The sequence below is a fragment of the Arachis hypogaea genome, chromosome 14, assembly GCF_003086295.3.
Source record: "Arachis hypogaea cultivar Tifrunner chromosome 14, arahy.Tifrunner.gnm2.J5K5, whole genome shotgun sequence".
In the NCBI taxonomy this organism is placed as follows: Eukaryota; Viridiplantae; Streptophyta; class Magnoliopsida; order Fabales; family Fabaceae; genus Arachis; species Arachis hypogaea.
The window spans coordinates 109,073,927-109,146,015 of record NC_092049.1 but is presented as its reverse complement, the minus strand read 5'-3'; the positions used below and the strand labels follow the sequence as shown (position 1 = coordinate 109,146,015).

The window sequence follows — 72,089 nt, the reverse complement described above, 5'->3', positions numbered from 1 at the left end:
TATGAGTTTGTGTATTTTTCCGTGATTTCAGGTATTTTCTGGCTGAAATTGAGGGACCTGAGCAAAAATCTGATTCAGAGGCTGAAAAAGAACTGCAGATGCGGTTGGATTCTGACCTCCCTGCACTCGAAATGGATTTTATGGAGGTACAAAAACCCACTTGGCGCGCTCTCAATTGCTTCGGAAAGTAGACATCCAGGGCTTTCCATCAATATATAATAGTCCATACTTTGCCCGAGTTTTGACGACACAAACTGGCATTCAAACGCCAACTTCCTGCCCTATTCTGAAGTTAAACGCCAGAAACAGGTTACAAACCAGAGTTAAACGCCACAAATAGGCTGTAACCTGGCATTTAACTCCAAGAGAAGCCTCTACACGTGTAAAGCTCAATGCTCAGCCTAAGCACACACCAAGTGGGCCGCGGAAGTGGATTTCTGCACTATCTGCACTTAGCTACTAGTTTAGTATAAAAACAACTTTTAGAGACTTACTATGGACCTCATGATATTTTACACGTTTCATATTGTATCTTTGACGGCATGAGTCTCTAAACTCCATAGTTGGGGGTGAGGAGCTCTGCTGTGTCTCGATGGATTAATACAATTACTATTGTTTTTCACGCTTGTTTCTATTCTAAGATATTCACTCGCACTTCAACCTGATGAATGTGATGATCTGTGACACTCATCATCATTCTCACCTATGAACGCGTGCTTGACAACCACCTCCGTTCTATCTGCAATAGCTTGAGTGCATATCTCTTGGGTTTCTAATCTAAGATTAGAACCTTTGTGGTATAGGCTAGAATTATTGGCGGCCATTCTTGAGATCCGAAAAGTCTAAACCTTGTCTGTGGTATTCTGAGTAGAATCTGGGATGGGATGACTGTGACAAGCTTCAAACTCGCGAGTGCTGGGCGTAGTGACAGACGCAAAAGGATCAATGGATCCTATTCCAACATGAGTGAGAACCGACAGATGATTAGTCGTGCGGTGACAGCGCATTTGGACCATTTTCACTGAGAGGACAGATGGTAGCCATTGACAACGGTGATCCACCAACATACAGCTTGCCATGGAAGGAGCCTTGCGTGCGTGAAGAAGAAGACAGTAGGAAAGTAGAGATTCAGAAGACAAAGCATCTCCAAAACCTCAACCTGTTCTCCATTACTGCACAACAAGTATTATTTATTTTATGTTATTTACTCTTCATAAACCCAATCATTTTTATTACTAATTTTCTGACTAAGAGTTACAAAATAACCATAGCTTGCTTCAAGCCGACAATCTCTGTGGGATCGACCCTTACTCACGTAAGGTATTACTTGGACGACCCAGTGAACTTGCTGGTTAGTGGTACGAGTTGTGAAAAGTGTGATTTATAATTTCGTGCACGAGACAACTACAACAGAGGAGGCAGAGACAACAATAGAAATCAGAGGTGGAATAACAACAGTAGACAGCAGAATCAGAACTAGCCTTACAGAGCACCTCACCTTAGGCAATCCCAAGGACCCCAGCACAATCAACAACAAGCCCCTTAGATAACTTATCCTACTTCCTCATCAAATGACGAGATGCTTCATTCTCTTGCACAAGGATAACATGACATGCAGACTACATTGAATTCTACTCAAAATGGTCTGAATGCCACTTTACAAGCTCTCGTCTCCCGGATAGATTCATTACCTGCTTCCACCAACCAACCTTCAAGCTCTAGTGAAATTCCTTTTCAACCCCTACCTAACCCCAAGGGTGGCATCAATGCCATCACTTTGAGGTCCGGAACCACACTACAAGAGAGGAATCAGGAGGAGCCAAGCCCACAAGAACACGCCCAAGATGAAGACTTAGTTGAAGTGGAAGATGCTGAAGAGGAAGAGGAATTACAAGACAAGGATGAAGAAGAAGTAGCTCAGCAAGGGAATGGAGCGCCAAAGGACACAAAGGCTACAAGTGGCGCCATTCCTATCCCATTTCCACACCTTGCACAAAAGTCCAGGAAGCAGATGGAACTTGATCCCAAAATGGTAGAAATTTTCAAAAAGGTTGAGGTAACTGTTCTCCTTTTTTATGTTATTCAGCAGGTACCTAAATATGCAAAGTTTCTGAAAGATTTATGCATACATAAAGACAAAATTAATGAATTAGAAACTATTCCTTTAGGTAGTTCTATATCTGCTTTAATGAGAGGTATACCTGAAAAATGTAGTGATCTAGGTCCATGCATGGTTAACTGTACCATTGGAGGTGTAATATTTTCTGACTGCATGTGTGATTTAGGAGCATGTGTTAGTATAATGCCATTGTCTATATATGATGCTTTGAGGCTCCCTCCCTTAAAAAGGTCGGCAGCTCATTTTGTGTTAGCAGATAAAAGCATTATTACAGTAGTTGGTATTGCTGAAGATGTATTAGTGAGCATTAAAGGGCTCACATTTCCCATTGACTTCTATATCTTGGAAATGCCCCCTAATGACTCAGGAAGACCATCATCAATCCTGTTTGGAAGACCATTCCTGAAGACTTCGAAGTTCAAGCTGGATGCATTCTCAGGAACTTACTCCTTTGAGATAGATGGCAGAGCAGTGAGTTTCAGTTTAAATGAAGCTATGAAGCACCCTCCAAAAGATCATTCTATCTTCCAGTGCGACATCATTGATGAAACTGTAGCTGAGGTTCACCAAGAAAAAGTAGAAGAGAAGCACATGGAGCAAGGTCCAAGTGTGGGGACCCCCTCTGAACACAATGAGGACACTTTGCCATTATCATTAGCTCCAGATAATCCAGAGCCTAGCCATGAGCAGACATTGGAATTAAAGCCCCTTCTACCCCACCTCAAGTATGCTTACCTTGAGGATAATCAGAAGTTCCCAGTTATCATTGCAAGGGAACTCACTTCCCAACAGGAAGAACAACTGCTTAGTGTGCTGAGAAAACACAAGAGAGCAATTAGGTGGAGCTTGACGGATATAGTAGGCATCAGCCCTCAAGTTTGTGAGCACAGGATATTCTTAGAAGAAGGATCAAAGCCTATCTATCAACCCCAGAGAAGATTGAATCCCACCATCTTAGAAGTTGTCAAGAAAGAAGTGACCAGGCTACTTGAAGCAGATATTATCTACCCTATCTCAGATAGTGAATGGGTCAGTCCAGTACAAGTGGTGCCCAAGAAGTCTGGAGTCACAACAGTAAAGAATGAGCATGGAGAACTCCTGACAACTAGAGTGCAGAATTCATGGAGAGTTTGCATTGATTACATGCATCTCAACCAAGCTACTCGCAAGGATCACTACCCCTTGCCATTTATCGATCAGATGCTTGATCGCCTGTCAGGTAAATCCCATTACAGCTTTTTAGATGGTTATACAGGCTACTTTTAAATTCATATAGCTCTTGAAGATCAGGAAAAGACTACTTTTACATGTCCCTTTGGAACGTATGCATATAAGAGGATGCCTTTTGGCTTATGTAATGCACCGGCTACTTTTCAAAGATGCATGATGAGTATCTTTTCAGATCTTATTGAGAACTGTATGGAAGTTTTTATGGATGATTTCAGCGTATATGGTGATTCCTTTAGCCTTTGCTTGGATAGTTTAGCTAGAGTATTAGACAGGTGTGTTAGTTCAAACCTTGTATTGAATTTTGAAAAATGTCACTTTATGGTAAAACAAGGGATTGTTCTAGGACATGTCTCTAATACTGGTATTTCTGTAGATCCAGCAAAGGTAGATGTCATTTTTAGTTTACCTTACCCCTCCTCCGTGAGGGAAGTCCGTTCGTTCCTTGGCCATGCAGGTTTCAACAGGAGATTCATTAAGGACTTCAGTAAGGTAGCATTGCCTTTATCCATACTGCTGTAGAAAGATGTTGAGTTCGAGTTTAGTGAGGATTGCATGCACGCATTTGATAAGCTGAAGATCGCCATGACTCAAGCTCTAATTGTGAGAGGACCAGACTTGAGCCAGCCATTTGAGATTATGTGTGATACCTCCAACCATGCAGTGGGAGTGGCGCTGGCTCAGCGCGAAGGTAAAGATCCTTTCGTAATTGCCTATGTGTCTAAGACCTTAGACGCTGCTCAGTCTAATTACACTACTACTGAAAAAGAGCTTCTTGCTATTGTTTTTGCTCTGGATAAATTCTGAGCCTATTTACTTGGTACTAAGGTAGTAGTGTACTCAGACCATGCAGCTCTAAAATATTTATTAGCTAAAAAAGAGTCCAAACCAAGGCTAATACGTTGAAAACTGCTACTGCAAGAATTTGATTTAGAAATTAAGGATAGGAGTGGTAACCAGAATTTAGTGGCAGACCACTTGAGTCGCCTTGAGCACATTAAACCTGACTCCACTCCTATCAATGATGCTTTTCCATTTGATAGCTTACATGCAGTATCTGAAATAGTTCCTTAGTATGCACCTGTAGCTAATTATCTAGTCAGCCATACTTTCCCTCCTAATTTTACTAAGCATCAAAGGGACAAGCTGAAAAGCGAGTCTAAATATTATATATAGGATGACCCATACTTATGGAGGTGTGGTGCTGACTAGGTAATTAGGAGGTGTGTGCCTCAATCAGAATTCTAGTCCATTTTAGAGGCCTGCCACTCTTCTGAGAGTGGAGGACATTTTGGCCCTCAAAGAACAGCTAGAAAAATCCTAGACTGTGGGTTCTGGTGGCCTACTCTTTTTAAAGACGCTGCTATTTTTTGTAAATCTCGTTCGCCATGCCAAAAGTTTGGTAATATATCAAAGAGGGATGAGATGCCCCAACAGATTATGCTTTTCTGTGAAATTTTTGATGTTTGGGGTATTGACTTCATGGGTCCATTTCCAAACTCTAGTGGTTACCTTTATATACTGTTAGCTGTAGATTATATCTCTAAATGGGTGAAAGTAATTCCTACCCATACTGATGATACTAACACTGTTGTTTCCTTTGTTAGAAACCATATTATATGTCGCTTTGGATCACCACGAGCAATCGTGAGTGATCAAGGCACTCACTTTTGTAACAGAAGATTAACAAGATTACTGAAGAAGCATGGAATTGTTCACAAAGTAGCAACAGCTTATCATCCCCAGACCAATGGGCAAGCAGAAGTATCTAATAGAGAAATAAAGTGCATTCTGGAGAAGATAGTAAAGCCTCATAGGAAGGACTGGAGTGCCAGGCTACAAGATGCGCTCTGGGCATATCAAACAGCATACAAGACACCTATTGGGATGAGCCCTTTCCGCTTAGTGTACGGAAAGGCTTGCCACCTTCCAGTAGAGGTGGAACACAAGGCTTTCTGGGCTGTGAGGGAGTGCAACATGAATTTTGAGGAAGCTGGTGCTAAAAGGAAGCTGCAACTAGCAGAATTAGAGAACCTTCGCCTAGAAGCATATGACAACTCCAGGCGATACAAAGAGAAGATGAAGGTTGTCCATGACAAGCACATAAAAAGGAGAGAGTTCAGACTAGGAGAGTTAGTTCTTCTTTACAACTCCAGACTGAGACTTATGCCAGGCAAACTGAGATCCAGATGGGAAGGTCCCTACAAAGTAGAAAAGGCAGAGCCATACGGAGTTTTTCACCTGCGTCATCCTTCTAGCTCCAAATTCATCAAGGTCAATGAACATCGCCTAAAGCTTTATCATGGAGAGAAGATTAAGGATCACAAAGAGCTAGAGGTCTTCCTTTTGGAAGACCCACCAACAGAAGCAGAATGAGCTTGAAGAACGTCCAACTTAAAGACGTAAAAGAAAAGTGCTAGGTGGGAGACAACCCACCATGGTATGATCATTCCATTCCAGTCTTAGTTTTGTTTTATTTTATTCTACTTTATTTTTCTTAGTGACTCTTCTCATAATATCTGCATTTAGTCTACATTTGCATTTATATCCTGCATAAAAAAAACACGCGACGCGCGAGCGTCGCTGACACGTCCACGTCATATGTGCATTTGAAACAAGAAGAAAAGAAGTAGAGAGTCACGTGAGAGCATGGCTGGAGGCATGCCTTAGGCACAAACACGCCCACGCGAACGCGTCCCTGACGCGTCCGCGTCGCTTGCAAAATCAGCCATCCACGCGTGCGCGGCGTAACCCTGCAAAATCGACGTAAATGGGTGTATGGCAGAGAGTTATGATGGTGTGGGGCTGGAACTGTGCTGGAAGCACAAGCCCTATCACGCGTACGTGTCTCCCACGCGTCCGCGTCATTTTTTAAAATGAGGCCATTCACGCGCGCGCACACGTCACCCTAAATTTTGGCAATGTGCGTATGAAACAGAGAGTTGTGCATGCGTGATGCGCGGAAAACTTGTCTCATAACAAATTTCCTTCGGCAAGTGTACCGAATTTGTCGTTAAGTAAAAACTCACAATAGAGTGAGGTCGAATCCCACAGGGATTGATTGATCAAGCAACTTTAACTAGAGGAATGTTCTAGTTGAGCGAATCAGAATTTGAGTTGAGAATTGCAGAAAATTAAATGGCGGGAAAGTAAATAACAGAAAAGTAAATGCTGGAAATAAAGAGCTGAATGTAGATGACGGAAAGTAAATTGCAGAATCTTAAATGGGAATGGGGTAAGTGCTCATAAAAGTAAATGACAGAAATTAAAGAGAATGGATAAGATCATAAATGGGGAGTTCATTGGGCTCAGGAGATGTTGCATTCTCCGGATCAATTTCATTTTCATCTCTTCCTCAATCAATGCACTCATTGATCTCCTTGGCAATCTTGAGTGATCGAATTACAATTCCTTGTAATTAAATCTCTCAAATCTTGATCAATAGCCAATTCCTTGGTCAATTGCTCATGAGAAGAGATGAAGTATGGTCACTGATTATACCACATGCATTTTCCAAATCAAGTATTGAGAGGATTATAGTCACATATCCATCCAAATCCAATTTGGTCCAGCATGAGAAAGCATTTCTAGCATGATCTCTTCATTCCTCTTTCAAGGTTCAGAAGAGATCCAAGTTTGAATAGCTTCTTTTCCAAGATAACTACCCAATTGGATGAAGATCGAAAGCTTTCAAGTAAAATCAAGAGGAAAGATAGAAGAAGAATAATGAAAACTAGTATTGATCCATCAAATTACAACAGAGCTCCCTAACCCAATGAAAGGGGTTTAGTTGTTTATAGTTTTGGAAAATGAAAACAAAGATGGAGAATACATTATGAAACTAGAAGTGCAGAGAAAGTAAAATACAGAGAGTAGTTCTATGCCAAGAGGCTCCCTATAATTTCCAACTCCCTTTTCAATTCAAAGCTACTCCTATATATACTACTCTTCTGATCTTCTAGTTGGCTCTTCAAGTCTTGGGTATGGGCCTTTGGATCTTGAGTTTGAAGCAATTATCTTCTTCATTGGGCTTGGCTTTACTTGCAGAGAGAAAGTGTGAAGTTGGCAGAGACTTTAGCTCAGGACGTTAGTAGTGTTAACGTTTAAGTGGAAATGTGGGTTCGAGAATGTTAGTGACAATCACCTTTTTCACTAACGTTCCTCACCAAAGTAAGAGCCACGTTAACTCCAACGTTAGTGGCACAAACGTTGCTACTAACGTTGCCTCTTTGTCCTTCGCACACGTTATTGGGACTCACCTTTCCCAGTAATGTTGAGAAGTCTCCCCCTTCCTTACGTTAGAGTCCACGTTAACTTAGTTAACGTGGCTCTTTTAACGTAGGCTTGCCAACCTTCGAGAACGTTAGTGACACTTACCATTGTCACTAACGTTCCAATGTGCCCCTATTTCTCACGTTAGAGTTCACGTTAACGGGGCTTCTAACGTGGCCATGCTAGCCATCTCCAACGTTAGTGACAAAGTTGAGTGTCACTAACGTTGGCTCATCATTCCCTTATCCATGTTAGCTTCCACGTTAACTAAGTTAACGTGGGAGTTAACGTGGCTCATAGTGGCTTGTGTGGGCTCATTCCAACGTTAGTGACAATGTTGGGTGTCACTAACGTTGGCGATCACCTCCCTTCTTCACGTTAACTTCCACGTTAACTAAGTTAACGTGGGAGTTAACGTGGCTTATTGGGGCTTGTGTGGGTTCCTTCCAATGTTAGTGACAATGTTTGGTGTCACTAACGTTGTCGACCACCTTGTTTCTTCACGTTAGCTTCCACGTTAACTAGGTTAACGTGGGAGTTAACGTGGCTTATTGTGACTTGGCCAACGTTAGTGATAAAGTTGAATGTCACTAACGTTGGCTTCCCCTTTACTTCTTAACGTTAGAGGCCACGTTAACTAAGTTAACGTGGCAACTAACGTGGCCACTTATGAGCTTGGTCCAACGTTAGTGATAATGTTAAGTGTTACTAACGTTTGCTCTATTTCCTTTCTTCCACGTTAGAGTTCACGTTAACTTAGTTAACGTGACTCTTAACGTGGGCAATGATGGCTTCGAGAGCATTATTGGCAATTACTTTTCTCATTAACTTTGCAAGTTACTCCCATTCCACGTTAGTGTTAACGTTAGTGTAACTAACGTATCCACTAATGTGATTCTTCTTTGCTTCCTTTGTCCTGAAATCAAGCAATAAAGTGCATCAAAGTTCTAATCCAAGTCATGGAAAATGCAACATCCAATTTGTCATTAAATTCATGCAAAATCCTCATGAAATCATGTAAAGAGCACAATGTATGCTTGAATCAAGATGTAAGTGAATATCTACCCAAAACTAGCTTATTTCCTAAGGAAATGCATGAAACTACCCTAAAAACAGTAAAGAAAAAAGGTCAGTGAAACTGGCCAAAATGCCCTGGCATCACAACACCAAACTTAAAGCTTGCTTGTCCCTAAGCAAGTATTGGAACAAGAGAATGATGAATGGAATGCCAAGAGAAATGAGTCATTCTTGTGGAGGTCATGCCCCTGGTTTTATAGTGGTTTCATGCATAGCAACTTAGGTTCATTCCTGGCTTTCAGACCTTTATCATGTCCTAGAATACTCACTGTGATTGCATCCCATGAGACTTTTATTCATTGATCCTTTTATTGTTATTTCAGGGCTTATTTGTGTTCTTAGGCTAAGTGCTCTGTAAGGGGGCGACTCTTTAAGATAAGCTTTCAGCCAACACTCCCGAACCAGTTGGTTCAAGGTGCTAGGTGTTAAGACACCCCTAAGGACTTACTCCCTTAAGTCTCTTTCCCCCATACATACACACCACAGGCATATAGTTTATTTATTTTCTTTTCTTGAGACCTTGGTGTCCAGCACCTCTTTGGGTTACTAAATGCTCTGTAGTGAAGGTTACTCTTGATAGTGGACTTTCAGCTGATAATCCCGAGTTAGTTAACCCAAGTTACCAAGTGATAAGGCACCTCTAAGAGCTTATTCATCCAAGTAGATCCCTTACACAGGAGCACCACAGACACATGCCTCAAGATTAAAACCATTGGTGCCTAGCCTTATTGCTTACTCTTTTTCTTTTATTTTTCAACCTTTATTGTTCTTTCCCTTTTTCTTATTAGGCTCTTCTTATTAGCTAGTCTCATAGGGTGTGTCTCAAGCATAGTTTTCCTGACAGATAGTTGTCTTCCCACCTTATGGTTGAACCAACTTAGCTAACTTATGACTATACCATAAACTCATGAACTTACTCCATAGTATGAACTCCTCTCTGGTCTTTTGAAATACACATTTTCTTTTTCATTTGATTCTAAAGGACAAGCATACAAGTAAGCAAAGTAAGGATGCAGTGACATGAAGACTAGCAAACATAGACCTTTTCAACAAAAAACTTAAAAGACAGAATTTAAAAAGGTTCAAACTAACATTTAACTATTAATCAAGATTGCATTTGGACTTCCAGTTTTCAACATTCTAAGTACATGGAATTAAGTGACAATACAACCTTTAGGGGATGGTTTCTAGTTGCCCCCTTTTTGTCATCATCCTGGTATTTGTTACCTCACTTCCTTGGGTGAAGGTGCACTATTTCCTCATAAGATTCCTGCAAAGTTATTGGAAGTTGCTTGTTCCCAAAGCACTTGAGAAATAGTTAGCTTGCATGTATGCTTGTGACTTCTGAACTTAATTTGGTGTGTCAACACCAAACTTAGTTCCTTGCCCAGTATAGAACCTTGCATATATGCAGAGAACCTTGATATCTTGTTGTTTAACAAAACAATTACCAACTAAAATCTAACTAAATCTAAGTGGTTTCCATTGATTGATTGGAGCTAGCAATGTGCTTTGGGAATGGAGTGTGATTCCTTTGGTGGAACACCAAACTTAGAATCACACTTTCACTCTTGAATTGTTTTGGTGTGGAACACCAAACTTAGCTCCTCGCAATACAGGGGAAACAACTTGTGATCCTTATTGAAATAAAGATGAAAAGGAAACTACCTGAGATTGGGTTGCCTGTAAATCACGTTGCTTGTATGCAAAGTTTGTATTCGTAGGTTTTGATGAATGACAAACCAACAAACGACATGAAAGACAAACCAACAAACAACTTGAATGAACAAGCATGTTGAAAGATCAACCAACATTCAACGTTGAGGAATGAAGAGTTGAAAGCAACACAACAACAACAAGAAACTCAAGTCCACAACATTTGAAGACAAGTATAGTGTCTTAGAACTTAGGTAACTTCTTGTTAAGAACCAATTGCTAAATCTCTCAACACACACTCACAAAATGTTTTGATTATCATATCATATGCACATCTTGCAATTCGATGCTAGCCAAATGGTTTAAAACTTGTTTTCAAAGGTACAAAAGCATAGGAATTGACTCCAACAAGTTTGAGATCAATCCTAAGTATTTTGAAGTGATTTTAAGCCATTCTTTAAGGTTTGCATCGATGCACACTCATCTTGCATCGATGCAAAGCATGCGACGACTTGTTGCATCGATGCAAAGATGTTTGCATCGATGCAACCTAGCTAAAAATTCAAATTTCAGCTTCAAAGACACATTTGCATCGATGCAAAGTGTTATGCATCGATGCAAATGATTCAAAAAAATAAAAAACGGCTAGTTTTGACAAAAAGGCTCCATCCTATTAATTCCCCAACGTTTCTAAGGTTTGGGGAGTCTATAAATAGATGGATTGAAGCCTTATTTCATATACGTGAGCATTTGCAAACTATCTTGTTCATATTCTTTCATTCTACACATTTTTTAAGGTGTTATAATACACAATTTGAGAGAGCAATATCAATTGGTTCAATAGTGCTAAACTTGTAATCATACACTCTTCTAGAGAGTACTCATTTCATCTCAACAATTCTTTGAGAATTGTTTTCTTGTAACACTTTGTAAATTGGAGTGTGATCTCCAAGGTTGAGTCAAGAGTTATAAACACTATAGTCGGTGAGAATACCAAAGAGGTATACTAAGTACTCAAGGCAAATTTTAGAGAAGGTATCTCTAAGTGGAGTGGGTTAGTATACGAGTGGTGATCATATACCGTGAGGTGTTAGAAACTAAGGACTCGGATTGTAAAAGGTTTTGCGCGAGCGCCTTGAAGCTTGGCAATAGTGGAACTTCTCAATAGCGATTGAGAAAGAAAGTGGACGTAGGACAAGGATTGTGCCGAACCACTCTAAATAGCGTTTGCATCTCTCCAAACTCATCTCTTCAATATTATTGTCTTTTACCTTTGAGCAAATAAATTGTGATCGAAAAGTAGCTTCGTAAGTACTTAAGGAGTAGCTTAAGTCCGATTGGTGAAAAGCTTGATCAATTTATTTGAGTTGGTGTCTATTGGAAAGTAAAAGCTCCTTATAAATGCTTAGCAATTGAGTTAAGCTCTTGGAAAAATACTAGTACAATAACACTTTTGTATATTGTCTTTAACTTTCGCAAAAAGATTCATTGTTGTTGCAATACTCAATTCACCCCCCTCTTGAGTAATTGTGCATAGGTTCTACAAGTGGCATCAGAGCTTAACCCTTTGAAAGACTTAACCGTTTAAGGGAAAAGATCATGGCAAGCACAAGCTTTAACAACAACAACACTAGCGAAGGTAACTCAACCGCTAGACCTCCTCTTTTTAGCGGAACAAATTACTCTTATTGGAAAAATAAGATGAGAATTTGGATCCGTTCTCAAGATGTGAGAATTTGGAAAGTGATTGAGAATGGAAATCACATTCCAACAAAGACAACAAGCGCTAAAGAAGGAGAAGTCTCCGTCTCAAAGCAAGTACCGAAAGGAGAAGATGAATATAGTGACGATGATTGGAAGAAAGTGGCAATGAATGATAAAGCCATCAACTTCATTCATTGTGCACTTAACGAGCATGATTATATGAAGATCTCTACATGTGAAACCGCTAAAGAGATTTGGGATAAACTCCAAATCACTTACGAAGGAACCGACCACGTTAAAGAATCAAAGGTATTTATGTTGGTTCATGAATGGGAAAATTTTAAAATGAAAGATGAAGAGAGCATTGAAGAAGCTCTTGAAAGACTCTCCAAGATCTTCAACAATCTAAGCATGCTTGGCACAAAATACAATGATAAACAAATTGTGACCAAGGTGCTTACAAGCCTTACACCAAAATGGAACTCCAAAGTAAACGCCATTGTGGAAGGAAGGCTCTATGATCAACTTACATTCGATCAACTACGAGGTAATCTTCTCACCTATGAAATGACTATGCTAAATAGACAAAAAGGTGAAGAAAGCAAGAAGAAAATTCTCGCCCTTAAAACAACATCACTACAAGAAGAGAGTGATGATAATGAAGAAGAAGGAGATGAAGAATTTGCACTCTTATTGAAAAGATTCAATAAGTTTGCAATGAAGAAAAACTTCAAGAGCAAAACAAAGGTACCAAAATGCTATGAGTGTGGAGAAGTTGGACACATCAAACCCAATTGTCCAAAACTTCAAAAGGAGGACAAAAACAAGAAATTTAAGAAGAAGGAGAAAGCATACATATCATGGGAGAATGAGGATGAATCCGACTCCGATGACGACGAGGTTGCAAATCTTTGCTTAATGGCAAGCGAAGAAAAGGTACGTGTTGGAGCTAAGGATACAAATTGGTATGTTGATAGTGGATGCTCCAAACACATGACCGGCGATGAATCAAAGTTCACCGCAATAGAGCCTACAAACGGAGGAAACGTGATCTATGGAGACAACAACACCGGCAAAGTAATCGGCGTTGGAAAAGTTGGTAAAAATTCTTCTACCTCCATAGATAATGTTATACTTGTCAAAGGTCTCAAATATAATCTCATTAGTGTTAGCCAACTTTGTGACAAAGGAAACTTAGTCACCTTTGATTCAAAATGTTGTTTGATAAAAAGGCAAGACACTAATGAAATTGTGCTAATTGGGCACCGTGTTGACAATGTATACATGATTAATCTAAATGAAGTTTCCTCAAATGATGTGAAATGCCTTGTTAGTAAAAATGATGAAACTTGGTTATGGCATCGTAGAGTAGCTCATGCTAACATGGACCATCTTAGCAAGTTGGTCTCTAAAGAGTTAGTAATTGGCTTACCAAAGCTACGTTTTGAAAAAGACGTCCTTTGCGACGCATGTCAAAAGGGAAAACAAGTAAAGACCTCTTTTAAATCCAAAAACATTGTTTCAACAACAAGGCCATTACAACTTTTGCACATGGATTTATTTGGTCCTTCTAGGACTATGAGCTTTGGTGGCAATTACTATGCTTTAGTTATTGTTGATGATTACTCTCGATTTACATGGACCTTGTTCCTAGCAAACAAGAGTGATGCATTTCGAGCATTCAAAAGATTAGCCAAAGTTATTCAAAATGAAAAGAATTTGCATATATCATCTATTAGAAGTGATCATGGTGGAGAATTTGAAAACAATCTTTTTGAAACTTTTTGTGAAGAAAATGGCATTGAGCATAATTTTTCCTCTCCTAGAACACCACAACAAAATGGTGTGGTTGAAAGGAAAAATCGTCATTTAGAAGAAATGGCGAGAACTATGCTCAATGAGGCTAATATTCCTAAGTACTTTTGGGCGGATGCGGTTAGTACTGCGTGTTATGTTATGAATAGGATTATCATTCGACCTATTCTTAAGAAAACACCATACGAATTGTACAAAGGAAGAAAGCCAAATATTTCCCACCTTCACGTCTTTGGTTGTAAATGCTTTATTCTAAATAATGGAAAAGATAACTTAGGCAAATTTGATGCTAAGGCTGATGAAGGAATCTTCTTAGGCTACTCTTTAACTAGCAAAGCTTTTAGAGTATATAATAAACGCATCATGACTATGGAAGAAAGTATTCATGTCGCTTTTGATGAAACTAACCATTGTTGTGCTAGAAAAGATTTTGATGAAAATGTAGAAAACTTTGATTCACTAAATTTGAATGGTGAAGACAAAGAAAAAGATTTAAATGAAGCCTCTACAAGCTCAACAAAGGATAGTGTTCAAGTTGAAGAAATTGAACCATCACAAGCACAAATAAATGCACTTCCAAAGGATTGGCGTACTTCAAAGGATCATCCTCTAGACAACGTCATTGGTGATGTTTCGAAAGGGGTAACAACTCGATCCACTTTTAGAAATTTATTTACATATAGTGCTTTTGTTTCTCAAATTGAACCATCTACCATTGAGTCCGCAATTGATGATGAACATTGGGCTATGGCAATGCAAGAGGAGCTTAACCAATTCAAACGAAATGACGTTTGGGAATTGGTGCCTAAACCAAGTAATCAAACAATTGTAGGAACAAAATGGGTTTTTAGAAATAAACTCGATGAAAATGGTACAATTGTTAGAAACAAAGCTAGATTAGTAGCTAAAGGTTATAATCAAGAGGAAGGCATTGATTATGACGAAACTTATGCTCCCGTAGCTAGATTAGAAGCAATTAGGATGTTACTTGCTTTTGCATCCTCTTATAACTTCAAACTTTATCAAATGGATGTTAAGAGTGCCTTTCTTAATGGTTTCATTCAAGAAGAAGTATATGTTGAACAACCTCCCGGTTTTGAGGATTATGAAAATCCTAATCATGTTTTTAAACTCAAGAAAGCTCTTTATGGTCTTAAACAAGCTCCAAGAGCTTGGTATGAACGTTTGAGCAAGTTTTTAATAGAAAAGGGTTTTAGAAGAGGGAAGGTTGATACAACTTTATTTATCTTGATTGAAAAAAAAAATATCCTTTTGGTACAAGTTTACGTCGATGACATAATATTTGGTTCAACTAACGAATCACTTTGCAAGTTTTTCTCAAACCTCATGCAAAGTGAATTTGAAATGTCCATGATGGGCGAACTCAACTTCTTCCTTGGTCTTCAAATCAAACAAGGAAAAGAAGGAACTTTCGTTAGCCAAACCAAATATTGCAAGGAACTGCTCAAAAGATTTGGAATGGACAATGCTAAGGCAATGGACACACCAATGAGCACTACTTGCTACCTTGACAAAGATGAACAAGGTAAAAGCATAGATGTAAAGAAGTATAGAGGCATGATAGGATCATTACTTTATCTAACGGCAAGTAGGCCAGATATCATGTTTAGTGTATGCATGTGTGCGAGATACCAAGCTAATCCTAAGGAATCTCACTTAAGTGCGGTGAAAAGGATTATGAAGTATCTCATAGGAACATTAAATGTTGGACTGTGGTATCCGAAAGGATCCACTTGTGATTTGATTGGTTATTCCGATTCCGATTTTGCCGGTTGCAAATTGGATAGGAAAAGCACTAGCGGCACTTGTCACTTGCTAGGAAACTCTCTTGTTTCATGGCATAGTAAGAAACAAGTAAGTGTAGCCTTGTCTACCGCCGAAGCCGAGTATGTAGCCGCCGGTAGTTGTTGCGCCCAAATTTTATGGATGAAACAACAACTTGTGGACTATGGACTCATGCTTGATCACATTCCTATCAAATGTGATAATACTAGTGCAATAAATTTAACCAAGAATCCGGTTCAACATTCAAGAACCAAGCATATTGAGATTAGACATCACTTCATAAGAGACCATGTTGAAAAGGGTGATGTGGTTATTGAATTTGTCGAAACTAGTAAACAACTAGCGGACATCTTCACTAAACCTTTATGTAAAGAAAGTTTTTTTAACATCCGAAATGAACTTGGTATCTTGGATTCTAATCTAATATGATTTGTTTGAATTCATTGTATTTATATTGCTGTTTTTGTATCTCTTACTAACTTAAGCATTGGAGATATCCAATTAGCCATTGTTTTGTAGGTTTATGAGTTGATGAATGAGTGGTTAATCTTGAGGTAGATTGAAGAATTTGAAGATTATAAACAATGGAGGATCAACAAATTGAAGTTTATAATGGTTTAAGTGAGTATATACATGATGGAACTCAAAGGATTGAAGAAAGAACCACCAAAGGATGAAAATTTGGTGATTTTGGGCAAAATGATGCATGTTGCATCGATGCAACCAAGCTTTGCATCGATGCAAAGCACACAACGTGCTATGTGCATCGATGCAAAGCCTATTGCATCGATGCAAACACGACCAAATTGCACAAAAACACGTGAATTTGGCATTTTTGAGCAACAAAACCCCACTTTTTCATCATCTTCAACCTCACAACTCATATCCCCACATTCAAACCTCCATAACCTCCAAAACAAGCTCACATATAGCTTCATACAACTCACAAAACTTTGATACCCACTACAAACAAATTACATATTTGAAGTCCCCACATTCTCCTCTACAAAACCCATAAAACAAAATCATCCACAATGCCTAGAATCAAGAGAACCATCAAGAAGTCAAAAGGCTCTTCAAGTGTGGTTCCACCTCCAAATGATCATCCTTTGGCAAGGTACTTTGCCTCTAATGAAGATCTTCAATTCTATGAGGCAAGGCTCGCCGGAAGAAAGGAAATTCCTCCGAGGTATTTGGATCCGACCCTTCTTGTCATTCATAAGTTTGATACTCTTAAGGCTATTCTAGTTCATCAAGGCCTCATGGATTTTGTTCAAATTAAGAGTAAATATTATCCGGATTTAGTTGCCATAGCCTATAGTACACTCATGATTGAGATTGATGAGGAAGATGAATCAAATTTCACATTATTCTTCAAGATAGGAAGAAAGGATTATAGGCTAGATGGTGATGAGTTAGCCACCATTTGGGAGTTGCCAAATCAAGGTGACTTGTTTCAAGGTGGTAAAACCCCAATTGATGAATGGGGTTATTCAAAGGACAATGCCATGCATTTGTTCAACCTTGTACAAGGAGCTCACTCCAAAATTAGTTGCAATTCAATGAGTGCGGAACATAGAACTTTGTTATATCTAGTCACCTATATATTGCAACCTAGAATATCCGGGCATGCGAATGTAAATGATGAAGATTTGATTGTCATGTGGGCTATGATGAATGGGATTAAGATTAATTGGCCATACTTTATAGTACAACATATGATTAGGCTCAAGATGAAGGATAGGAATGGTGGATTAGGATTCCTTTGCCTATGGTCTAAAGTCTTTGATTATGTTGGTATTGATGTATCAAATGAGATTGCCAAGGAAGTACCACCTCAATCTTGTATCAACACTCATCTTCTCAACAAAATGGGAAGAAGAAATGTTGATGAACAAGGTCCTCAAGAGCAAGCTCCTCCACAAGCACCTCAAGAACCACCCTCTTTGGTTGATGTAATGAGAGAATTACAATCCATCAACCAAAACATCCAAAGGATTGAAGTAGAGCATGGTAGGCAACTTGAAGCACTTAATCGTCGTGTGTCTCGTGTAGATCATCGCACGGGTCGCTTGGATCGTCGTATTGATGACTTATATGAGCATTTCGGCATCCACCTACCGTATGAAGAGGATAATGATGATGATGAAGACCAAGATTGATTGTCTCCTCTTCATCAAGTCACTTTTTATTGCTTTATGTTTATTTGATTATATGAACTGTTAAACTAACTCCTAGTAAGCTAAGGATTTCTTTTATGGTTTAAATACTTTGATATTTCCTTCATAATTTTGTTTAAAGATTAATGCTTGTATGCTTATTTGGTGAATAACTCAAAATAGGCTTGGTACCCCTATTTTAAGTTAATGTGCATGCTTTAATATATTTCACTTCTTTAGGGGGAATTATGCATGCTTGTTATATATAAAAAGAGGAAATCAAATTCTTTTTGAAAGGGGGAATATCTCATCCTTGAAATTAATAGAGAAATTGAACTTAAAAAAAAAATTCATTGTTTTATGCATGCTTCTATGACACATTTCAAACTCCTTTCTTTTTGATAATGTCAAAAGGGGGAAGAGAAGTTTGAGGATATTTGAAATTTTGAACTTTTGAAAAAGAAGAAGTTTGAGGATTTGAAAAGAAGAAATAAGTTTGCGAAACAATGATTTCAAAAAGACTTCCGCTAAGCAAAAACTTTGATATCTAAATCGTTTTCTTTGATAAACGCCCTTTAAGGGAACAAATGCACATATCTAGGGGGAACTCCTGCAAATTTTTTTTTTTTTTTTGTGAAGTCTTCTCCAAAGCTTTCTATAAAACAAAGTGCATTATTGTTGCTTTCAAAATCATTTATAAATGCATATCCTCAAAATTGGTTTGTCATTATCAAAAAGGGGGAAATTGTAAATCACGTTGCTTGTATGCGAAGTTTGTATTCGTAGGTTTTGATGAATGACAAACCAACAAACGACATGAAAGACAAACCAACAAACAACTTGAATGAACAAGCATGTTGAAAGATCAACCAACATTCAACGTTGAGGAATGAAGAGTTGAAAGCAACACAACAACAACAAGAAACTCAAGTCCACAACATTTGAAGACAAGTATAGTGTCTTAGAACTTAGGTAACTTCTTGTTAAGAACCAATTGCTAAATCTCTCAACACACACTCACAAAATGTTTTGATTATCATATCATATGCACATCTTGCAATTCGATGCTAGCCAAATGGTTTAAAACTTGTTTTCAAAGGTACAAAAGCATAGGAATTGACTCCAACAAGTTTGAGATCAATCCTAAGTATTTTGAAGTGATTTTAAGCCATTCTTTAAGGTTTGCATCGATGCACACTCATTTTGCATTGATGCAAAGCATGCGACGACTTGTTGCATCGATGCAAAGATGTTTGCATCGATGCAACCTAGCTGAAAATTCAAATTTCAGCTTCAAAGACACATTTGCATCGATGCAAAGTGTTATGCATCGATGCAAATGATTCAAAAAAATAAAAAACGGCTAGTTTTGACAAAAAGGCTCCATCCCATTAATTCCCCAACGTTTCTAAGGTTTGGGGAGTCTATAAATAGATGGATTGAAGCCTTATTTCATATACGTGAGCATTTGCAAACTATCTTGTTCATATTCTTTCATTCTACACATTTTTTAAGGTGTTATAATACACAATTTGAGAGAGCAATATCAATTGGTTCAATAGTGCTAAACTTGTAATCATACACTCTTCTAGAGAGTACTCATTTCATCTCAACAATTCTTTGAGAATTGTTTTCTTGTAACACTTTGTAAATTGGAGTGTGATCTCCAAGGTTGAGTCAAGAGTTATAAACACTATAGTCGGTGAGAATACCAAAGAGGTATACTAAGTACTCAAGGCAAATTTTAGAGAAGGTATCTCTAAGTGGAGTGGGTTAGTATACGAGTGGTGATCATATACCGTGAGGTGTTAGAAACTAAGGACTCGGATTGTAAAAGGTTTTGCGCGAGCGCCTTGAAGCTTGGCAATAGTGGAACTTCTCAATAGCGATTGAGAAAGAAAGTGGACGTAGGACAAGGATTGTGCCGAACCACTCTAAATAGCGTTTGCATCTCTCCAAACTCATCTCTTCAATATTATTGTCTTTTACCTTTGAGCAAATAAATTGTGATCGAAAAGTAGCTTCATAAGTACTTAAGGAGTAGCTTAAGTCCGATTGGTGAAAAGCTTGATCAATTTATTTGAGTTGGTGTCTATTGGAAAGTAAAAGCTCCTTATAAATGCTTAGCAATTGAGTTAAGATCTTGGAAAAATACTAGTACAATAACACTTTTGTATATTGTCTTTAACTTTCGCAAAAAGATTCATTGTTGTTGCAATACTCAATTCACCCCCCCTTGAGTAATTGTGCATAGGTTCTACATTGCCTCCCAACAGAGTGCTCTTTTATCGTCGCTAGCTTGACGGTTCCTCCTTTACTTGAGATGGTAATTCACTCTGGGGTTTTCCCCCATGTTGCCCAAATAATGCTTGAGTCTTTGTCCGTTCACTGTGAAAGTCCTCTTTGAACCTTCATCCATGATTTCGATGTGTCCATATGGCAAAACTTTTGTGACAAGAAAAGGTCCGGACCACCTTGATTTGAGTTTTCCTGGGAATAGTCTCAATTTGGAATTGTAAAGGAGTACTCGCTGCCCCTTTTCGAAACTCCTGGGTGCAAGATGCAGGTCATGTCTTTTCTTTGCCTTCTCTTTATACATCTTGGTATTTTCATAGGCTTGTGACCTGAATTCCTTCATCTCTTGCAGCTGCAAGATCCTCTTTGCACCAGCAGTAATGCTGTCAAAATTTAGTATCTTGATAGCCCAGAGAGCTTTGTATTCTAGCTCCAGTGGTAAATGACAAGCTTTCCCATACACTAGTTGATATGGGGACATTCCAAGTGGTGTTTTGAATGCTGTTCTGTATGCCCAAAGAGCATCATCCAGCTTCTTCGACCAATCCTTTCTTGATGCACCCACAGTCTTTTCCAGGATCCTCTTTAGCTCTCTGTTGGATATCTCAGTTTGTCCACTTGTTTGGGGATGGTAGGGCGTGGCTACCTTGTGTTTTACCCCATATCGTAGGAGAAGAGCTTCTAGTGGTCTGTTACAAAAATGGCTCCCTCCATCACTGATGAGTGCTCGTAGGACTCCAAACCGGCTAAAGATATTCTTCCTGAGGAAGTTCATGACTACCCTGTTATCATTCGTTGGGGTTGCAATAGCTTCTACCCACTTGGAAACATAATCCACTGCTACCAAGATGTACTTGTTTGCATATGAGGTTGGGAATGGTCCCATGAAATCGATTTTCCACACATCAAACAATTCCAGTTCCAAGATGAAATTTTGTGGCATCTCATTTCTTTTAGGCAAGTTTCCAGATCTTTGGCATTCATTGCAGCTCTTTACTAGTTCATTGGCATCCTTGAAAAGAGTGGGCCAAAAGAATCTACTTTGTAACACCTTAGCTGCAGTTCTATCCCCTCCAAAGTGGCCTCCATAGCATGAGTCGTGGCAATTCCATAGGACCTCTCGTCCTTCTTCTTCCCAAACACATCTTCTAAGGATTCCATCTGAACACTTCTTGAATAGATATGGCTCATCCCAGACAAAGTACTTTGCATCATTCATGAGCTTCCTTTTTTTATGTTTATTGATCTTTGGAGGCAATGCCCTAGTTGCCTTGAAGTTGGCAATGTCTGCGAACCATGGTGCTTTATGAACTATCATCAACTGCTCATCAGGGAAGAACTCGTTCACACTTGTATCAGGTGTTCCACCTTTATCATGAGGAATCCTGGATAGGTGATCTGCTACCTTGTTCTCCACTCCTTTCTTGTCTCTAATTTCAATATTGAATTCCTGCAACAATAAGATCCATCTTATTAGTCTTGGCTTTTATTCTTGCTTGGCAAACAAATATTTAAGTGCTATGTGATCTGTAAAAACAATCACTTTAGCACCAATGAGGTACGATCTAAACTTGTCAAATGCAAAAACTATTGCCAGCAACTCCTTTTCAGTAGTGGTATAATTTCTTTGAGTATCATTAAGGACTTTGCTCGCATAGTATATCACATGGACTAAGTTATCTTTCCTCTGTCCCAACACTGTCCCAACTGCAAAATCAGATGCGTCACACATCAATTCAAATGGTAAATTCCAATCAAGTGGGGAAATGATAGCAGCAGAGGACAACCTCATTTTCAAATTTTCAAAGGCTAACATGCATGTTTCATCAAAGATAAATGGTGTATCAGCTACAAGGAGATTGCTTAAGGGCTTGGCTATCTTTGAAAAATCTTTAATAAACCTTCTGTAAAAACCAGCATGCCCTAAAAAGCTCCTAATTGCCCTGACATCACTGAGTGGAGGCAGTTTTTCAATAAGTTCTACTTTGGCTCTGTCAACCTCAATGCCTTGGTTAGAAACTTTGTGACCAAGGACTATTCCTCCTGTCACCATAAAGTGACATTTCTCCCAGTTCAAGACCAGATTGGTCTCTTGGCATCTTTTCAATACCAAGGCGAGGTGATGTAGGCAACTAGGAAAGGAATCTCTGAATACCGAGAAATCATCCATAAAAACTTCAATGAATTTTTCTATCATATCTGAAAAGATAGAAAGCATGCAGCGTTGGAAAGTCGCAGGTGCATTATATAGCCCAAATGGCATGCGCCTGTAGGCAAACACTCCATATGGGCAAGTGAATGAGGTTTTCTCTTGATCTCTGGGATCAACCACTATTTGGTTATATCCTGAATAACCGTCGAGAAAACAATAATAAGCGTGCCCTGCAAGTCTTTCCAACATCTAATCCATGAATGGAAGGGGGAAATGATCTTTTCGTGTAGCCTCATTGAGCTTCCTGTAGTCTATGTACATCCGCCATCCTGTGACTGTCCTTGTAGGAATTAGTTCGTTCTTCTCATTGGGAACCACGGTAATTCCTCCCTTTTTTGGGACAACATGCACGGGGCTAACCCAGGGGCTATCTGAGATTGGGTAAATTACCCCCTCCCTGCCATAACTTCATAACTTCTTTCTGTACCACTTCCTTCATGATTGGGTTCAACCTCCTTTGGGATTGAATAGATGGTTTGGCATCATCTTCCAGCAGTATCTTGTGCATACATATGGCCGAACTTATCCCTTTCAAGTCAGCAAGAGTCCAACCAATGGCATCTTTGTGGTTTCGCAGTACTTTGAGCAGTTCATCCTCTTGATCTTGGCTGAGGCATGAGCTTATGATTACTGGGTAATTTTCATCTTCTCCTAAGTATGCATATTTGAGAGAGGGTGGCAATGCTTTGAGTTCAATTTTGGGTGCTTCTGACTTTTCGTTCTCTTCCTTTGGTGCACCTTGTATTTGAATCTCTGTTGTTGCAACCTCTTCACTAAACGTAGACTCCTCCTCTATTAAACCTTCAGGTTCTTCTTCTTCAAAACTTTCATGTACTGCATCTTCAAGTGAGTCCAACCTCATACACTCTCCCAATTGCTCTGGTGGGTAACTCATGGCCTTGAACACATTGATCGTCATCTTTTCATTGTGTAATCTCAGGGTGAGATCTCCTTTTTGTACATCAATGACAGCTCCAGCAGTGGCCAAAAATGGCCTTCCCAGGATGATGGAAGCCTTGGCTTCCTCCTGCATGTCCAGCACTACAAAGTCTGCTGGAAGATAAAATCTCCCACTTTCACCAGCAAATCTTCTACGACGCCATGCAGGAACTTGAACGATCGGTCTGCCAATTGTAAGGCCATCTTTGTTGGTTTAGCTTCCTCAATCTTCATCTTTCTCATCATAGCTACCGACATCAAATTGATGCTAGCTCCTAAGTCACAAAGAGCCTTTTCCACTGTGATTTCCCCTATAATACAAGGGATCTGAAAACTCCCGGGATCCTTCAATTTCTGGGGTAGTTTGTGCTGAATGATAGCACTACATTCTTCGGTTAATATCACAGTCTCGTTGTTCTTCCAGCTTCTTTTCTTAGTCATTAGCTCCTTTAAAAACTTGGCGTAGAGTGGCATTTGTTCTATTGCTTCAGCAAAGGGTATGTTGATTTGTAGTTTCTTGAAGATCTCCAAAAATCTCGAAAACTGGTTGTCATCCCCCTTCTTCTTTAATTGCTGAGGATATGGGAATCTTGGTACGTCTGGCTTTAGTACTCCTTCCCCTTTTTGTGAACTCAGATTAGGAACTTGAGCTCCATCCTGCTCTTCTTCCTCTTTATCTGAGTCCTTTTCTTGTGGTTTCTGGGGGGTTTCCTTCAGTTCCTTCCCACTCCGAAGGGTGATAGCCTGACACTCCTCCCTTTGTGTTGAGCTAGTATTGCTGCGAAGGTTGTGGCTGGAAATTTTCTTGAATAAGTAGCCAATTTGTGTCTCAAGTTTCTTGATGGCAGCATCCTGATTTTGCATATTGGACATTACTTCTTCTCGGAACGCTTTACTATCTTGAATCTCTTTGCCTATGCCTTCAAGTAGATTCTCAATCCTTGAGAGTCTGTCATCAAATGATTGTAGATCGGGATTAGAGGTGGAAGGATGAGGTAAGTTATTTTGGTTTTGATTTGGATGTGGAGAGGTGTTGTTATGGGGGTGTTGATATGGTCTAGATGTGAAATGTTGGTGGCTTGCATTGTTGGGATTTGGGCGTCTTTGATCAAGGCTTTGGTCTTGTTGATTCCCCCACCCAAAGTTTGGGTGATTCCTCCATCCAGGGTTGTAGGTCTTGGAGTATGGATCATGGTTTTGCCTAGGTGAATTCCCAATGTAGTTGGCTTGCTCCTGACTACCCTCTGCTTCTTCATTCACTCCTTCTTGGGTTGTTGATGAAGTGGTGATTGCTGCTACTTGGTTCCTCTCCATCTTCTTGGTGAGGTCAGCCAGTTGCTGGGTAATGAGCTTGTTTTGGGCTAGCAGAGCATCTACATTGTTTAGTTCCATCACTCCTCTCGTGTTCCCTCTTTCGGAAGCATATAAGTAGTCATTCTCTGCTACAGTTTCAATGACATCTATGGCATCCTCAATGGTCTTCTTCTTGTTCAAAGATCCTCTGGATGAATGGTCTACGGCCTTCTTTGACTCATAAGAGAGCCCTTCATAGAAAATGTGCAGCTGCACCCATTCGTTGAACATGTCAGGTGGACACCTCCTTGTCAGGTCCTTAAACCTCTCCCATGCTTCATACAGAGTTTCACCATCTTGTTGCCTGAAAATATGGACCTCAGCTCTCAGCCTATTGATTCGTTGAGGGGGGTAAAATCTTGCTAAGAATTTATTCACCACATCTTCCCAAGTTGTCAAGCTCTCCTTTGGGAAAGACTCCAGCCACTTAGCTGCCTTATCCTTGAGTGAGAATGGAAATAAGAGCAGTCTATAGGCATCAGGATGAACACTGTTAGACTTCACTGTGTCGCAAATTCTCAGGAAGGTGGTTAGATGTTGATTGGGGTCCTCTTGGACACTCCCTCCGAACGAACAGTTGTTCTGAACAAGGGTGATGAGCTGTGGCTTCAGTTCAAAATTGTTGGCGTGGATGGTTGGTTTTTGAATGCTACTTCCACAGTTTCCTGGGTTTGGATTGATGTAAGAGCCTAAAACTCTTCTATCCTCCCCAGCATGATTTTCTCGACCTCCTCCGCCATGGTTGTGAGCCTCTTCTTCATGATGGTTCTCCATATTTTCATCCATGTTTGGTTCAAAGTACTTCTCCTCTTCCTCAGCACCAACTACTCTTTTTCCTCTTGCTTCCCTCCTTAATCTCAAGAAGGTCCTCTCAGGTTCAGAATCAAAGGAAGTTGAAGCCCCGCTTCTTCTCCCTGTCATACAACCAACAAGTACAAGCAAGGAAAATAGATGCAGAAAGTATTTCTGTCAGACTGACTGTTAGTGTGAGTGATGCAATATATCAAACAGTTAGTGGGTTAGTGAAATGAATGGTAAATAACTAAAAACGAAAAAGTAGGGGGAAGGGAAGAAATTAACTAAAACTGAAAGTAAATTACTCAAACAGAAAATTAAATCAAACAAAACAAAAATGCTCAATCTAGTTATCTTCCAATTTAATTATTGTTGATGCACAATCAATCCCCGACAACGGCGCCATAAACTTGATGCACGGAAAACTTGTCTCATAACAAATTTCCTTCGGCAAGTGTACCGAATATGTCGTCAAGTAAAAACTCACAATAGAGTGAGGTCGAATCCCACAGGGATTGATTGATCAAGCAACTTTAACTAGAGGAATGTTCTAGTTGAGCGAATCAGAATTTGAGTTGAGAATTGCAGAAAATTAAATGGCGGGAAAGTAAATAATAGAAAAGTAAATGCTAGAAATAAAGAGCTGAATGTAGATGACGGAAAGTAAATTGCAGAATCTTAAATGGGAATGGGGTAATTGCTCATAAAAGTAAATGACAGAAATTAAAGAGAATTGGTAAGATCATAAATGGGGAGTTCATTGGGCTCAGGAGATGTTGCATTCTCCGGATCAATTTCATTTTCATCTCTTCCTCAATCAATGCACTCATTGATCTCCTTGGCAATCTTGAGTGATCGAATTACAATTCCTTGTAATTAGATCTCTCAAATCTTGATCAATAGCCAATTCCTTGGTCAATTGCTCATGAGAAGAGATGAAGTATGGTCACTGATTATACCACATGCATTTCCCAAATCAAGTATTGAGAGGATTATAGTCACATATCCATCCAAACCCAATTTGGTCCAACATGAGAAAGCATTTCTAGCATGATCTCTTCATTCCTCTTTCAAGGTTCAAAAGAGATCCAAGTTTGAATAGCTTCTTTTCCAAGATAACTACCCAATTGGATGAAGATCGAAAGCTTTCAAGTAAAATCAAGAGGAAAGATAGAAGAAGAATAATGAAAACTAGTATTGATTGATGAGCGGATATTTTATACGCTTTTTGGGGTTAATTTCATATAGATTTTAGTATATTTTAGTTAGTTCTTAGTTTATTCTCATTAGTTTCTAGGCAAATTCATATTTCTGGACTTTACTATGAGTTTGTGTGTTTTTCTGTACTTTCAGGTATTTTCTGGCTGAAATTGAGGGAGCTGAGCAAAAATCTGATTCAGGCTGAAAAAGGACTGCTGATGCTGTTGGATTCTGACCTCTCTGCACTCAAAATGGAATTTCTGGAGCTACAAGAGTCCAAATGGCGCGCTTCTAATTGCGTTGGAAAGTAGACATCCAGGGCTTTCCAGAAATATATAATAGTCCATACTTTGCTCAAGGATAGACGACATAAACTGGCATTCAACGCCAGTTCCATGCTGCTGTCTGGCGTCCAGCGCCAGAAACAAGTTACAAAGTGAAGTTCAACGCCAGAAACAGGTTACAACCTGGCGTTGAACGCCCAAAACAGCCTAGGCACGTGAGAAGCTTTAGTCTCAGCCCCAGCACACACCAAGTGGGCCCCAGAAGTAGATTTCTGCACTATCTGTCATAGTCTACTCATTTTCTGTAAACCTAGGTTACCAGTTTAGTATTTAAACAACTTTTAGATATTTATTTTACATCTCATGACATTTTAGATCTAAACTTTGTACCTTTTGACGGCATGAGTCTCTAAACTCCATTGTTGGGGGTGAGGAGCTCTGCTATGCCTCAATGAATTAATGCAAGTATCTCTGTTTTCCATTCAAACATTCGTGTTCCTATCTAAGATATCCATTCGCGCCTAATTATGGAGAAGGTGATGACCCGTGACATTCATCACCTTCCTCAATCCATGAACGTGTGTCTGACAATCACCTCCGTTCTACATCAGATTAAATGAATATCTCTTAGATTCCTTAATCAGAATCTCCGTGGTATAAACTAGAATCCATTGGCAGCATCCTTGAGAATCCGGAAAGTCTAAACCTTGTCTGTGGTATTCCTAGTAGGATTCTGGGATTGGATGACTGTGACGAGCTTCGAACTTGTGAGTGCTGGGCATAGTGACAGACGCAAAAGGATAACGAATCCTATTCCGGTATGATCAAGAACCTACAGATGATTAGCCGTGCGGTGACAGCGCACCTGGACCATTTTCACTGAAAGGAAGGATGGTAGCCATTGACAACGGTGATCCTCCAACATACAGCTTGCCATAGGAGGGACGTGCATGCGTGAAGAAGAAGATAGGGAGAAAGCAGAGATTCAAAGAACGAAGCATCTCCAAAACTCCAACATATTCTCCATTACTGCACAACAAGTATTTAATTCGCACTCCTTTATTTTCTACAATTTGAACTGATAAACATAATTGACTTTCTGACTAAGATTTACAAGATAACCATAGATTGCTTCAAACCAACAATCTCCGTGGGATTCGACCCTTACTCACGTAAGGTATTACTTGGACGACCCAGTGCACTTGCTGGTCATGTGTGCGAAATTGTAAGAGAGTAACAATTTTGTGCACCAAGTTTTTAGCGCCGTTGCCGGGGATTGTTCGTGTTTGAACAATTGACGGTTTATTTTGTTGCTTAGATTAGGAAAATTTTTCTTTTTGGTTTAGAGTCTCTTATTATTGTTCTTGGTTAAAAATATCCTTCTTCAAAACAAGTGTTACATTTATTGCCCAATTGGCTAGAGTGTTGGTTTATGTTCTTGATGATTGGGCACCAGTTTCATTAAAAATCTTTTTCAAAAATAATTTTCCCTTGATTAAATCTTGTGCCAAACTTTAAGTTTGGTGTTTTCTTGTTGATTTTTTCTTTGGTTTTCTAAAAATTTTGAGTTTGGTGTTCCTTATTCATGTTCTTGTGTTCTTGTGAGTCTTCAAAGTGTTCTTGAGTTTTCCTTGTGTCTTGATCTTAAAATTTTTAAGTTTGGTGTTCCTTGGTGTTTTCCCTCCAAAATTTTCGAAAACTAGGAGCATTAGATCTAAAAATTTTAAATCTTGTGCTATTTTATTGTTTTTCTCTTTCCTCACTAAATTTAAAAATATCTTTTCTCTCTATTTCTAAAACAAATTTTCGAAATTTATTTCTAAAATTCAGATTTTTTTCAAAATTTAAAATCTTTTCCAAATCATATATTTTTCAAAACTTCCTGACCACTTTCTCTCCCCTCATTTTTTCGAAAATCTTCACCTATTTTTATTTATTTTATTTTAATTTATTTTATTTTCGAAATAATTAAATAAATAAATAAATAAATAAAAATAAATTTTTTTATTTTACATCATCTCCCTTTCTCCATCATGGATCTAAGTGGAAATGAATAGTCCAGGAGGACTCTGGGGTCATATGCTAACCCCTCTACTGCTTCACATGGGAGTAGTATCTGCATACCCTCCATTGGAGTCAGTAGCTTTGAGTTGAATCCTCACCTCATTATCATGGTGCAGCAAAGCTGCCAGTATTCCGGTCTTCCACAGGAAGAACCTACAGAGTTTCTGGCACAATTTTTACAAATTGCTGACACAGTACATGATAAGGAAATAGATCAGGACGTCTACAGACTATTACTGTTTCCGTTTGCTGTAAAAGATCAAGCTAAGAGGTGGTTAAATAACCAACCTAAGGCCAGCATAAGGACATGGAAACAGCTGACAGAAAAATTCCTGAATCAATACTTTCCCACCAAAACGGACGACACAGCTAAGGCTGGACATCCAAGGCTTCAAACAAGGAGATAATGAATCTCTTTATAATGCCTAGGAGAGATACAGAGAGATGCTACGAAAATATCCCTCTGAAATGTTTTCAGAGTGGGTTCAGTTAGACATCTTCTATTATGGGCTTGCAGAAGGAGCTCAGATGTCTCTGGATTACTCAGCTGGTGGATCTATCCACATGAGAAAGACAATTGAAGAAGCTCAAGAGCTCATTGATACAGTTGCCAGGAATCAGCATCTGTACCTAAGCAGTGACCCTTCCATGAAAGAAGAGGTTAAAACAGTGACTGCTGAACTCAGCCCTGTAAAACAAGCTGCTGAATTCAATCAGCAATTGGACTTTCTAACAAAGCAGTTAGCCGAATTCAAGGATAAACTACAAGAGACAAGGATGGCTAATATAAATATGGAAGAACAATTGAAGCAAACAAAGCAGCAGCTGTCAAGACAAATAACAGAAGAATGCCAAGCAGTTCAATTAAGAAGTGGGAAAATATTAAATACCCCACCTCAAGGCAGCAAAGAGCTAAGGAATGAGCAAACCACCCAAAATTCACCTGAGGACAGTAAGAGCCCAGGGAAAAGTAATTTTGGCATTAAAACGCCAGCAACCTAGTGGGAGGCTGGCGCTGAACGCCCAGACCATGCCCAAGACTGGCGTTCAACGCCAGTAACAAGCAAGGACTGGCGTTCAACGCCAGAAACAAGCAAGGATCTGGCGCTGAACACCCAAAATGGGCACAGTTCTAGCGTTTAGACGCCAGGAACAAACAAGGAGTTGACGTCTCACGTCACTCCAGCTTCTAACTCTGGCACTCAATTGCTAGTGAAGGATCAGACACACACAAGTGCTGATAACAACCCCTCTAAAAAGGCTTCTTCAACCCCTTCTGTAGGCAATAAACCTATAGCAACTAAGGTTGAGGAATATAAAGCCAAGATACCTTATCCTCAAAAACTCCGGAAAGAGGAGCAGGATAAACAATTTGCTCGCTTTGCTGATTATCTCAGGACTCTTGAAATAAAGATTTCATTTGCAGAGGCACTTGAGCAAATACCTTCTTATGCCAAGTTCATGAAAGAGATCTTGAGTCATAAAAAGGATTGGAGAGAAACAGAAAGAGTTCTCCTCACTGAAGAATGCAGTGCAGTCATTCTAAAAAGCTTTCCTGAAAAGCTTAAGGACCCTGGGAGTTTTCTGATACCATGCATATTAGAAGGTAATTGCACCAAGACAGCTTTGTGCGATCTTGGGGCAAGCATCAACCTAATACCTGCATCCACTATCAGAAAGCTTGGCTTAACTGAAGAAGTTAAACCAACCCGGATATGTCTCCAACTTGCTGATGGCTCCATTAAATACCCATCAGGCGTGATTGAAGACATGATTGTCAGAGTTGGGCCATTCGCCTTTCCCACTGACTTTGTAGTGCTGGAAATGGAGGAGCACAAGAGTGCTACTCTCATTCTAGAAAGACCCTTCCTAGCAACTGGACGAACCCTCATTGATGTTCAACAAGGGGAAATAACCCTGAGAGTCAATGATGATGAGTTTAAGTTGAATGCTGTCAAAGCCATGCAGCATCCAGACACATCAAAAGACTGCATGAAAGTTGATCTTATTGACTCTTTGGTAGAAGAGATCAACATGGCTGAGAGTCTCGAATCAGAGTTGGAAGACATCTTTAAAGATGTTCAGCCTGATTTGGAGGATTCAGAGGAGATTAAAGAGCCTCTGAAATTTCTTCTGGAAGAGGAAAAACCTCCTAAACCCGAGCTCAAACCATTACCACCATCCCTGAAATATGTATTTCTGGGAGAAGGTGACACTTTTCCAGTGATCATAAGCTCTGCTTTAAATCCACAGGAAGAGGAAGCACTTATTCAAGTGGTAAGGACACACAAGACAGCTCTTGGGTGGTCCATAGGTGACCTTAAGGGCATAAGCCCAGCTAGATGCATGCACAAAATCTTACTGGAGGATAATGCTAAACCAGTGGTTCAACCACAGAGGCGGCTAAATCCAGCCATAAAGGAAGTGGTGCAGAAAGAGGTCACCAAATTACTAGAGGCTGGGATTATTTATCCTATTTCTGATAGCCCCTGGGTGAGCCCTGTCCAAGTCGTCCCAAAAAAGGGAGGCATGACAGTTATTCATAATGAAAAAAATGAACTGGTTCCTACAAGAACAGTTACAGGGTGGCGCATGTGTATTGACTACAGAAGGCTCAATACAGCCACCAGAAAGGATCATTTTCCTTTACCATTCATAGACCAGATGCTAGAAAGACTAGCAGGTCATGATTATTACTGCTTTCTGGATGGCTACTCAGGCTATAACCAGATTGCAGTAGATCCCCAGGATCAAGAGAAAACAGCATTCACATGTCCATCTGGAGTGTTTGCTTATAGAAGGATGCCATTTGGGCTGTGTAATGCGCCTGCAACCTTCCAGAGATGCATGCTCTCTATTTTCTCTGACATGGTGGAAAAATTTCTGGAAGTCTTCATGGATGACTTCTCAGTATATGGAGACTCATTCAGCTCCTGTCTTGATCACCTGAAACTAGTTCTGAAAAGATGCCAAGAGACCAACCTGGTTTTAAACTAGGAAAAATGTCACTTTATGGTGACTGAAGTGATTGTCCTTGGGCATAAAATTTCAAACAAGGGAATAGAGGTGGATCAAGCAAAAATAGAGGTAATTGAAAAATTACCACCCCCTGCCAATGTTAAGGCAATTAGAAGCTTTATGGGGCATGCAGGATTCTATAGGAGGTTTATAAAGGATTTTTCAAAAATCGCAAAACCTCTAAGCAATCTGCTAGCTGCTGACACGCCATTTGTGTTTGACACAGAATGTCTGCAGGCGTTTGAAATGCTGAAAGCTAAGCTGGTCACAGCACTAGTTATTTCTGCACCAGACTGGACATTACCATTTGAGCTAATGTGTGATACCAGTGATCACGCCATTGGTGCAGTTTTGGGACAGAGGCATGACAAGCTTCTGCACGTCATTTATTATGCTAGTCGCATTTTAAATGATGCCCAGAAAAATTACACAACCACAGAAAAAGAATTACTTGCAGTGGTTTATGCCATTGACAAGTTCAGATCATACTTAGTAGGATCAAAAGTGATTGTTTATACTGACCATGCTGCTCTTAAATATCTACTCACAAAACAGGATTCAAAACTCAGGCTCATCAGATGGGTGTTGCTTCTACAAGAGTTTGATATAGAAATAAGAGACAGAAAAGGGACGGAGAACCAAGTGGCTGATCATCTGTCCCGGAAAGAGCCAGTAGAAGGGACGTCCCTCCCCTCTCTTGAGATCTCTGAGACTTTTCCGGATGAGCATTTATTTGCCATTCAGGAAACACCATGGTTTGCCGATATCGCAAACTATAATGCTGCAAGGTTCATACCCAAAGAGTACAACAGGCAACAAAAGAAAAAATTAATCACTGATGCAAAGTACTACTTGTGGGATGAACCCTATCTCTTTAAGAGATGTGCAGACGGAATAATCCGTAGGTGTGTTCCTAGAGAAGAAGCACAGAGGATCCTATGGCATTGCCATGGATCTCAATATGGAGGCCATTTCGGAGGTGAGCGAACAGCTACCAAGGTCCTCCAATGCGGCTTCTATTGGCCCACACTCTATAAAGATTCCCGAGAGTTTGTACGTAACTGTGACAGTTGCCAAAGAGCATGGTTACGCCATGCCTCAACAAGAAATCTTGGAGATTGAATTGTTTGACGTATGGGGAATTGACTTCATGGGACCTTTCCCACCATCATTCTCAAACACCTATATTCTGGTGGCAGTTGACTATGTATCAAAATGGATTAAAGCCATTGCCACACCCACCAATGATACTAAAACAGTGCTGAAGTTCCTCCGGAAATATATCTTCAGCAGGTTTGGGGTCCCTAGAGTACTAATCAGTGATGGGGGCACTCACTTCTACAACAAACAGTTTTACTCTGCCATGGTCCGGTATGGGATTCGCCACAAGGTGGCGACCCCATATCATCCACAGACTAATGGACAAGCTGAAGTCTCTAACAGAGAGCTAAAAAGAATCCTAGAACGGACTGTAAATACCCGTAGAAAGGATTGGGCAAGAAGCTTGGATGATGCTCTGTGGGCATACAGAACAGCATTCAAGACTCATATAGGGACCTCTCCATACCAACTGGTCTATGGTAAGGCATGTCACCTGCCCGTGGAACTGGAACATAAAGCCTACTGGGCAACCAGATTCCTGAACTTTGATGCCAGATTAGCTGGAGAAAAAAGATTGCTCCAGCTAAATGAGCTAAAGGAATTCAGATTCACTGCTTTCGAAAATGCCAAGCTTTATAAAGAAAAATAAAAAAAGTGGCATGACAGAAAGCTGTCATCTAGAATCTTTGAACCAGGACAAAAGGTTCTGTTGTTCAACTCTAGGCTCAGGCTATTCCCCGGGAAACTGAAGTCCCGGTGGAAGGGACCATATGTGATTACAAGTGTATCACCATATGGTTATGTAGAGCTTCAAGATATTGATTCTGATAAGAAGTTCATTGTTAATGGACAGAGAATCAAGCACTATCTTGAAGGCAATGTTGAGCAAGAGTGCTCAAGGCTGAAGCTAGACTAAAAGCTCAGCAAGGTCCAGCTAAAGACAATAAAGAAGCGCTTGCTGGGAGGCAACCCAGCCATGGGGCATCAATCCTCTAAGCATTTTTGCCCTCTTTTTATTTTTATTTTTATTTGTTTATATAAAGTTCACTGATCCTAAAACAGAGAAAAAGAGCTCACTGGCAAGAAAACGCCAGTAAAAGTCTGTTTTGGGCGTTCAACGCCCAACAGAAGCATCCACTGGGCGTTGAACGCCAGTGAGGATAGCCATCTGGGCGTTAAACGCCAGAAAGAAGCTCTTTCTGGGCGTTTAACGCCAGATTTACAGCATTCTGGGTGTTCAGAAAAATGCCCAGTAACAAAGGACTTCCTGGCGTTCAACGCCAGAAAGAAGCAGCAGCTGGGCGTTGAACACCCAGGAGAGGCAGCATTTGGGCGTTGAACGCCCAAAACATGCAGCGTTTGGGTGTTCAAACGCCAGGATGGTGGGGAGGAGGTAAATTCATTTTTTCTTCATATTTTTTATTTTAATCTTAATTTTCATGCTTTAATTCATGATTTCTTGCATAAACATGTTAAGAACCCTGATTTCTAAAATCCCTAATTTCTAAAAACCCTACCTTAAAAATATCAAATGTATCTTAATCCATAAGCACAAACCCTCTTTTTCAAATTCAATCCAACTCTTTTTCAAAATTTCAAAACAAATCTAATTTTTTCAACTAATATCTTTTTCAAATCTCCACATTATCTTTTTCAAAATCTAGATTTATCTTTTTCAAAAATTTTTCATATCTTTTCAATTTTAAACTATATCCTCTCTTATCATATCTTCTATCTTATCTTTTCCAAATTAATCTTTTTATCATATCTTTTCAAAATTTTCGAACCCACCCCCCTCCCTTTATATATGGGTTCGGCCTCCACCCTCCTCCATCAACAATTGCACCTAGCTCTCCTTCTATCCCTCTCCTTTATTTTCTTTTGCTTGAGGACAAGCAAACCTCTAAGTTTGGTGTGTTTATCCGTGATCACTAAGAGCATGGCTCCTAAGGGAAAACAACCCACTTCAAGAGGCAAGAAAGAGAGCGTTCCAAAACCACTTTAGAATCAAGGGAAGTTCTTATCTAAAGAACATTCAGACCATTATTATAAAATAATGGGTCTAAGATCAGTGATCCCGGAAGTTAGATTCGATCTGAAAGAAGACGAATATCCGGAGATCCTGGAGCAAATCCGAATCAGGAACTGGGAGATCCTAGCCAATCCTGAAACGAAAGTGGGAAGGAATATGGTCCAGGAGTTCTACACTAATATGTGGCATACAGACAGGCAAAGACTATCTGGATCTGATATCTATGACTATCGAACCATGGTCAGAGGAAAGATTATTCATACCCACCCTGACAAGATCAGAGAGATCTTAAAGCTACCTCAGCTGAAAGATGATCCAGACTCCTTCAATAGGAGAATGATGAGAACAAACAAGAGCCTGGATAAGATTCTAGAGGACATATGCATCCCTGGAGCCAGGTGGACCACCAGCACGAAGGGTGTTCCTAATCAACTCAAAAGAGAAGATCTCAAACCAGTAGCCAGAGGCTGGCTGGACTTCATTGGGTATTCCCTGCTGCCCACTAGCAACCGTTCTGAAGTCACTGTTAAAAGAGCGGTGATGATCCATTGCATCATGATGGGAAAAGAAGTGGAAGTTCATCAACTGATTTCAACTGAATTCTACAAAATTGCTAACAAAAATTCTAAAGAGGCCAGGTTGGCTTACCCAAGCTTGATTTCTCTGCTCTACAAGGACGCTGGAGTAAGGATGGGAATAACTGAGTATATCTCAATTGAGAAACCAATCACCAAAGCATCAATGGAAAAACAACAAGCACAGGATGACCCCATCAAGAAGAAAACACAGGAATTTCTCCCAGAAATCCCTCAATCTGAATATTGGGAGTATCTTGAAACATCAGTTACCAAGATGCAAGAAGCTATGGAACAAATAATAAAGGAACAGAAGGAACAAAGTCAAATTCTTTGCTATTTGATTAAAGAACAGGAAGAGCAAGGGCGTGACTTGAGGGAATTAAAGCGCCAGAAGTTATCTCTTGAAGGACCAAGCACCCCACAGATCCGAGGAACATCCACTTCCCAGAACAAAGGTTGTTAAATTCCAATTTCTGCTTTAACTCTGTGATAGTTGTCGTTATAGGAGTTTACCTTAGGAGTCATATAGTAGTAATTAGTGTCTATTTTGATTTTATCTCCAATTAAGTTATAGTCTATTTTTCTCATCATCAGCAAACATGAATAAAATAGCAGATCCTTTGAATAAGAGGCAATAAAATTTGAGTTTTAATAAGAAAAATTCTAATTAGTAGCATGTGGTGGCAATGCTTTCTGTCTTCTGAATGAATGCTTGAACAGTGCATATATCTTTTGAATTTGTTGTTTAAGACTGTTAAATATGTTAGCTCTTGAAAGAATGATGAACATGAGACATGTTATTGATAATCTGAAAAATCATAAAAATGATTCTTAAAGCAAGAAAAAGCAGCAAAGAACAAAGCTTGCAGAAAAAAAATAGAAAGAAAAAGAAAAACAAGCAGAAAAAGCCAAAAGCTCTTAAAACCAAAAGGCAAGGGTAAATAAAAAGGATCCCAAGGCTTTGAGCATCAGTGGATAGGAGGGCCTAAAGGAATAAAATCCTGGCCTAAGCGGCTAAACCAGGCTGTCCCTAGCCATGTGCTTGTGGCGTGAAGGTGTCAAGTGAAAACTTGAGACTGAGCAGTTAAAGTCAAGGTCCAAAGCAAAAAGAAGAGTGTGCTTAAGAACCCTGGACACCTCTAATTGGGGACTTTAGCAAAGCTGAGTCACAATCTAAAAGGGTTCACCCAATTATGTGTCTGTGGCATTTATGTATCCGGTGGTAATACTGAAAAACAAAGTGCTTAGGGCCACGGCCAAGACTCATAAAGTAGCTGTGTTCAAGAATCATCATACTGAAATAGGAGAATCAATAACACTATCTGAATTCTAAGTTCCTATAGATGCCAATCACTCTAAGCTTCAATGGATAAAGTGAGATGCCAAAACTGTTCGGAAGCAAAAAGCTACTAGTCCCGCTCATCTAATTAGAATCTAAGCTTCACTCAAAAACTCTGAGATATTATTGCTTCTTGACTTATTAGTCTTCTATTTTATTTGTCTAGTTGCTTGAGGACAAGCAACAGTTCAAGTTTGGTGTTGTGATGAGCGGATATTTTATACGCTTTTTGGGGTTAATTTCATATAGATTTTAGTATATTTTAGTTAGTTCTTAGTTTATTCTCATTAGTTTCTAGGAAAATTTCATATTTCTGGACTTTACTATGAGTTTGTGTGTTTTTCTGTAATTTCAGGTATTTTCTGGCTGAAATTGAGGGAGCTGAGCAAAAATCTGATTCAGGCTGAAAAAGGACTGCTGATGCTGTTGGATTCTGACCTCTCGGTACTCAAAATAGAATTTCTGGAGCTACAGAGGTCCAAATGGCGTGCTTCCAATTGCGTTGGAAAGTAGACATCCAGGGCTTTCCAGAAATATATAATAGTCTATACTTTGCTCAAGGATAGATGACGTAAACTGGCGTTCAACGCCAGTTCTATGCTGCTATCTGGCGTCCAGCGCCAGAAACAAGTTACAAAGTGGAGTTCAACGCCAGAAACAGGTTACAACCTGGCGTTGAATGCCCAAAACAGCCCAGGCACGTGAGAAGCTTTAGTCTCAGCCCCAGCACACACCAAGTGGGCCCCAGAAGTGGATTTCTGCACTATCTGTCATAGTCTACTTATTTTCTGTAAACCTAGGTTACCAGTTTAGTATTTAAACAACTTTTAGAGATTTATTTTACATCTCATGACATTTTAGATCTGAACTTTGTACCTTTTGATGGCATGAGTCTCTAAACTCCATTGTTGGGGGTGAGGAGCTCTGCTGTGCCTCGATAAATTAATGCAAGTATCTCTGTTTTCCATTCAAACATGCGTGTTCCTATCTAAGATATCCATTCGCGCCTAATTATGGAGAAGGTGATGACCCATGACATTCATCACCTTCCTCAATCCATGAACATGTGTCTGACAATCACCTCCGTTCTACATCAGATTGAATGAATATCTCTTAGATTCCTTAATCAGAATCTCCGTGGTATAAGCTAGAATCCATTGGCATCATCCTTGAGAATCCGGAAAGTCTAAACCTTGTCTGTGGTATTCCTAGTTGGATTCTGGGATTGGATGACTATGACGAGCTTCGAACTTGCGAGTGCTGGGCATAGTGACAGACGCAAAAGGATAACGAATCCTATTCCGGTATGATCAAGAACCTACAGATGATTAGCTGTGCGGTGACAGCGCACCTGGACCATTTTCACTGAAAGGAAGGATGGTAGCCATTGACAACGGTGATCCTCCAACATACAGCTTGCCATAGGAGGGACGTGCATGCGTGAAGAAGAAGATAGGGAGAAAGCAGAGATTCAAAGGACGAAGCATCTCCAAAACTCCAACATATTCTCCATTACTGCACAACAAGTATTTAATTCGCACTCCTTTATTTTCTACAATTTGAACTGATAAACATAATTGACTTTCTGACTAAGATTTACAAGATAACCATAGATTGCTTCAAACCAACAATCTCCATGGGATTTGACCCTTACTCACGTAAGGTATTACTTGGACAACCCAGTGCACTTGCTGGTCATGTGTGCGAAATTGTAAGAGAGTAACAATTTTGTGCACCATTGATCCATCAAATTACAACAGAGCTCCCTAACCCAATGAAAGGGGTTTAGTTGTTCATAGCTCTGGAAAATGAAAACAAAGATGGAGAATACATTATGAAACTAGAAGTGCAGAGAAAGTAAAATATAGAGAGTAGTTCTATGCCAAGAGGCTCCCTATAATTTCCAACTCCCTTTTCAATTCAAAGCTACTCCTATATATACTACTCTTCTGATCTTCTAGTTGGCTCTTCAAGTCTTGGGTATGGGCCTTTGGATCTTGAGTTTGAAGCAGTTATCTTCTTCATTGGGATTGGCTTTACTTGCAGAGAGAAAGTGTGAAGTGGGCAGAGACTTTAGCTCAGGACGTTAGTGGTGTTAACGTTTAAGTGGAGATGTGGGTTCGAGAACGTTAGTGACAATCACCTTTTTTACTAACGTTCCTCACCAAAGTAAGAGCCACGTTAACTCCAACGTTAGTGGCACATACGTTGCTACTAACGTTGCCTCTTTGTCCTTCGCACACGTTATTGGGACTCACCTTTCCCAGTAACGTTGAGAAGTCTCCCCCTTCCTTATGTTAGAGTCCACGTTAACTTAGTTAACGTGGCTCTTTTAACATAGGCTTGCCAACCTTCGAGAACGTTAGTGACACTTACCATTGTCACTAACGTTCCAATGTGCCCCTATTTCTCACGTTAGAGTTCACGTTAACTAGGTTAACGTGGCTTCTAACGTGGCCATGCTAGCCATCCCCAACGTTAGTGACAAAGTTGAGTGTCACTAACGTTGGCTCATCATTCCCTTATCCACGTTAGCTTCCACGTTAACTAAGTTAACGTGGGAGTTAACGTGGCTCATAGTGGCTTGTGTGGGCTCATTCCAACGTTAGTGACAATGTTGGGTGTCACTAACGTTGGCGATCACCTCCCTTCTTCACATTAACTTCCACGTTAACTAAGTTAACGTGGCTTATTGGGGCTTGTATAGGTTCCTTCCAATGTTAGTGACAATGTTTGGTGTCACTAACGTTGTCGACCACCTTGTTTCTTCACGTTAGCTTCCACGTTAACTAGGTTAACGTGGGAGTTAACGTGGCTTATTGTGACTTGGCCAACGTTAGTGATAAAGTTGAATGTCACTAACGTTGGCTTCCCCTTTACTTCTTAACGTTAGAGGCCACGTTAACTAAGTTAACGTGGCAACTAATGTGGCCACTTATAAGCTTTGTCCAACGTTAGTGATAATGTTAAGTGTCACTAACGTTGGCTCCATTTCCTTTCTTCCACGTTAGAGTTCACATTAACTTAGTTAACGTGACTCTTAACGTGGGCAATGATGGCTTCGAGAGCGTTATTGGCAATTACTTTTCTCATTAACTTTGCAAGTTACTCCCATTCTACGTTAGTGTTAACGTTAGTGTAACTAACGTATCCACTAATGTGGTTCTTCTTTACTTCCTTTGTCCCGAAATCAAGCAATAAAGTGCATCAAAGTTCTAATCCAAGTCATGGGAAATGCAACATCCAATTTGTCATTAAATTCATGCAAAATCCTCATGAAATCATGTAAAGAGCACAATGTATGTTTGAATCAAGATGTAAGTGAATATCTACCCAAAACTAGCTTATTTCCTAAGGAAATGCATGAAACTACCCTAAAAACAGTAAAGAAAAGGTCAGTAAAACTGGCCAAAATGCCCTGGCATCAATGCGCGAGGCTGCACTCACGCCAATAGCACAAATCAGGTCACGCGTACGCGTCACTTGAAACTAGCGCCAACCACACGAACGCATGCTCCACGCGTCTGCGTCGCATGCGACACACAGTTTAACTAGACCTGCGCCAGAATTCCTATCTTTTCTTCCATAATCCTAATTTTTTTTCTTTTCCTTTCTTAATTCTTTCTTCCTCCTTCTTTCTTCTTTATTCCTTTTCACTTTTTACCTTCTCCCTCCTTCTTTATCATCATCATCAAGGTTCTTTTTTTTCTTCTTACCTCTTTATTTTTCATTATTATTTTTATACATGTTTTCTTCTTCTTTTTCTTTTTACTTTTATTATCTATGTTTTTTTTCCTTTCTTTTTCTTTTTTCTTTTTGCATCCTTTTAATTGGTGTTAAAAATTTATTTGGGTGATTATTTTCTTTTATAATTGCTTGTGGATTATTAAGAAATTGTTTGACAATTAATATTACTTTTTAAGGGTTGTTTGCATGTTCAAATCTAATACTTTCAATAACATATTTACCATGCATGCTAAGTGTTTGTGAAAAAGCCCGTATGGCATTGTGCATTTTTAAATTATTCTATTCTTCTACTCTAATGCCTATTTTTTCACAAAACCCCTTTTTATATATTATTCATTGGATATAATTGTCAATACAAACAGATTGTTAGTTTGAAACACTTGATAATCAAATTGGGCATTTAATGCTTGATCTATGCTACTCATGCCTTTGCCAGCATGCCAATAAACATCTTGCATTTACTTGCCATAACATGCACTTGCTATATTTCCATTGATGAACTTTTCACATGTAGTCGCGACCATGTGTTAACGACATCCTTCTTTACCGTGCATTGATTATCACTTGTACCATCCTCTTCCTTGCTCTAACCCTTAGCTTTAAAAGTTACTTTTTTTTTCTTTTCAGGATGGCCACTAAGAAAGGTAAAGAGAAAGCTACTCCCAAACCACCAGCAAGGAAAGGAACAAAAAGAGCACTAGCTGCGGAGCCATCTTCAACAGTAGTAAAGCCCTCGCCAAAGCGAGTCAAGAGGATCATCAAGGTCGATGAAAAAGAGAAAGCCTTTCCAACAAAGGACACTGTGCAGTTCACTAACCGCTACTGTGAGCAGATGTTTCCCACCCTGGCTGAGCGGAACTATAATAATGAGTACCTTCTCATCCCCCGACCAACATTGTTGAATTTGTTGAGCCCCGAATTGAACGAAGACAATGGGATTCCTACGGAGACAGCCACGGCAGGTCAATCTTTCATGGGTAGTTGAATTCTACTCAAACTTTCACATGCCAACCCTGCAGACTGTCTATGTCGTCAGAAGCAAGTCCCCATAACTGAAGAGGCCATTCAGCAAGCTTTAGATCTTCCCCCTGCCCTAGAAAGATTGGACGCATTCCAAGAAGCCTCCTTCAAGCGCCAGACATACCAATTTGACTAGGACGCCGTTCTCAGAGTTATAGCACAACCTGGCAGCAAATAGATCTATGGATACCATCGATCCTGACCTAAGGGAATATTGGCTTCAGCACTCACCTTGGAGGCTCGAGTATGGGCACAGATTATGTCCCATTACGTTTTTTCGAGCACTCACAAGTCCTCCTTCACTGCAGATATGGCGTTTCTACTCTGGTGTATCCTTACAGACCAGCCTCTCAACTTACCAAGACACATCCGGAATGCTATGGAACACATACAAATTGCGGGTAACCTACCTTTTCCCGCCTTGGTTTTAGATCTAGTCTCAGTAGCTGGAGTCTCCTACAAAGCTGGGGACACCAAGGCCATGATTCCACGGGATGATCAGTACGTCCCTAACAGGAAGTTCATCAGACCTCCAACAGCAACTATCAACCGGACCACAGAACCAGCGGAAGATATCCCTTCTCCTTCCACATCACAAGAACCTTCATCAAACCAACTGCTCCATCAGATACTTGAGAGGTTGGACCGGCTTGACCGGCAAGAAAAGTGAAGAGAGCGCCGTAACAAGTGCCAATTTACATACCTCAAGGAGCTGCTTGTTGGTAACCATAAACCACCCACCTGAAGAAGACCCAGACACCCCGGACTCCACTTCATTTACCAGCACAGGGAGCCATGACGGTCCCGATTGTTGAGATGCTACTACCAACCCCCCTCTGTTCCTGACTGATGGCACCGAGGACAGTGCCAAGCTTTAAGTATGGGGAGGTCGGTCAATACCTTACTTTCGGAGGTAATTTCTCTTTCTTAACATCAATAAATTAGTTATTTTTCTTTTGTTAGGATAGGATAGATTGCATAATAATAGGTATTTGCATGCATGTTCTATTTGGTTGAAAAATAATATGTTTCTTTTCAAGACTCTATTTTGAAAATCTTACTAATTTAAATCAAAACTTTTGAGTTGAAAAAAAATTTGTTTGAAGACTGTAAATTGGAACATGGTAAGTTGAAAAAAATTATGTCACCCTTGTTAGCCACTTTGAGCCTTTCTATCCCATTTGTTCTATATTTTACCACATCACTAGCCTTAAGCGGAAAAACAAATTAAAAACCCCAAATTGAATCTTTGGTTAGCTTAAGATAGAGATTGTGTGTCAATTAAGTGTGGAAAAACTATAGAAACATGGGTTAATAAGGGAATATGTTATATTTTTACAATTGATAAAATATTGGGAATTTGGGTACCTACTCATGTAAGACCAGAAAAATAAAAAATCCATGTGCATTGATAATTTATGTTTATTTCTCTATTAAAAAATCCAAAAAAATATTCAATAAATAAGTAAATAAATAAGGGGACAAAATTACCCCAATGCAATGTTAAGTTAATGAAAAGATCAATGCATATGTGATACAAATTAGAAGAAAAGTTGATGCATGAGTATGTAATGCAAAAGTGAGAATTTTTGGTAGCTAGGCATGAATTTAAAAGTATATAGTGTATGTATAGGTAAGAGCTTAGGTTAATCAAGGATTCAATTTATAGCTCACTTAGCCATATATATACCCTCACCCTTACCTTGGCCCTATTACAACCTTGAAAAGACCTCATGATGTTTGCATTGGTACATTAAATACTTGTTGATTGGTTAGGTGAAGAACAAAGTTTTGAAAGCATGACTAGAGAAGAGTAGAGTGATTACCCTATACACTTGAGTGATTAGAGTGCACATATATTATCAGTAAGGGTTCAATGCTTAATTCTATGTTCCCTGCTTTCATGAGCTGTCTTCTTATAAGTTTACTTGTTTTTACTGTATGATTTTAATTAGTGATATTTGATTTATATTTGTCTTGAAGAACTTATTTACTTTTAACCAAGTAGGCAAAATCATTCTAGCATATAGTTGCATTCATAGGTTGCATTGCATTGCATGAGTCTTATCTTCCCTTATTTAGTCTTTTAATCTCCTTGAGCTAAGCATGAGGACATGCTAATGTTTAAGTGTGGGGAGGTTGATAAACCACTATTTTATAGTTTATCTTGTGTTTAATTGAATGATTTTATCAAGCTTCTACCCACTTATTCATATGATTTACAAGATTTTACAATTCCTTCCTAGTGTTATTCTATGGTTGAAAACTTGCTTCCTAGAGATCTTTAATTTGTATATTTTAATTCTTCTTTATACCATTCGATGCCATGATCCGTGTGTTAACTGTTTCAGGCTTTATAGGGCAGGAATGGCTTAGAGAATGGAGAGGAAGCTTACAAAAATGGAAGGAACACAAGAAACCAAGGATCTAGCAAGCACCGATGCGCATGCATGGCTCACGCGAGCGCGCGATATGGAGAAATTTGCAGCGACACGTGCGCATGCCTGACGCGTATGCGTGGATTGGAGTTCTGCAAGATGACGCGCACGCGTATACGTGACACGCCAAAACGACCAGCGACGAGCACGCGTGACTGACGCGTACACATGACATGTGCGATCTGCAGATTTAACAGAAAACGCTGGGGGCGATTTCGGGCCGAGTTTTGACCCAGTTTCCGGCCCAGAAACTCATAATAGAGCCAGGAAACCTGCAGAGACTCAAAAGAGATTCTCATTAGCATAGTTTTAGGTTTTTAGATCTGAATCTAGAGAGAAAATTACTCTTCCTCTAGGTTTTCTTTACATTCATAATTTATTAGTTTTATGCTTTTACTTTTGGATATTGAAGAGTCATCACCTCCGTTGAAGATACTATTCTAGTTTGTTTCCTTACTCTTTTATTTATTCCATATTCTTAATTCTTGTTTAGAGTTACAATTGGATTATTTTCATGGATTGTTAATGAAAAAGATTACTTTTATTTTTAATTAAATTGCAGTTATTGTCTATCATGTCTTTCTTTTATTCCCTTTTTAATTCTATGCAAGTAATTTTCATGTCAATGGAGTAGATTCCCAACATGACATGGGGGTTGATTAAGAGGAGACACTTGAGTTGGAATGCTCAAGTGATTAGTTAAATTGAAAGTTGTTGGCTAATTCTGTATTTACTAACGGTAGACCTTCCCAAGGGAGAGGACTAGGATTTGCGAATAAGATTTAGCTCAATCACTTGACTTTCCTTTATTTAGTAAGGGTTAACTAAGTGAAAATAACAACCTCTTTATACTACACTTGAGAAAATTCCAACAAAGATAGAACTTCCAATTAATCATTCCCCCAGTCAAGGCCTTTTTAATTAGAATATATATTTCTCTTTTAAATTACAATTATTTATTTTCTGTCATTCAACTCTCAAAAATCTCAGAAAACTCCTGATTAATAACTTAGCACCCCTTCTAGCAACTCGTTGGGAGACGACTTGGGACTCATACTCCCAGTATTTTTATTCTAAATTTTTGTGACAACCTTTCTAAATTGATGAGGCGGATTTTCGCTGGTTAAGGGCTATACTTGCAACGCTGTTCTTATATTATAATCTCTTAATTGGTCTAATCTCTGCCACGCATCAGTTGGGTTATGGTTTCGCTTATCAAGGTAGGGGCCTTTTTCAGAAAACTATACTTTATAAATTAGAATTGTTATATATAGATACTGATGTTAGAAATGTATCTTTAGTGATTGTACACATCTTATGTATTGTTGGTTGTCTTGGTTGGATATGAATGTTTATTTGACTGGATTATTGTTGGTTTTGCTAAATGGACGGTCTCGAAGTTGTTTCTTTAAAGTTTTGAAAAATGAGTTTGAATCTATTTTATTGAAATATGAGAATGATATGAATTTTTAGAATTTGTCTAATTTTAAACTATTTTGGTTTTGAACCTGTGGAAAGAGTTGAGGAATGGTTTGGTTAGGACTCGAAAAGGGTGGCCAAGTCGAAGTTTTAGGGGAGATGCTGCCGATATTTTATGAAATTTAAGATTTTGTTTTAAAATGTGATTTAGAAAAGGAATGAATTTGAGAGGTTCTATTATTTGGTCCTTGATTTATTAAGAAATAGGTGTTTCGAGTTTAATCTGTTTAAGGAAAGTTTATGTTTTAGGATTGATTTAAATATGAAAGGACCTACATTTTTGAACTTTGATTAAAGGAGTACTCTTGAAGGAGTTTTAGTGGATTTTAAAAGAAATTGAACTTTGATTAATTAAGTTCGTTTTGCTTTTAAACTATTCTTTAAATTTTGATTTAGCAAGATTAACCAATTCCGGGCCTTTGGGAAGGTTACAGATTTAAGAATGAAATAGAACTGGTTTGGAACTTAGTGTTTTAAACATGCTTTGATTTTGGTTTTAAATCTCTATTTTAATTGTTTTCAATAATTTTGGTTTTAGAATTGGTTTCATTTTCACTATTATTTTACATGCTTTGGTTTTTGCTTTAAGTCTCTATTTCAATTTACTTCAAATTAAGTAACTATGATTTCGAGGATTTAAGAACTTAAGAAATGAGGTAGGTTATTCTTCCCTAGAGTCTTAAGTCTTTTCAAAGAGAATTCCCATTTGATATGATTTTTAAGAAAAAGTGGATTATGAACTTGGAATAATTTGAGAAATGAGGATTTTAAAATTAAGACTGAGATGGATTGATTTTGGTTTCCAAGTAAAGAGATTTGAGAAAAAAGTGACTTATGGCTTGAATGATGATTGATTTGATATGAATTGTTAATGAAGTGCAGAAATGATGATGAATAAATGAATATGTGGCTTTTGCACTTCTTTTATCTGAGACACGAGTTTCCCTGGGTAACGTACCGTGGCTTGCCACCATGTGTTCCAGGTCGAGACTTGATACTCTGTTGACCCTACGACGTAAGATGTGACTGGGCACTCTAAATTCCTGAGAAGGTTGGCCCCCATTGAGCATTTTATAAATATGAGAAAAAGCTATGCATAGACTCTTGGGGATGCACGTCGGGGGACAGTCCAGGGTTTAGCAGCCGGACTTGTCGGGTTGGCTTGATAACCGACAGATGAGACTTATCAGCCATAGGGCAAGCATTTATCATTTGCATCTATGTGACATTGTTTGGGTTTGCATATTGTACTTGGTTTGCCTACGTGAATAATTATGTTTAATTGCTAATTGCTCTACTTAATGTAACTCCTTGAGTGTGCTTGAACATTCCTACTTGTGTTTGTGATTGAAAATTGGTTGGATTGGCTATTGTTTGAATTGTGTAGGCCTAGGACCGTGGTTGGTTATGAGATGGGCCGAAGGCCATGTTTGGTTTGTGTTTCTAGTTTAGAAAAGTATGAAAAACTAAACTGATTCAGCATAGACTTAATGAACCTATTCTTGGAACAGGTTGCTCATTCATGCTGTTAGGAAAAATCTTTTGAAAGGCTTTTGAATTTTGAAGAAATAAATAGTTTCCTCTTTCAGAAAAGATTTTAGATATTTAATGGTAAATCTTTCGGTTTTAAAAGGATGCATGAGACAGTTATTAATTACTATGCTTTAAAAAGAGTTTTATCTTCACATATCCTATTATAGTAATTCTCTAACCTCATAGTGAGAACCTACGAGGACAATGTTCTCACTCCCCTATAGGTCCTTTCTTTTTCAAGTTATGGGCGATGAAGTTCAGAAGAACTTATTTATTTTCCTTTTTTGTTTTAACAATATTATGTTGTATTAGTTACTTTTTCCCTCGCCTTTATCTTTACAAGTTTTTATAAGAGGGATAGGATTCTGATTATGTAATGCTTGTAAAATTAATAAGATGTATACATACATATATATATATATATATATATATATATATACATATATATATATATATATATACATATATATATATATATATCCTCTGTAAGTATTGAGTTTTGTATGGATGTATGTTATTTCTTAAAAAGTCTTTCGAGCGGTAATACGATTTAAGTTTTAAACAGGATCATATTTTAGTATTAAATATTATAAGAATCGTCGTAATACTCGAATTATCAGAGTGGCGCAGCCGGAAGCGTGACATTCTGATAGTTAGGGTGTTACACCGGTAATGGCAAATGTTCATCCTCATGAGCCTTTAAAGTTGTATATTGCAGCATCCATGAATACGATCGAATGTATGTTGCTGAAGATGATGAAAATGGACATGAACGGGTCATTTATTATCTTAGTCGGTATTAACTGACATAGAAACAAGCTATTCGCCCATCGAAAAGTTGCGTTTGTATCTTTATTATGCTTGCACAAAATTAAAGTGTTATATGGGTGCAAAACTGGCGAAGGTAATCGCACAGACTAACTTAGTTAAATATATGTTAACTTATCCTATGCTAAGAGGTCGATTAGGAAAATGGATGTTAGCTTTAACAAAGTTCGATTTATAATATGTTCCAACAAAGGCTATGAAAGGTCAGGTTATTGCAGATTTTCTAGTAGACCATTCGAATAATCTGAATGACCAGGGGACAAACATAATCGATGTACACGTCGACTATTAGAAATTATATTTCGATGGTTTGAAACATAAAGATGGTGCTGGAGTAGGGATTTTAATTATTTCATCAGAAGGGGTTCCATTGAAATTTTTGTTGAGTTAAAATATCCTTGTTCGAATAATGTGGCAGAATATGACGCTTTAATATTAGGCCTTGAAATTTTAATTAGAAAAGGGGCTTTGGAGATTCAAATCCTTGGGGATTCTCAGTTAGTTTTGAAACAGTTATCAAAAGAGTTCAAATGTAATAATGAGAAGTTGCAGAAGTATTTAGCAACAACATGGGAATTGTTAACATCTTTTCGAAAAGTTTCATTAGTTCATATTTCAAGGATTCAAAATGAAATTTCTAATGAGTTGGCCCAAATTTCATCAAGGTACAAAGTATTCCCGAAAACATTGGGAAAATTGGCGAGGGTTCGTCAGATTTTAGTACTAGTTGATGGGAGAGAAGTGTTGGCTTTAGATGAATGCGAGGATGATGATTGGAGAAAATTAGTTGCTAAATATTTAAAAGTTCCTAATGTTCGAGTCGACAAGAAAATACGGTTAAAAGCAATGAATTTTGAGTTGTTGGTTGATGAATTATATAAGAAAGGTCTCGATGGAAGTCTTTCTAGGTGTTTAAGTCAGTCAGATAAAAATATTGCTTTGGAAAAGTTTATAGAGGTATATGTGGTGCCCGTCAGGCTGGGATGAAAATGACATGGATACTACGACGAAATCAGGTCTATTGGCCTTCTATGATTAAAGATTGCATTGATTATGCAAAAGCATGTCAAAAATATCAATGCCATGGAGTGGTAGAACAGATCCCAACATCCGAATTGCATTCGATTATTAAACCTTGGCCTTTTCGAGGATGGGCTCTAGATTTGATGAATAAAAATTGTATCTCAGGATAAAAATGACCCTTTTTTAATCATTCGTCTATAATCTAAATAGAGCCGCTTTTGAATCCACATCAATCGTCAAACTCTATTTTTTTTTTGGAATCATTTAAAGATAGATAATATTAATATATTAATATATATAATAATATTATATATTAATAATATAAGAAAAAAATTCAATTCAAAATTGATAAAATTCATTTTTTTTAAAAAACAAACTATCGAATCGAATATGAATCTTATTCATACAATATCGAAGGAATTTGCGGTTTTTTACTTCCCTTTTAGATTTGGAAATTGTCCATTTTCAAAAAACCAAGAAGTAAAAAGGATGGGTTATTATGTATCGATTGAATCAAAAACTATTCACAATTCCAGAATTGAATCAATTCAATTACATACTGGATCCAAATAAAACTTGGTTCGAAACAATAAACGCAATGTGCGGCTTGAAAGACATAATTATATTAGCTGTGGATTCTTCTATCCACTATTTTTTCGAGTATATGGAAATGGGAGTGCTCTTGGCTCGACATCATTTGTTTTGTTCCACTGGAACTGGGTGTTTGGGGAACAGGAGAGGGGTTGATGATCTAAATAATACACGATGGATAGAAGTTACCAAGGAACCGTGCATTGCACTGAATAGGGAGCCGCCGAATACACCAGCTACGCCTAACATATGAAATGGATGCATAAGAATATTGTGTTCAGCCTGAAATACAATCATAAAATTGAAGGTACCAGAAATTCCTAAAGGCATACCATCCGAAAAGCTTCCTTGACCAATTGGATAGATCAAGAAAACAGCAGTAGCCGCTGCAACAGGAGCTGAATATGCAACAGCAATCCAAGGGCGCATACCCAGACGAAAACTAAGTTCCCACTCACGACCCATGTAACAAGCTACACCAAGTAAGAAGTGTAGAACAATTAGTTCATAAGGACCGCCATTGTATAACCATTCATCAACAGATGCCGCTTCCCATATCGGGTAAAAGTGCAAACCTATAGCCGCCGAAGTAGGAATGATGGCACTCGAAATAATATTGTTTCCCTCTTGTATCATCAAACCATCACCCATTAATACAACACCAACATTATTTGATTCTAAATTTAAAACAATCATATGGTACCCTCCTCAAATTCCACTAACTCCCCCGCCATTACTTCATCAAGACCATAAATACGAGCAATATCGTTACCTACTTGAAGTACAGTACCATTATTTCACTAATTTCATCTGCATGAATGGTTACTATGAGTATTTCTTAATTTAATTCTAGAAGAGAAAAATGATGCATGTACTCTAAATTTACTAAAGAAGAAGGACTAATGCGTTATTTTATATCTTTCATTTCTCCAAACATGCCAATATTAGCACTGATGGTACGTAAATGTAACTCGTTGTTCAAGCAACTATTCAGCGTTCCCAGAGCTCCTTGTAAGGCTTGTTGGAAAATCCGTTGTCGGACTTGATTAATCGTTCTTTGTTGTTCAAAACGAATAGTTTCATTTTTGTAATTTTCTAATTGTTCCAAAGTCGTATAAATTGACTTAATTAAATTCAATTTTTCTCGTTCTATTTCAGAATAATCATTCACTCGAAACTGATCTGCTTCCGTTTCAACTTCCCTTAAACGGGCCCGGACTTTTTCTAGCTGTTCAAGAGCTCCTTCCCGCAGTTCTTCTGAATTTCAAATAGTCTTCAAGATTCTCTGTTTTCGATTATCTAATAAATCACTTAATGAAAGTAGATTCTCTTTCCATTCATTTGAAAACGTCTATGATCTCTTCCCAAACCAAACATGAATCTTTCAATTCATTTGGCTCTCACACTCAATTACTTATAGGACAATTCTTCCTATCTTTTTTAATGAGCCTATCCTCTCTTATTTTTATTTGTATTCAAATATTTATTTGAAAGATATTGAAATTGATAACTAACACAAGACCGGAATTTTTGGAGGACTCTTCTGATCAAACAAATATTTGTCAGCAAAGCTGTTTTTTTTTCTTCAAATCCAAAGGATTCTTATTATTTTATACGTAGGTCATCGATTTCGCATTGTATAAATTGTATAAAAAAAGACTATTCCATATTTTCAAAATAAATTTCTTATTATTAAAATATTCTTTTATTCTATCTATTTCATTTCGATATATGTTCTATAACTATTATATAACTATATATCTATATAGTTAGACTTATATTTAGTTATACTTATATACTAATCTATACTTATATATAATACGCATTGGAACTGCTATGTAGGCTGTTTGTTTACCGAGGGTTCGAATCCCTCTCTCTCCATTAATTCATCAATCTGCAATATCTCAAATGCCAACGGATACCATTATTCCAACTTTAATTGCTATGAATTTTTAATTCCAATTTTTTTGGTAATATAAAAAGCAAAATACTGGAAAAAGTGGACAGGGAATGTAAATCGTCCTATATCCATGTAGATGATACCTGAATGAGCTAAAATTCTCGTATCAAAACTCTTATTTTTTTAGTTAGTATTAAGAAACAAATTGGTAGTAAACCTCGAACCTGGCATGGAACTTTGAGTCAAGTATTATGGGCTTATCGAAATTCACCAAGAGGATCAACTGGTACTTCCCTTTATTAATAGTATATGGTCATGATGTAGTTTTGCCACCAGAGATTAATCTCAATACATTAAGAATCTTGAAACAAGATGAGTTTTCAGTCGATGATTATTGGAATGCAATGTATGATGAATTGAATGATTTGGATTCAGAACGTATGTTGGCACTTGAAAATATGATTCGACAAAAAGAAAGTGTTGCTCGAAATTATAATCGTCGAATAAAAGAGAAGTGTTTCAATATGGGTGAATTGGTTTTAAAATTTGTATTGCCAATGGAAAAGAAGTCAAGATTTCTTGGCAAATGGTCCCATACTTGGGAAGCACCTTTCCAAGTGATTGATTTGTATTCTAGAAATGCATATCGAATTAAAGATATCGATTCTGGAAACATGGTTAAATCGATAAATGGGAAATACTTGAAACAATATTGATGTATGCAGGATCAAGATTAGGAATATAAATAAATCTATAAGAGCACATGGAAAGTCATTATACATGGAAAATGTTCTAAGTAAGTGGAATGAGGGGTGCCAGAAGTTCAGCTAGTTCGGAATAAAGTTGAACCCTCTCACTGTCCAAAGCAAAAAGTGCTTTGATTTTCTCATATTCTTCATTTTGAGCCTTGTCAAGTTGCTTGTCGAATTCTTTTTGTATGCCTTCTATAATGGAAAATTTTGTGAAGATTGCTTGTTGTTTATGTTGAACTGTGGCCAAAAGGATAGCTAAGTGGTGCGCAGAAATTGTGATTACACTTTAATTATGTAAAATTCATCGCTCTTTCTTTCCCTGGTAGTGGCGCTAAAAACATGATGCCAATACCATGGTTCACAACTTCGCACAACTAACCAGCAAGTGCACTGGGTCGTCCAAGTAATACCTTACGTGAGTAAGGGTCGAATCCCACGGAGATTGTCGGTATGAAGCAAGCTATGGTCACCTTGTAAATCTCAGTCAGGCGGATATAAAATAGTAATGGGGTTTCCGAAAATAATTAATAAAATAGGGATAGAAATACTTATGTAAGTCATTGGTGAGAATTTCAGATAAGCGAATAGAGATGCTTTCGTTCCTCTGAACCTCTGCTTTCCTGCTATCTTCACCCAATCAGTCTTACTCCTTTCCATGGCTGGCTTTATGTAATGCATCACCATTGTCAATGGCTACTTTCGGTCTTCTCACAGGAAAATGATCCAAATGCCCTGTCACGGCACGGCTAATCGTCTGGAGGCATCATCCTTGTCAATGGTTTACATCCTATCCTCTCAGTGAAAATGGTCAACGCACCCTGTCACGGCACGACTATTCATCTGTCGGTTCTCGATCATGCTGGAATAGGATTTACTATCCTTTTGCGTCTGTCACTACGCCCAGCAATCGCGAGTTTGAAGCTCGTCACAGTCATTCAATCATTGAATCCTACTCGGAATACCACAGACAAGGATTAGACTTTCCGGATTCTCTTGAATGCCGCCATCATTCTAGCTTACACCACGAAGATTCCAATTAAGAGATCTAAGAGATACTCATTCAGTCGAAGGTAGAACGGAAGTGGTTGTCAGGCACGCGTTCATAGGGAATGATGATGATTGTCACGTTCATCACATTCAGTTTGAAGAGCAAATGAATATCTTAGAAGCGAAATAAGTTGAATTGAATAGAAAACAGTAGTACTTTGCATTAATCTTTGAGGAACAGCAGAGCTCCACACCTTAATCTATGGAGTGTAGAAACTCTATCATTGAAAATACATAAGTGATAATGGAGTTCATTGGTCTCGGCCCCAGAGGGAAACCGGAGTAACCAAGACTGTGAATACAATGATAAAAAGTTCTATTTATAATAAACTAGTCACTAGGGTTTACAAAAGTAAGTAATTGATGCATAAATCCATTTTCGGGGCCCACTTGGTGTGTGCTTGGGCTGAGCTTGAGTGTTGCACGTGTAGAGGTCCTTCTTGGAGTTGAACGCCAGCATTTGTGCCAGTTTGGGCGTTCAACTCTGGTTTTGGATCCTTTTCTGGCACTGGACGCTAGAATTGGGCAGAGAGCTGGCGTTGAATGCCAGTTTGCGTCGTCTATTCTTGGCCAAAATATGAACTATTATATATTGCTGGAAAGCCCTAGATGTCTACTTTCCAACGCAATTGGAAGCGCGCCATTTTGAGTTCTGTAGCTCCAGAAAATCCATTTTGAGTGCAGGGAGGTCAGAATCCAATAGCATCAGCAGTCCTTCTTCAACCTCTGAATCTGATTTTTGCTCAAGTCCTTCAATTTCAGCCAGAAAATACCTGAAATCATAGAAAAACACACAAACTCATAGTAAAGTCCAGAAATGTGAATTTAACATAAAAACTAATGAAAACATCCCTAAAAGTAACTAGATCCTACTAAAAACATACTAAAAATAATGTCAAAAAGCGTATAAATTATCCGCTCATCACTAAGTCAGCTTTTCTTTTTCGAATTTTAGCCAGTTTTTGTTCGATTTGGGCCAGTTCTGCTTCAAGTTCTTCTTCTTGTTTGTCATAGTAGGATTGAGCGTTGAAGGCTTGAGTAATCCTCAAATCATATTCTTTGCATAATGTTTTCATTGGTTGAAGAACCTTATTAATTTTTTCTGATTCAGTCTTGATTTTGGCCACTTTCTCCTTGGCCTCTTGCAACTTGTCCTGAATAGTGATACAGTCATTTGAAACTTTTATAAACTTCTTGACTATAGCAGAAAATTGGGGAGAAACCTGAAATTCGAGAGAAGAGCTCAGAATGTCAGAAAGGAGAGAATTCAGGTTTGATTGATTGTCCATTCCAAAGGAGCATGTGTTAAAAGCTTCAAAAGAGTGGTTAGTTGTTAGAGAGTGTGTCGGTTGAGCTCAGAAGGAAGGCTAGATATTGAAGGGTCCTCAGGGGTTGGATTTGAAAGAGGCACTTCATATTCCTGAATGATTTGTGTTAGAAAGGCAACAAGTTCAGCCAGATCAGTATCAGAAGAGATAGAGGTGATATTAGGAATCTCAGGTGATGGTTCAGGATCATGTGAAGAAAAAAGCTCAATGGTTCTTTTTGGGCTTAAAACTCTTCAAGATGAAGGGATGTTCCCCGTATCCTGAGTAGGTAATTCAGGGTTCTATGCAACAGGAGACTTGTGAAGGACATCAGTTTGAATTGGAGAATGAGGATTTTCAATGGGTTGATCTTCTGGTGGTAAGGATTGCTCTTGAGTTAAATCAACTAGAACTTCTGTTTCAGGTAAGATGACTTGAATGGGCTCAACAGAGATCACGGTTTAGATAGAGGAGTGAGATTCTTGTTGTGTTTGTCTTGATTGATCCTCTTGTGTTTCCGATTCAGGGTTAGATGAAGGAGCAGAAACATTTTGAGCAATTTTTTCGGTCTGAAATAAGAAAGAAGTATTTTATAAGTTATGTTTCTTTTTATTTATTTATTATTTTCAAAATTAGTATGAAATTACCTGGATGGATTTTCTTCAAATTAGATGAGGGAATGAATTATTTTTTGAATCATCTTCCGAATCAGAAGAAGCAGCAAAGACGTTTGTTTGAGTTGGCTGCTCACTTTCATCAGAAGAATTTTCACTTGATGATTGAACCTGATAATGATCAAAAGGTCAATCCATCAAGATGTGTTTTCATAAATATGGTAAAAGAAAGGATTTAGAAGCTCGATGGAAAGATTACCTTTTTGAAGGTTCTTGTAGGAACTTTTCGAATTTTCTTTTATGGTTGTTTTTGTTGTGTTGCAGTTTTGATTCTTCTCTTCAAAGTTCTTTTTGGTGAACTTCCAGTAGCTGAAATAGTCCTGATGGCTGAGTTTTTGATCTCATCAAAGGTGCGACTATATTGGGAAAAATATCTAGTCCACCATTCGGAATAAGATTTGGTGATGTATGAACTGCACTCGTAAATAAGGTGAGCGTAGTTTTCTTTTTGTTGTTGGTTGGTCGTGACACAAAGGTCAATCTCTTCTTTTGAAACCATTGTGACATGACAGAGAGGATGGCTGTTTCGAGGAATAGGAACTGGAATGGTTTAAGAGAAGCCTAATTTCCTAGCAATGTAATGAGGAGCACAGAGAGTTGCTTTAAATTGTTCTTTTTTGTATTGAGGCAGTCTAGTTGGAATCACCTGAACGGCAAGTAACTTTTCCCAATTTTGTTGACAATCTCATCCTCTTAGTCATCAGAGGGAAAGAGAAGGTGTTCGAACCATGAGGGACCAGAGCTTCGACGCAAGAAAAAGGTAAAATTCAGATCATTGTTGTTGAAATTTTTACAAGAGTGAAAAAGGGAGAAAACAGTCCAGAAGAGGTCCTCAGTCGACTTGCCATCTTTAAAATTTGGTTGAAGAGGGGCCAAATGAAATCCTTCGATATATTATTTTTCGAATGTATTGTTCCCATCTTTTTGCATGAATTTCTCGAACACAGCGTTTAACCAGAGTTGGAAAAGCCAAAGAGGACCTCCTACACTGATCGGAGAGTTGATTCGAAGACAGTCAACTAAGTGGCCAAGTTCCTCGAACAAGTGTCCTAGGATTAGCTTGGCCAAATTAAATCTATAACCTTCATGTAAGAGGACAGCCAAAGGAATAAATAGCTTCTGCATTTGGACACTTCTGGAGCAGAAAATAATAGCATTCAACCAATAATACAGAAATACAACATGCTCATCATCAGTCATAGGCTCGTTCTCTTGTCCCATATTTTGAGCAATAATTCACTGTAGGAAGTCTTGTGGACTACTTTATAGTCTCTACTTGGTTGCGCATCGAAGGTTAGTTCGGAAAAACTTACTGGAAGACCAATAATGGTAGCCACATCAAGCAAAAAAAGTCCAATCATTCCACAAGGAAGATGGAAGTTGTTTGTGGTTTTATTCCAGAAGTTTACGACTGCCCCAATCATCCAATGGTGAGTCATGGGTGTGAAGTGGGAAAGTTGAAAGAGTTCTTGGATACCAAGGGTTCTCCAAGCAGCACCCATTTCTGATTCAAGGCGCCTGTGCCAGGCTCAGAAGTTAGCTCCTCGAGGAGTAATTTTAGAGTTGTTCCTAAAGGGTTTCTGCTGGTTAATAAAAAGAGCAATAAGGAGATTTTGTTTGATGAGCAAATCTTCCCCTTTTGCATTAAGGAAGAAGTTGATACGCTTGTTGGCACGCTCCAAAGTTCGAATGGGGCCAACGAAACAGTGGGTCTCGCCGTCGATAGTGAAAGGGATGAGGATCCTCTTATCATCGAGTTTTGGTTGAGGATTGATAAACCCCATTTGTAGGATTTATCTTGTGCTTGATTTAGAGGGTTTTATCATCTTTTCCCACATTTATTCAATGAAATAGCATGGTTTTGTAAATTCTCTTTTAATTGTGCTTTAGAGTGAAAACATGATTTTTAGGTCCTTAATTGTTTAATCTTAACTTACCTTTGATTCCATTAGATGTCTTGATATGTTTGTTAAGTGATTTCAGATTTAGGAGGCAAAGATTGGATCAAGGAAATGAAGGAAAAGCATGTAAAAATGGAGAACTCATGAAGAAATAATAGAATCGCAAAAGCTGTCAAGCCGACCTCTTTGCACTTAAACGACCATAACTTAAGCTACAGAGGTCCAAATGATGCGGTTTTAGTTGCGTTGGAAAGCTAACATCTGGGGCTTCGAAACGATATAAGATTTTCCATAGTTGCTACACGTATGGTGACGTGTACGTGCACTGTATGTGCATGCGTCGTTGCTGCCATATGAACCACTTAAAGTAATACGTGGCCAGCGAATTCTAAAGCCTTATGGGCCCAATCCAACTTATTTCTGATGTTATTTAAGCCAAGGATTGAAGAGGAATCAACATACTTTACATACTTTTGATCATTAGTTTAGTTTAGGTTAGTTTTAGGGTTTGATAAAATGCTTGGTTGGATTTTAGAGTAGATTTTAGTGCTCTTGGCTTGGGAAGGTAACTTAAGAACTCTTGAGTTACTAATGTCCAAGTGATTGACGATTGGGAGCCATTAACTCTAGATCTCACTAATTGATTTGGTGGAGAACTAGGATTTATGGACTTGGATTGATATAGCTCATTTGACTTTTCTCTACTATTAGTTAGGGGTTAACTTAGTGGGATTGATCCTTGCCAATTCTCATGTTGTGGTTAGTGACTAGGATAGAGATCCTTGACCACCAAACCTTGCCAATATCTTTTTAGCTATTAGTTTACTTCCTTGTCATTTATCTTTCATGTCTCTTATCAAAAATACCTCATAACCAATAACAAGGCACTTTATTGTAATTCCTATGGAGAACGACCCGAGGTTCAATACTTCGGTTTATAGATTTTAGGAGTTTGTTATTTGTGACAAACAAATTTGTGTATGAAAGGACTACTGTTGGTTTAGAAACTATACTTGCAACGAAACTTCATTTGTGAAATTCTAAACCACAAAAAAGTCCTCTCATCAAAATGGCGCCGTTGCCGGGGAATTACAATAGTGTTATATTATTGGTTATTGTATATATGTGAATATGGTGAATAGGTTTGTATTTTGCTTGTTTCTAGTTTTTGTTAGATTTATTTCGGTTTTCCACTATGAATTCTCACTTTGGCTATGAGTTTGGTCCTAATTGTGTTGTAGGAAATGTGAACTTCAATGATGACACCCATTATGGATGGAACCAACAAAGATGGGAGGAGCCTCAAGGAATTGATCACTCCTATTAGCAACAACCTCCGGATACTTATAGGTATAATCCCCATCCTAATGCATGTCAATTCAATGGCTATGGTGAATCTTTTTATGACAATCAATTACCACCATCATATGCCTATAACTCTTATCCTCAATATGAACCTCAACCATACTCCCAAGCCTTCCCATACCAAGCACCCCCCTATGACCCATATCCATCATATGACCAATCACCCATACCATATTCTCATGACCATTATGAGCAAGAACCTTTGGAACCACCACAACCTTATCACAACTATTACCAAGAACCACCTCAATGCACACCATCTCCATACTCTTACCAAGAAAAACAACCTTCCTACTATGAACCCTCTCTCCAAAATGATGAACCTTTCTATCCACCCCAAGCCCCAATAGATGATTCTCTCACCTTGCTACTTCAAGGACAAGCGGATATGCAAAGGAACACCCTAGAGTTTGTGACCAACTTGATGAAGGTAGTGCATACTTTAGCCTACCAATGTTTGAACACTCAAGGTGCTTCCATAACCACATGTGAAGAATCAATTGAAGATCATAGCATGAAGGAGAGATTGGAAACTCTGATGGGAAATGAGGGATGCCACTTTGTGTTAGAACAATTGGAGGAGCCTATGAATGTTGAAGAAAAGGAAGAAGTTGTTGAAGATTTAGGAGATGTTGAAAGTCCATGGGAATGTAGCATCATGGAAAACTCTTCCAAGAAGCTTGATATTGATGTTGAAGAGGGTGCGCAACCTCTAAGGCATATCGTCGTTGGAAACTTGAAAGAGGTTTATCAAGAGATGGATTCAATCATGGATGAATTTCTATCTACAATGGAATCCTCTCCCATTGGACATGAAGTTGAAATTATAGAAGAATGTGCAAAACCTCCCACACCCTTGGTGAGCAATGAGAAAGAGAGCGAATCGGAATAAAGCTACCAAGGAGAAAAGTTGAATTCGTGTATATCGAAATTGAAGAATATGAAGAGGTTGATCAAGAGATGGATTCATTTATCAATGAATTCCTATCCAAAATTGAATCACCCCCAATTGGGAAAGAAATCGAAGTTCTTGAAGACAACACCAAGCCAAGTGACAAAAGGGAAAATGTTGAAATTGAAGAAGCTTGCGAAGAGGTGGAAACAACTAAAGAAGAGCCTAAAGAAGTAGACCTTGCATTGTCTAAGTGTGGGGAGGTCTCCCTCCCCAAGTCACCATCCAACACAACATTCAAGTGGGTAAAATTCTTATCCCTAAGCTTTACTTTCTCACTTGAATATGGTTTAATTGAAAATGATGGTCAACTTAGAGCTCTTTGTGGAATTAAGAGTAAAAAGGAGTTATGTAGTGGTTGGAGGTTTGGAATTAGGCTCATCAAGGTCAAAGCTTCAAAGTATAGGGACTATGATTGGATGAATGCTACTTTACATGGATCTAGGAAGAAGACTTGGTATGCTAGAGAGAATTCTGCTTGTTCTACTTGTCAACCGCCCGAACTGAAAACTCATGAAGATCCACAAGAAGACGGGTGCGAAAATAAGATATGGGATCCCAGATCGAAACATGGAGACCAACTAAGGGAGCTCATATCTTGGGTGTAACTCCATCCAAACTTGGTGAAGAAGGTTGGAATTTCTGTCAACCATTTGAAGAACAATGATCCTTGGAGGTTCAAGGATGAGTACAAGCATAAGCCACCATGACAAGGAGCTTCCCAAATGTCCAACTTAAGGACTTAAACTAAAAGTGCTAGGTGGGAGACACCCCACCATGGTAAACTCTTTCCATTCTCTTGTATGTATACTTAATAAGTGATTTGAGTTTCCATCATAGGTCGTTTTCTTCTTTAATATACTCTTATACATTTTGTTTTGATTGATAGGTTGTTATAGTGTGTTTTGATTCGTTTAGATTGTTGTTAAAGTAGGTTACTTGAACTGCAAGTTGTGTTTATTTTGACTTTGAAAATTTTTTCAAAAACTTAAAGATTTTTGTTAAATTTGAATTTTGGTTGCTTTAGAGTGTTTATAGGTTAGGAGAGTGTCAAATTCTATTTCTATGCTTCTAAAAAAAAAAAGAGCATCATGCGCGCATACGCGTGGATTGAGAAATTCCACCCCAAGCCAAAAAACCCGAGAGTTGTACGGACGCTGCGCGCACATTGTGTCTTTGGCACAAAACCACTAACGCGTATGCGTACATGACGCATACGCGTCACTCTCGGGAAAAAAAAAAGCCATCGACGCGCGCGCCATGCGCGCGTACGCGTGGATCTGCACCCTTTTTTTTCCTCCTTTCTCCTTTCTTCTTCTTTCTTCTTTTCTTCTTCTTTCTTTCTACCTTTCTTCTTCCTCTCTTGAAAAAAAATTTAATAAAATAATAAAAAAAACAAAAAAAATAATAAATAAATAAAATGCTGAAAAAAAAAATTTTCTTCCATTTTCTTTTGTCTATTGCATTTGCATACTTTTATTCTTTGCATTTTAATTTTGTTTCTATAGTTTGTTTTCATTTTATTTTCTAAGTTTCTCATTTTAATAATGGTGTTGCATTCTTATACTCAATCGTTGAGACTTTCTTGCATTATTTTGGTGCCTCTTGACTTGTTTGATATTGTTGGGTGATGAAACTTTTAAATCAATGCTTAATCTTGTATGACTCTTGTGTCTTTGTGCATTGATATGACCTAATTTTGTCTTTCATTATCCACTTTTTCTTATTTGAACTTGATGCTCACTATGCTCTTCATTCTTCGACTTTACTCTTGCATCAAGTGTTAGTTCATATGCCCTTTGCCTATATTGTTTTCTCACTCACATGTTGTAGCTACCATGTAGTGAGAACCTTGCCCTTATTTGGCATTAGCCCCTGCCTATGTTCTCTTTGCTTTGATATCTTTGTTATAGGCTTAATTTTCTTTCTTTTTCTCTTCCTTTAGGTTGGCCACCAAGAAAAAAGGAAAAGGGAAAGCTTCGAAATGGGGCAACAAACAAGTCATCCGCACAACCTTTTGAGGAAGCTCATCAATTGGAGCAACCCATCCACCTTGCTCTTCTTTGCATGCACCGAAGACGGTGCAATCTTCAAGTGTGGGGAGGTCGTTCGACCGATCTCCATGGGTAACAATTTCCTTTTCAACACCAATTTTTTAGTTTCTTCGTTAGATAGTTGTTGCATTGCATGATAGGTTGCATGTTAGTTAGAATTTGTACATATTTTTACCATTTTTTTTCTATTAGGACTACTTGGTTAGGGTGATGATTTCTTTTCCAAGAAATTGTTTCTAAGGCAACCTACCAATTTGAAAATTTTTTGGTTGAACTTGCTTGAAAGAATTTATTTTGGAACATGCTTTTGAGCTAAGAACACAAGCAAGTGAGATTTGAGCCTAATGGTGTGGTTACATCTTATAACCACTTATTTTCCTTCTTGTGTGCATTATTCTCTTTCTATGATTGTAATCTTTGATTTGTTTGATTCTCTATGTCCATTATTTGGTGTATTCATGTATTTATATGATTGAGGCCATCATTTCATTTAGCTCACTTACCCAAATAGCCTTACCTTTTATCTTCCATTGTTAACCGAATTTGAGCCTACGATTAACCCATTTGTTCTTAATTTTAGCACATTACAATTCTTGAAGCGAAAAAACAATAAATGTCCTTTATTTGGATCTTTGATTAGCTTAGGCTAGTGTGTGTGAGTATCATTCAAGTGTGGGAACCTTGGGACATTCGGGGAATAAAAGGGTAGTTTTGTATTTTTGTTGAAAATATTAGAAATTGAGTACATGCTCATGTGTAATGAATGTAAAGCCTTATGCATTGATATTCTTGTATAAAAAAATGAAAAATGAGAAAAATAAAAGCAAAGAAAAAAAAAATATATATATATATATAGAAAAAAAAAGAAAGAAAAGAAAAAAAAGAAAAAGAAAAGAAATAAAAAGGGGACAAAAATGCCCCAAAGCAAAGCGAAGCTCAATAAAATCAATGCATATGAGTTGTGAAATGAAAAGAAAATGCATGAGTATGTGAAAAAGTGAGAAGAATGCGTAGTTAGGTTAGAACTTAATTGTATAGGATGTCATAGGTTAGGTGAGAAGTTTAAGCTCATCAAAGATTCAAATTTCAAGCTCACTTGACCAAATAAGCATCCTACCTTGACCCTAGCCCCATTACAACCTAAAGAAAAGACCTCATGATACTTGTATGCATGCATGAAATATATGTTGATTGTTAGAAGAAAAACAAATCTTAGAAAGCATGATTAGGGGAGAATTGAGAGAATCGACCCTACACACTTGAGCGACTAGAGTGCAAACACTTCTGGTGAGGGTTCGATGCTCAATTCCTTGATTCCCGGCTTTCATGAGCGTTCTTCTTGCAAGTCTACTTGAACTTTATTTTGATATTTAAATTAGTAGGATTCATGAGTCTTCATGGGACCTTAGCCCTACTTGTGCATGTATGTCTTGGAGGATTGATTTAATATTAACCAAGTAGGTAGAATCATTTTGTATTTAGTTGCATTCATATAGATAGTTGCATATAGGTAGGGTGCATTTAGTTAGACCTCATTGAATAAATATTGACACCCTTTGCTTTCTCTTAGTTTAAGCATGAGGACATGCTTGGTTTAAGTGTGGGGACTGGGGAGGTTGATAAACCCCATTTGTAGGGTTTATCTTGTGCTTGATTTAGAGGGTTTTATCATCTTTTTCCACATTTATCCAATGAAATAGCATGGTTTTGTAAATTCTCCTTTAATTGTGCTTTAGAGTGAAAACATTCTTTTTAGGTCATTAATTGTTTAATCTTAACTTACCTTTGATTCCATTAGATGCCTTGATATGTTTGTTAAGTGATTTCAGATTTAGAAGGCAAAGATTGGATCAAGAAAATGAAGGAAAAGCATGTAAAAATGGAGAACTCATGAAGAAATGAAAGAATTGCAAAAGCTGCCAAGCCGACCTCTTCGCACTTAAACGACCATAACTTGAGCTACATAGGTCCAAATGATGCGGTTCCAGTTGCGTTGGAAAGCTAACATCTGGGTCTTCGAAATGATATAAGATTTACTATAGTTGCTACACGTATGGTGATGCGTATGTGCACTGTACGCGCACGCGTCGTTGCTACCATATGAACCACTAAAAGCAATACATGGCCAGCAAATTCTAAAGCCTTGTGGGCCCAATCCAACTCATTTCTGATGCTATTTAAGCCAAGGATTGAAGAGGAATCAACATACTTTACATACTTTTGATCATTAGTTTAGTTTAGGTTAGTTTTAGAGAGAGAAGCTCTAACTTCTCTCTAGAATTAGAATTAGGTTTTAGATCTAGATTAGAAATTCTTAGATCTATGTTTAATTCATGCTTTGATTTACTTTTCCTTTATAATTTCTAGTTCCTCTTCTTCTCCTCTCTCTAATTTTGTATTTCATTCTTATGATTCTCTACTTTTATGTTCATGCACTTTTGTTTCTTTTATTTTCATTTCAATGCAATTTATGTTTTCATGTTCCTTTATTGTTCATTTGATTTGTTGTTGTTTAATTTCTTGCAATTGAGTAGTGTAGATTTATATTTCTTGCAATTTTACTATGCTTTCTTTTTATGCCTTCTAAGTGTTTGATAAAATGCTTGGTTGGATTTTAGAGTAGATTTTAGTGCTCTTGCCTTGGGAAGGTAACTTAGGAACTCTTGAGTTACTAATGTCCAAGTGATTGACGATTGGGAGCCATTAACTCTAGATCTCACTAATTGATTTGGTGGAGAACTAGGATTTATGGACTTGGATTGATATAGCTCATTTGACTTTCCTCTACTATTAGTTAGGGGTTAACTTAGTGGGATTGATCATTGTCAATTCTCATGTTGTGGTTAGTGACTAGGATAGAGATCCTTGACCACCAAACCTTGCCAAGATCTTTTTAGCTATTAGTTTACTTCCTTGTCATTTATCTTTCATGTCTCTTATCAAAAAACTCCAAAACATACCTCATAACCAATAACAAGGCACTTTATTGTAATTCTTAGGGAGAACGACCCGAGGTTCAATACTTCGGTTTATAGATTTTAGGGGTTTGTTATTTGTGACAAACAAATTTTTGTTTGAAAGGACTATTGTTGGTTTAGAAACTATACTTACAACGAGACTTCATTTGTAAAATTCTAAACCACACAAAAGTCCTCTCATCAAGGATCCTCGATGATCTCGTTGTTAATCTGGTTGAGTATTTGCAAGGTTGGGGGAGCTTGATCACGAGCCATAGGACCTTTGCCCTTATCCTGGGTAGTAGAAGTGTTACAGACCAAAGGGAAAGCCATTGTTGAGTAGATTGAGAAGTAGATGGCAAGTTGAAGTTGCAAGAAGGTTGAATAGAAAGCTCAGAGAAGAAGAAGAGGTTAGATTCTTAGAAAGTGGAAATTCAAGAAGTGAGATGACGGTAAGAAAATTTAATTTGATAAGCAGAGGTGTTTTTAGCCGTTTCGTAGAAGGAAGTTTTAAAAAATTTTGAAATTGGGGTAACTTCCTGAAGAAGGTGAAGTGGTGGAGAGAGATTGAAGATCATGGGAAACGTGTCGAACGGATGTAAGCGAATGGAGAAAAATAAATGTCATTTATGGTTAATTAAATGCTTCACGTTAATAGCATATTTAGGATTAAGGGTTTCTTATTTAAGGTGATATTGAGAGTAACACATTAATCCTACGGGGCAATTTATTGATTGATAATAATTAAATTCGAAGAAGGGAGTTATTTGAGAATTAGTAAGTGAGTTCTCGAAAGAAAATTTACATCGAGAAGGTCTTGTGACTGGAGATATCGAGTAAAAGCCCGATTAGTATAATGGGCTTATAAGTTGATCGAAGAAGTAGATCGAAGGCCTCGGGATTCAAAAATTGTTTTCCAAGACATTGTATGATCAAGCAAAAGAAGTGGGAACAGTTGTACATATTTTCACGCACGTGGGAGCTATACTTCAATTCGATTGGTTAGGAGGTGGCTATAAATAGAAGAAGGCTCGAAGATGCAAGGGTTGGAACTTTGCTTCAGAAATTATTCACGCACACTCATATCCCAGTGACTTTCTGAGTCTTCTTCGAGTCAATTTTCTATAGGGTTCCTTCAACTTGTTTTACTTTTTGTTTATATTTTTTGCAAACTTTACTTTTTTTGCAAGTTTATCTTTCAAGCAACATTTACTTTACTTGTTCAATTTTATGTTTCGAAACCTTTATTTCCCGTTTCAGAAGTCCTTCGATTCAATCGGAGGCATTTTACTATTTTTCTTTAAATTCAATACAATCCATTTCAATTTCAGTCAATTTATTTTCAAAGTCTTTATTTATATCTTCAGATTTTCTCGAATCTTGTCTAATTAAGGGGTCTTTGATGCACTTTTAGAAAACTAGTACTCGTAAAGAGGAGTAGGTTTCACTCCCAGACCATTAGATATTGAACCACCATCGATTTGCTAAAAATTGACAAAACAGGTTAAAACTAAAATTTTAAAAATATTTATAAAAAATATTTGTATTTAAATAACATGTAAAAAATATAATTAGAATGAATGCATTCATAGATATTGAGAATTTGAATTTATAAAAAAAGGTTGAGAAAAAAACTAGTGAATAGACTAACTTGATACACGACATTCAATTTCAAGCACTAAAATGAGTTATTTAGTGCAAGTTCAGGGACTAATTTGGTGCATCTGTAATGAAAACATAGCAGATGACACATGAACAAATAATATTGTGATACGTGGCACAAGTAGATATATGGCCAAATAGTATTGTGACACGTGGTACAACCATCTACGTCAACAACCATGTGTCATTGATCGGCCTGTCATCATACTATTACACATGACTAAACCATGAAGTGACGTGTCACTAACAATCTATATCATCAAACTACATTAGCACGCGGTTAACAGAAGATGAGTCCAGGAGTCAGAGACTAACGTGGTGTACTCTTACTAATCTCAACAAGGACAGAGCCTCTCATATGTCAAGAGGGACAATGGCCCTCTAAACTTTAAATTTCCTTATAAACTATGTGTAAATTGTAGTTTAGTTCCCTTAAAATTTTTATTTGAGTAAATTAACAATTAGATCCTCAATAATTTCGAGCTAGGACTAATTAGTCCTTGAAAAAAAGTACTAATTAGGTCATCCACAATAATAAATAGTGGACATGTATATTTTTTAGTCAATGGATAGTGCGAAATAAAATGGAATTGTCCTTGTATTTCATTATCTACAATGGTGTTGTACCGTTGTTGTCATATGAGGATAGAAACAATGTAGTTTTGAATAATGAAGCATTCAATTGCTTTCTATTTATCGCGAATCCTACTAAATTAGGTGAAGTTTTACTCCAAAAGATGTTATCTACATAACAATCTTTTATAAATAGACATGTTACAGTCGTTAACGGATATAAGTACCACTATTAAGTTTTACGTGATAAATTGATAAAAGGGCATAATCTGTCCACCATTTACTATCCTAAACGACTAAATTAGTATTTGTTTTCTTCAAGGGTTAATTAATCCGAAGTCAAAATATTCAGGGACCTAGTGTGTGTTTGAATTATCGTTTGTCAAACTGAGTTTGAATGAAAATGATTTTATAGAATTGATTTTGGGTAGAAATAAGTTTTTGTCAACATGATTTATGTTTGGCAACTCTATACCAAAATTGATTTTGATAAAAAAAAAATATTGTTTGGATAATATTAGTCAAAATTACTTTTAGATAGATAATTACTAAAAAGGACATGACATTAAATTATAATGTTAATTTTTATACATGTTTAATTTTTTTATACTATTTTGATATATTTTTTATTTAGTATATTTTTAGTACTCTTAGTACTCTTTTTTAGTACGCTATAATTTTTTACTATCATTATTATTTATGGTTAATTTTTTTATTTAATTTACTTTACCTAATGGAATCAATAAATTATATTATAAAAAGATAATAATAAATATAATACACAAAAATTACAATTATAAAAGTGTATAATGTCAAACAAAAAGTTAATAAAAAATATAAATAATAAATAATAGAAAAAAAAGAATTCATATAGAGAGAAATAATAAGAATTTCATAAATAATACAATAACATGTATAAAGGATAAAGTTGGTAAAAAAAATAAATATTGAATTTCAAATGACTAAAAATCCGTTAGTGAAAACTAAGAATGATTGCTTTTTATAAACATGATTTTGAGTGCAGAATTACTCTTGCTATTCATAAAAAAAAATAGCCAAACAAAAAATTAAAACTTTTAAAATGATAGAACATACTTTTTTTTTTTTTCTTTCAATGTACTTTACTCAAAAATCTTTTTATTTTATCTCTTTAATTTTATACTAGCTTCGCCTTTAAATTTTAGAAATGTAATTGAAATCTCAAAAACGATTTTAATATTTAAAGCCAATTTCAAAAATGTGTCTGGTGCTTAAGTTGTCCAAACACACGTAAGTAAATATACCTAAATTATTTGTGTGTCAGTGTAACCATACCAGTTTTTCACACCCATCAATCCAAACAAACAAAAATAGTCAAATACAAAGTCACCTTTTTTTTGGAGGAGTACAAATAAGAGTAATTTTTTAAATTATTTATTCTACTATCATAGCCATGGAACAAAGACTAATGAACACGTAGCATCAACAGAAAACTTGCCATCTACGTAGCTACTACATCAAAAATAAGATATTAATTAAGGTGGGTACTCCCATGAAGATATTATAATTGTCTTCATGTGATGATTTTTTTTTTTGACCCTTAGATGATGGAGTGTAGGGTTAGATTTTGATATGTTATAAAAGTGTTGTTTTTATTTGAAGTGTGGCCAAATCAATAAATCACACTTTTATACAAAGCATCTTCATAAAAAGATGTTTTTTGCATCTTCATTTGAGTAGCTCCCATTAATGTAAGCTTATATATGTATTGGGACCAACAAAACTACAAAAGGCACATAACGACGTTGACCTTTAGTAATTAAGATGCTAATAAGAATAAATAAATAATGCAACAAAATATGTGTACCAAAAAAAAAAACACCGTTGAAGAAACCAGCAATAAGAATCTTGATCTCTTTTGATAATCATGAAGGATAAGGTAGAGTTATTATTACTATGTGCAGAGGTTCTTGTAGCACTGTTGGTCCTCCCTTCATGTGTTTATACCTTGAGCAAAGATGAATTTCCAACTGAATTTGTTTTTGGTGCATCAACTTCAGCTTATCAGGTTCTTTTCTTCTCCCTTGTAGTTCCAGAAAGCTGTTGATGTTTCTAAATTTTTCACCTGCATGCATCTATTTATAATTGTGTGTGAAAATTAAAGGTTGAAGGTGCAGCAAATGAAGATGGAAGAAAGCCTAGCATATGGGATACTTTTGCCCATTCTGATAATGGTACTGTCCTTAGAAACATATATAATAGTCATAATCATAACATGGGTCATTTCTTAGATAATATTTATTAGTTATTTATTGTGTACTATAATATATTTTCAGGGAATTTGTATGATGGTGATGGAGACATTACTTGTGATCAATATCATAAGTACAAGGTATATATCTCTATATGGAGTAACAGAACTATGGCACACACGTGCAGATGAAGAATATGAGTTTTGATTTGAATTCATGAATTGAATTTCCAGGAAGATGTTCAACTCATGGCTAACATGGGCTTAGATGCCTATAGACTTTCCATATCTTGGTCAAGACTTATTCCTGGTAAGGTCACTATACTTTTGTCTATCAGAGATTCTTCAATCAATGTCTAAAACTAAAATAATGTCAAAAGTTTTCTGTGATTGACATGGATTTTGTTTGATTAGGGAGGATATATGATATATCTCCACTCTGCTCCGTCCACTAATTTGAATACATTAATTTTTCAATGAACTCGGAATTAATGCTATATTTGATTTTGACCATCATGTTTATGTGTTACCAGATGGAAGAGGAGAAATCAATCCCAAGGGATTGCAGTATTACAACAACCTTATCAATGAACTCATAAGCCATGGTTATTCTCAAGGCTTGATTTCACAATATTTATAGTTTGATTAATTCCTAAGAGATTTTCTTCAAACTTTCAAGTTATATGCTGAATGCTGATATATACATTTTTGATGATGTTTGCTTCAACTTGTAGGAATTCAACCGCATGTGACATTACACCACTGGGACCTTCCACAAAAACTGGAGGACGAATACGGCGGATGGGTCAGCCGGAGAATTGTGTATGCTTCACAAACTTGATGTGATCATTTCCCTATAACAATGTCGCAATCTAGTTAATGGTATTGTTGGATCAGTTAATGTATCTAAGGATGTGTGCTTGTAGGAAAGACTTCACAGAATATGCAGATGTGTGCTTCAGAGAATTCGGTGACAGAGTAAAGTATTGGACCACAGTGAATGAAGCTAATGTGTTTGCGATTTTCGGCTATGATTTAGGAATGTTGCCGCCACAACATTGTTCTCCTTCCCATTACTTTAACTGCTCTAAAGGAAATTCCTCAACTGAGCCATATTTGGTAACTCATAATATATTGTTAGCACATGGATCAGCTTCTAGATTGTATAGGAACAAGTATAAGGTACTAAAAATGCATATCATGTGCCACATTCACCCTTCTGCTTTGTTCTTTCATTAGCCTTAGAGATTCTCTCCGGGGTAAACTATTGCCAATTCTAACCAGGAAAGATACAAACTAACTCGATACCCTTCAAAGATTAGATTAGTTCGACAAAGTTTTAAAAAATGGATAGTTCTTTGGCTAGTTTTGTCTAATTAAACCAATCTTTTATGAGTATCAAGTTAATTTACATCTTTCATAGTTAAAACTGTCAGTGTTCAAATCTTTCATAGTAAAAAATAATAGTTTACTCTACTATTTGAAATTTGGAAGTAAATACTACAAAATGCTAATCTTCATTTGATTTGTGTTAAATGCAGGGGATGCAGAATGGGTTTGTTGGGTTTAATATCCTTACTGTTGGTCTTGCTCCACAAACAAATAGTAGTGAAGATATCACTGCTACACAAAGAGTTCAAGATTTCTATCATGGGTGGTAAGTTACAAACTTACAACCCTAGACCAGCTAGTTAATTATATATATCACAAAGTTCATAGTTTTTAATATTACATTAATTGTTACATTAGGTGCTTTGCTACTACATTAGATTTTGTGTATGATCTGTTATTACAGGTATCTTCATCCTTTTATATTTGGGGACTACCCTGAAACAATGAAAAAGATCGTGCGCTCGAGGCTTCCTTCCTTCACGAAAAAGGAATCGAATCTGGTTAAGGACTCAATGGACTTTCTAGGAATAAACTTTTATTACTCATTTTTTGTTAAGAACAATGTGCAAGTGGATCATAGAGATTACATGGCAGACATGGCAGCCGATCTTATATGTATGTTAATGTTACAAACTGTCTCATGTATATATATATATTAGTCAACAATTCATAACTTTAGTTTCAGAAACTGATGTATAGATTAATTTTTCTACATTATTAATCATGAAATTAAAATCAGCATACAGTCTTTAGTTCTATACTTAGGTGTAAGTCAGCACATTCCTGAAGATTTGTATAATTTGTTAGTTTCTTTAGCTAACTAATGTTCTTTGGTTGTGGCAGTTCCTGATGGAACATCTTCTGAGGAGGTAAGAATTTAGTAGGAACCAGGAACATGGAACTACTCTTTCTTTTCTTTTCTTTTTAAAATTAGGATCTTATTTGTTTGCACTAAACAGCTAATTGAAATTAGGTTCCAATCACACCCTGGAGTTTGCAAGGGGTGCTGGACTCATTCAAGAACACTTATGGCAATTTTCCGCTTTACATACACGAAAACGGTACAATTCTCTCTTCCTTAAAGTGAGAACAATTGAGCATATACATTCTTTTTATGATTAAGTTAAGGGTGCGTTACCTTTACATTTTCATTTTTTGTTTTTATTTTCAGTGTTTTCAGTTTTCTCTTTTTTCTTTATAAAAATTTAAAAACAGAAAATACTGAAAATAAAAAAAGGAAATAAAAATACAAACCAAACGCACCCTAAGGATCAAATCTCTTTACAAATTTTAAAGCCTAAAGACAACCTTTGCAGGACAACAAATGCCGCGCAACTCGTCGCTAGATGACTGGCCAAGGGTGAAGTACTTGCAAGAATACATTGGTTGCATGCTTGATTCAGTGAGGTACTTCTTTGCTTGAATTTAAACTACTTTATCAATTGATTAATGAAAGCTAATTGATAGTTTTCCTTGACAAACATATTTGAAGGAGTGGCTTAAATGTAAAAGGGTATTTTGTATGGTCCTTCTTGGATGCATTTGAGTTACTGAGTGGATATGAGTTCAGCTATGGCCTATATTTCGTTGACTTGAAGGATCCAAGCTTGAGTAGGAAA

General features: G+C 37.7%; 3 protein-coding genes and 1 non-coding gene across 4 annotated transcripts in view; all 4 read left to right on the top strand.

Moving 5' to 3' along the window:
• The first annotated feature begins 24,863 nt into the window (after positions 1 to 24,863).
• On the top strand, positions 24,864 to 24,967 carry LOC112746580 (small nucleolar RNA R71). The gene has a single exon (XR_003174457.1). It is a non-coding gene; the product is annotated as a small nucleolar RNA R71 (small nucleolar RNA).
• A 23,267-nt stretch (positions 24,968 to 48,234) lies between these two features.
• LOC140178660 (uncharacterized) lies at positions 48,235 to 49,077 on the top strand. The gene is made up of 2 exons (XM_072215872.1): positions 48,235 to 48,298; positions 48,509 to 49,077. The coding sequence occupies exons 1-2, from the start codon at positions 48,235 to 48,237 to the stop codon at positions 49,075 to 49,077; spliced, it is 633 nt and encodes a 210-aa protein (XP_072071973.1).
• A 2,778-nt stretch (positions 49,078 to 51,855) lies between these two features.
• LOC112742894 (uncharacterized) lies at positions 51,856 to 52,320 on the top strand. The gene has a single exon (XM_025792137.1). The coding sequence runs from the start codon at positions 51,856 to 51,858 to the stop codon at positions 52,318 to 52,320; it is 465 nt and encodes a 154-aa protein (XP_025647922.1).
• Positions 52,321 to 68,617: 16,297 nt separating this feature from the next.
• The window catches only part of LOC112743665 (beta-glucosidase 10), a 3,954-nt gene continuing 482 nt past the window's right edge, over positions 68,618 to 72,089 (top strand). The window contains exons 1-13 of the mRNA XM_025792965.3: positions 68,618 to 68,895; positions 68,992 to 69,061; positions 69,164 to 69,219; positions 69,313 to 69,388; positions 69,612 to 69,683; positions 69,813 to 69,900; positions 70,005 to 70,260; positions 70,620 to 70,735; positions 70,874 to 71,085; positions 71,314 to 71,339; positions 71,444 to 71,531; positions 71,787 to 71,877; positions 71,963 to 72,089. The exon at positions 71,963 to 72,089 is cut by the window's right edge and continues 482 nt beyond it. Of these exons, the coding sequence (XP_025648750.1) occupies positions 68,755 to 68,895; positions 68,992 to 69,061; positions 69,164 to 69,219; positions 69,313 to 69,388; positions 69,612 to 69,683; positions 69,813 to 69,900; positions 70,005 to 70,260; positions 70,620 to 70,735; positions 70,874 to 71,085; positions 71,314 to 71,339; positions 71,444 to 71,531; positions 71,787 to 71,877; positions 71,963 to 72,089 (1,419 nt within the window). The 5' untranslated portion in view covers positions 68,618 to 68,754. The remainder of the gene's footprint in view (positions 68,896 to 68,991; positions 69,062 to 69,163; positions 69,220 to 69,312; positions 69,389 to 69,611; positions 69,684 to 69,812; positions 69,901 to 70,004; positions 70,261 to 70,619; positions 70,736 to 70,873; positions 71,086 to 71,313; positions 71,340 to 71,443; positions 71,532 to 71,786; positions 71,878 to 71,962) is intronic.

Bases quoted from the DNA above. Each gene is read 5' to 3' on its own strand.
- LOC140178660 (XM_072215872.1), top strand. From the start codon at position 48,235: ATGGATGTTAGCTTTAACAAAGTTCGATTTATAATATGTTCCAACAAA. The intron at 48,299-48,508 runs GTTATTGCAGAT...ATAATGTGGCAG, and splicing joins CAAAGGCTATGAAAGGTCAG to AATATGACGCTTTAATATTA.
- LOC112742894 (XM_025792137.1), top strand. From the start codon at position 51,856: ATGGGCTTATCGAAATTCACCAAGAGGATCAACTGGTACTTCCCTTTA.